This window comes from Equus przewalskii, chromosome 21, assembly GCF_037783145.1.
Source record: "Equus przewalskii isolate Varuska chromosome 21, EquPr2, whole genome shotgun sequence".
In the NCBI taxonomy this organism is placed as follows: domain Eukaryota; kingdom Metazoa; phylum Chordata; class Mammalia; order Perissodactyla; family Equidae; genus Equus; species Equus przewalskii.
The window spans coordinates 43,804,468-43,865,415 of record NC_091851.1 but is presented as its reverse complement, the minus strand read 5'-3'; the positions used below and the strand labels follow the sequence as shown (position 1 = coordinate 43,865,415).

General features: G+C 46.1%; 2 protein-coding genes and 1 pseudogene across 4 annotated transcripts; all 3 read right to left on the bottom strand.

The window, feature by feature from the left end:
• Positions 1-11,105: 11,105 nt before the first annotated feature.
• Positions 11,106-32,245, bottom strand: RAE1 (ribonucleic acid export 1). Of its 2 annotated transcripts, none has more exons than XM_008514040.2 (12): positions 32,054-32,245; positions 30,676-30,772; positions 30,005-30,109; positions 25,941-26,033; positions 20,942-21,028; positions 19,888-19,974; positions 19,706-19,777; positions 18,626-18,733; positions 15,606-15,712; positions 15,445-15,520; positions 14,670-14,864; positions 11,106-11,548 (listed from the first exon to the last, which is right to left on the bottom strand). In XM_008514040.2, the coding sequence occupies exons 2-12, from the start codon at positions 30,763-30,765 to the stop codon at positions 11,462-11,464; spliced, it is 1,107 nt and encodes a 368-aa protein (XP_008512262.1). In that variant the 5' UTR covers positions 30,766-30,772; positions 32,054-32,245; the 3' UTR covers positions 11,106-11,461. The 2 variants fall into 2 exon arrangements, with proteins under 2 accessions (XP_008512262.1, XP_008512263.1); XM_008514041.2 differs by having other exon boundaries at positions 31,485-32,064.
• LOC103547054 (abl interactor 1 pseudogene) lies at positions 26,819-28,052 on the bottom strand (annotated as a pseudogene).
• Positions 32,246-43,941: 11,696 nt separating the features above from the next.
• On the bottom strand, positions 43,942-57,680 carry SPO11 (SPO11 initiator of meiotic double strand breaks). Of its 2 annotated transcripts, none has more exons than XM_008514047.2 (13): positions 57,427-57,680; positions 55,618-55,731; positions 54,264-54,352; positions 53,787-53,853; positions 53,447-53,555; positions 53,007-53,090; positions 52,277-52,313; positions 51,834-51,943; positions 49,043-49,142; positions 48,700-48,737; positions 47,716-47,792; positions 45,091-45,202; positions 43,942-44,597 (listed from the first exon to the last, which is right to left on the bottom strand). In XM_008514047.2, the coding sequence occupies exons 1-13, from the start codon at positions 57,555-57,557 to the stop codon at positions 44,478-44,480; spliced, it is 1,188 nt and encodes a 395-aa protein (XP_008512269.2). In that variant the 5' UTR covers positions 57,558-57,680; the 3' UTR covers positions 43,942-44,477. The 2 variants fall into 2 exon arrangements, with proteins under 2 accessions (XP_008512269.2, XP_070445722.1); XM_070589621.1 differs by lacking the exon at positions 57,427-57,680 and adding an exon at positions 57,103-57,255.
• Positions 57,681-60,948: the final 3,268 nt, after the last annotated feature.

The window sequence follows — 60,948 nt, the reverse complement described above, 5'->3', positions numbered from 1 at the left end:
CGAGCATCCTCTGAAAACTTTGATTAAAGTGTGACCTACACTTGCTGGGTCAGGGAAGGTGACCACTGCCCGGCCGCGTGATCTCGGGTAAACTGGGTCCTTTCGTCGGGCCAGTTTCCCCTTCCGTGACAGCCAGGGCCTCTCTGAGGCTGTCCCTAGCCACGGCACACGCCCCAGGACGCGGGCCGCCGAGGCTCCCGGCCTACAAGTCCCAGCGGCGCCCGGGCGCCCCGCCCAGCCCGGCCCGGCGCCCCGCCCAGCGAGGCAGCGCGCGGAGGTGGGCCCCCGGCGCACTGCCGCCCCGGCGGCGGGCGGCTGCGGAGCACGTGCTGGCGCCGCGGGGGCCGAAGGGCGCGACCCCGGGCGTCGGGGGCGGCGGCCCAGCGCGGGGACGCGGGGCCCGAGACCCGGAAAGCGCAGCACGCGGGCGGGCGCGCCGCGGGCACCTCGCGCGCCTGCCGCCCGGAAGGGGCAGCGGGGCAAACGCATCTAGAAGAGCGGATGCCTGGGTCCCGGTTCGGGTCCGTTCACCAGTTCGCCCCTGACCCATTGGGCTTCCGCATCGCCAACCCGCGCCCCTGTCGGGTGGCCCCACGTCCCCACGTGTCACCAACTTCTGCCTGAGCATCAGCCATTTACCGCACACATACTTGTTAATGGCCCATCAGGTGGCAGACGGGGGTTTTAGGCCACACGGAGACGGCGGGTAGGAAACACGTACCCCCCGCCCTCCCCACGCGGACACACACACGCGCGCGCACACACATGGGCGCGCACACACGAGCTTACCTTTTAGGAGAAGAGAGACAATGACTGACTGAATGAATATTACATTTGTATTTGGGTAAATGTTCCAGGCAGGCGCTGAGGAGGGAGCAGAGCGGGTCAAGAGTGACAGGTGTACTGAGAGCCCCAGAAGGCCTCTGGGAATTGGCAGAGCAAGCAGCGGAGCCAGAGCCACGTGGGCACAGGGAACAGTGGAGGGAACAGAAAAGCGAAGGCTCCGAGGTGGGAGACAACCACCAACATTTATCAAAGATTTTTATATTTTTTAAACTTTTTAAAAAGATTTTATTTTTCCTTTTTCTCCCAAAGCCCCCCAGTTCATAGTTGTGTATTTTCAGTTGTGGGTCCTTCTAGTTGTGGCATGTGGGATGCCGCCTCAGCATAGCCCGATGAGTGGTGCCATGTCCACGCCCAGGATCCGAACTGGTGAAACCCTGGGCCACCGAAGCAGAGTGCACGAACTTAACCACTTGGCCACGGGGCAGGCCCCTATCAAAGATTTTTTGAGTGCCCGGCACTTTTATGTGGTCAAGCCTCACACACCACTAAAGTCATAAAGGTCAGTTGCCTTGGAATGCCTATCTGGGGTCAGGTCCTCGACTGGGTGACTCACATACATTAATCTGGTGATTTAACCTCAAAGCGGCCTTTGTCATGGGTGGTACTCTCAGCCCAGTTTTGAGAGGGAAGGCACTGAGGCTCAGGGTGGCTTCCCCAAGGGCATCAAGGGCAGTCATGGCTGGCCAATCAGTGATCCCATTTTATCTTCAAGGAGGCCTTGTCTGCCAGCCTTGAGAGCCAGGCAGGTGGGACCTCAGAGAGGTTAGGTGAAGTGAGGTCTCAGTGGAAGTCTGTTGAGCTTCTGTGAAAGCTTCCACTCTTCTGCTAAAAGAGATAGCAGTAGCTGGTATTAGCCCCTCAGTGTGGGGGAGATGTCTGGAGCTGTGGCAGCCATCTTGTGGCAAAGTCCAAGAGACTCTCAGACACCAGTGCGGATACCACTAAACCCAGGGGACATTTGGCAACACCTGGAGATGTTTTTGGTTGTCACAACTTGAGGGAAGGATTGCTACCGGCATCTAGGATGTGGAGGCCAGGGAAGCTGCTAAATATCCTACAGCGCACAGGACGGACCCCCACAAGAAAGAATTATCCGGCCCCAAGTGTCAATAGTGCTGAGATTGAGAAAGCTTGTGCTAAACCAATGCCAACAACCAGCCTCCTCATTATGCAAGAAAAATAAATCCCGAGGTGTTCAAGCTGCTCGTAGTTGGGTTTTCCGTGATGACAAGGAAAAGCATTCTCGAACAATGCAGGCGCAGATGCGGGTTGACGACTGCCACTGAAGTGGCCAGCACAGCCTGGCGAGGGGCCATCCCTCCCCACTTCCCTCAGTCCCTGTGGCCTTGGGCTGGTGTTCCTCCTGCTAAAGCCCCAGCCCTTTGTCACACAGGCATCCGGAGGCCGAGGGAGAGAGTGGGGACATGCAAACGGGAGGGCTGCTCGGGGCAAATGCCACCCACTGCCGGGCCCTGCGCACAGCCTCTCCCCCACAGGACACTGTCCCAGACCCGCAGTTCTGCGTGTGGCAAATGGAAAAGGCCCCGTCGCCGTGCCCACTACTCACACGTGCCTGACACAGCTTGCCCAGGAGACGGCTGAGCGCCGAGTCCCACCTCGCTGACTTTGTCCCTGTCCCCACGGGGAGAGCCTGGACTCAGGCCCCTGCTCTGGAAACGCTGACCCTCGACTGAGACGGTGCCCTGGTGTGGGCGCCTGTTATGGGCTGAAGTGTGTCTCCCCAAAAATATGTGCCAGTCCCTAACCCCTGGTATCTGCAAAGTGACCTTATGTGGAAATGGAGTTTTTTTTTAACATAATCAATTTAAGAGGAAGCCCTACTGGGTCAGGATGGGGCTTCATCCATGCCCGTCGTCCCTATAAGAAGGCCACGTGAGGACACTCCGGGAGAACCGTGTGCTGCGGGAGGGCGAGGGCAGGCGATGCACCTACAAGCCAAGGATGCCCCGCTGCCGGCCAGCCCAGAGGCTTTGGGAAACGCCTGCAGGGAACTGCCACCCCTCCCAGGGCCTCCGGGGGAGCGTGCCCGCCCACACCTTGAGGTTGGACTTCCGGCCTCCAGAACTGGGAGAGAAGTCATTTCTATTGTTTCAGGCCACCTAGTTCCTGGTCGTTTGCTGCAGCGGCCCCAGGAAGCTAGCGCGGGCTCACCTCAGCCGCAGGGGAGAGCAGGACACAGCCCCAAGCAGACGGGGACATGCACTGGTTGCACTCCTGGGTCTTGGAAGGGCCCGCAGAGCCACAGGAGGGTGCTGGGACACGAGGCCCCGGGCCTGGGAAGCAGCCCTGTCCCTTTCTGGGCTTCAGCTGCTCAGTAGGGAAAAGTGGGGAGCCCGCTAAGGACCTTCTGCTGAAACATGTGCCGGGCATGTCCAGTCCCACCCTCCCCGCCCATCCCCGCTGGGAGCAGGCTGGGCCCACCTTTCTGCACCACCCCCACCGTCTCCTGAGTCCAGGTTCCTCGCTCAGCCAGCAGCTGGGCTGGGCCCCCATCCCACCTACATCTCAGAGGCCCCCTCTGGCTGTAGCCCACCCCCGACGCAGGTCTGCAGTTCCCAGTGCGCCCCGGGACTCAGCCGGCCGGGCCTTGGACTCCACCGGGGCCTCTACTCTCACCTCCCTCAGCTCGCCACCTGCTGAATGGTCCTTCTGCGTCCCTTCACTTCTCTCCTGATGGCCCCCCGGTGGACGTCAGCTCCAGGAGAACGGCTGCCCTCTGCTCTGATCACTGATGGCACATGGGAAGTGCTCGGTAAACATGTGCTGTGAATGAACACACTCCAGGAGACCGAAACCCGGGGCATGGAGGGGTCCCCAAGCCTGGGTAGCTAACGTAGGGGTCCTGTGGTGTCCCATTTGAAAGTGGGCACCTGCGCCCACCTCCGCCCCACCCAGAGGCCGGAGCAACAAAACAGCAGCCCAGCAGACGGCAGAGGAGGCCCGAGCCCAGGCTGGCGATCTCCCCTGGCGGGGCCCGGGTTGACGATGTCCCACAGTGGCCCGGGGAGGTGGGTGCCTCGTCAGCCCCACGCCTGCTCCTCCGGCCGCTCCACTTCCCTGGGGACAGAGTCCCGCACCTGTTTGTTCCAGATGCCGTCTCCTGGAACGGTGAGGAGGGCCCAGCCACCCTAGCTCTGTGCAGAGGTCGCCGTGACCTCAGGACACTCCTCAGAGGAAGGGTTCAAACGCTGCGAGATGCCTGGGGGGCAGGGAAAACAGCCGTAATAAAATACAGCGACCAGAACACTAGAAACCAGTGTGTGGGGTGGGAACGTGCGCTCCTTTGTTAAGGCATTCGGTCACAGGAGTGAGCAGTGGCTCTACGACACAGCGGCGTGGAGGACCCAGCAGACCGCTGGGTCATGGCAGCGACAACCACCTGGCGTGGTCCCGAGCCGCCAGTGTCTGTGGCCCCGGTTCACGGCTGCCGCGGACTGTGTGCGTGTGGCGCGTGTCAGCCGGACTCCTGTTGCTGAAGCAAAGGTCTTCCTTTCCCATCAAGTTCTCAGATCCCAAATTCTCCCCACGGGCTCTGTGGGTCCGCGGGCCACAGGGAAGAACCCCATTTCTGCTGTCACTGTTGCCCACACCTCATGGCTTAAGGCAACATGAGTTTATCCTCCTGGAGTTCGGGAGGTCAGAAGCCCCAAAAGGGTCTCCAGGGGCTAAAGTCAGGTTGCGGGCAGGGCTGTTCCCCTGGAGGCTCCAGAGGACACTCTGCTTCTTGGCCTTTTCCAGCTTCTAGAGGCCACTGCCTTCCTTGGCTCTTGGCTCCTTCCTGCATCGCCGAAGCCCACAATGGCCGGTCGAGTCTTTCTCCAGATGCTCTCTCCCTTCGCTCTCCCTCTTCCACTTTTAAGGACCCTTGTGATTCCAAGGGGCCACCAGATAGCATAATCTCCCATCTTAGGCCCACAGCCTCAGCCCCTTCTGCGAAGCCCCTTCTGCCATGTGAGTAGGAGGGAAAGTGTGGACACTGTTGGGACTGATAGCGGGGTTGTGTCAGCGGACAGCGTGGGCCACCGCCTCCGCCAGCCTTAGAAGCGCGTCTGCTGCTGGTGTGAGAATGTGAATCACAAACACAGCCATTACAAACGCAGAAACCCGAATGCCGCCCACTGTGTAGTTCCGTTCCCCAGCCCCCACCCCAGGCCGCTGCATGGAAGCCGCTTCCCAGCACAGTGTGCAGAAGTCCAAGAGCCTGTCCCCCAGTGGGAGGGGGGTGCCCGCCGCAGACCCACCCTGGCAGGTCAGCCCGGCAGGTCAATCCGGCCACCTGCTCTGGGAGCCGGAGAGCATCTTTATGACGGTTCCTGCAGGTACGTCATGGACACGGGGTCTATTTGAGGGTGGGGGTCACCATGAGCCATGGCCAAAAGGCCAATGGCTACCAGGGAGTACTGTCTTGGTCAGCTTGGGATGCTGTAACAAAGAACCAAGACTGGGGGCTTACACAACAGACATTCTCTCACGGTTCTGGAGGCCGGGAGTCCCAGATCAAGGTGTCGGCAGGGTTGGCTCCTTCTGAGGCCTCTCTCCTTTGCTTGCAGACGACCGTCTTCTCGCTGTGCCCTCACATGGTTTTCCTGTGTGTCTGTCTGTGTCCTGATTTCCTCTTCTTATACAGACACCAGTCATATTCAATTAGGATTCATCCTAGTGACCTTGTTTAACTTAATCACCCATTTAAAGACTGATCTCCAAACACAGTCATGTTCTGAGCTCCGAGGGGTTAGGAGTCTGTCATTAGAACCGTGCTTGGGGCCTTCCGCACTGGCCAGGGGCCCTTACTGCAGAGTCCCACTCATGCAGCCCGAGGAGTGGGTTCATATCACAGAAGTCCCAAGACATGAAGAGACTCAGAGGTTCCCTGGACTGTCCAGCACCGGGAGACACGCCCCGAGTCTCAAGACAGTGGGAAGCACCAGGCTCCAAGTCATTCTCAGAAAAGACCAGCCTCCGGTGCACTTTTGTTTGAAAGGCTAACCACAGAGCCAGGAAGATCCACGAAGAAGGGACATGATGGCAACTATGGCGCACAAGCCCGCGCCCAGGTCAGGAGGGCCAGAGCTCCACGCTGCTGAGGAAGGTGGCGAGTCACGGCTGCCCCTCCCAGTCCCGGGACAGCCTTGTGGAGTCTGGTCAGCGACCAGGGCCCGTAAACTCATCTGGGGGGATGCTGACCTGCACGCAAGGACCCGCAGGTCGAGGGCATGCTGGGGATTGAGTTTTTCCTGTGCTTTTGTCCACTTCCTCTCCTCACCACCTCCCCTGCCCCACACCAGGGAAAAACGAAAAGAGTAAGAATGCATGTCAGTTATTTTTTAAGGGCTGATTTACATTTTAAGCAAATATGCAACAGGTTTTTCTTATTTGCTTTGGAAGCAGTCCTCACCTTAAAGAATATTTCTCAATATGTTGGATGCAAAATTCACAATAGACTTACATGCGACAGGCTACAAAATTATTTACTCTACTTATATTTGCTGTGTGGTGACGTAACATGATAAAAAATCTCAAGCCGAGGCCACATGGTTCTCCTGCCTCCTCCCACCTTCTGCTGAACGAGATCTGTGAAATCGGGCAACCTCACTGAGCAGGAAATCCGCAGAGCCATGAAATGCCGGCAGTCTCTGGGTGTCACCCGGCCCCTCCCAAGGCAAAGGGGCGCTCGTGTGGAAGCTGCCTTTCCTGACATGGCAGCCAGGACGGCTTTCCACCGGGCGCTCTGGACCTGACGTCTGGGGCTTACATGGCTGCTTCAAGGCCCTCAAAAATGTTTGAGGGGGAAGAGAGGAGAAATTCGCTTCAAAATATAAAAACCACCCCAAATTAATCAGTTCCATCAAACGTCTACAAGTGTAACACTAGCGACCTCACTATTTAGTGGTCCAACAATGTGTCAGAGAACGCTTCACTTTTGAGAAATTCCCTTGTATTCACCATTGATTGTTAAGAAATCATCGCCAAGTGTAAATTAAATGCTGCCAAATAATTTCAGAAGTAAAACATGAAAAAAAATTTTTTCAAAACATCTGCAGTAAAAGAATGTATATTTCGGGTGGGACGTGGGTGCGTGTGCACACTCGAGGTGTTGGGTGGAGAGACACCCAAACGTCAGAGGGCCCGGTGCAGCAATGGGCCAGACACACACACTGCGAACTAGTGTGTTCACATCTCCAGGAGCCACATGTACAAAACTATCACCAGGTGACAGCAATTTTATTATCCGAAACAGCATTTCAGCGCGTAATCGAGATGAACAGTGAGAGGCGTCGGCGCTTCTTTCTGTACCGTCTTTGAACTCTGCCGTGCATCGCACATTTACACCTTGATTCCGACCAGCCACCTGTAGGCCTAGAGCGGTCAAAGTTACTAAAACTCATCTTAAAATGGCCCTGTTTGCCACCGATACTCCCCCAGGATGGAGGTCTGTGTTTCCTAATCTTTCCTTCCCAAACCAGCACAGGGATGCTCAAGGGTGAGGGGGGTTCCGAGGCCCCCACGCCGCAGGCAGCAAGCCTTCAAGGTCCCATAAAGAAACCAACAGGGACAATCATTCTTAAGAAGCAGCAGGACTCTGACCTCTGAAAAATTGTCACCTTCAGAGTTTCCTAAGGAGGCCATCAATCTTTCGAAAGATAAAAGTGTATTATTTCACAGAACATCCTTCTAACAGGATAAATAATCCTTCCATGACACTTTCCAACTATTTTACAAGCTTTGTAACACAGTCAACAGGAGCCAGCACATTTCTTTTAACAAGCTGAGTCAGGGAGATGGAATACAGAACACCTTCCTGGCCCTGGGGTCACTGGCGCCATCTGCTGACCACAGAGCCCAGCCTGCCCCTGCGAGCGTCTGTGGTCACTGCTGGCCCTGCAGGCCCCATGGGATAGGAAACTTCGCAGGGCCGCAGGCCCCGGAAGCACGGTGGCAGCATGTCATCTGACACAGCTCGGGCCGGCACGGGAGCACTCCGCAGGCTTCCGCTCCGTGAACACTCCCCAAGTGTTCTGCGGTAGCGACTTCTACCGTCTCCATTCCACAGATGAGGTCGCTGAGGCTCAGCGAAGTTTCAGTCACATGCCCAACGTTGCCAGGTTGGTGAGCGAGGGCTGGGACTCACAGGCAGACAGCCCAGCTCTGAGGGCATGCTTTACCTACAATGCCATATGAGTGTCTCAAATGTGACGTCAGAGTCAATGCAATACCCCTCCCACTTTGGAGAGACGCAACGAAACAGCTATGGCCAGTATTCCTGGCAGCACTGCTCGAGATTACAGAGCCTCAAGAGCTCGTCCCAAACCACGTAAGAAGCCACAGGGACAGAGAAATATGCCAACCCAGGACAGGAAAATACTAACGCACAGATACGCGTATACACACGTAACGGAAGCACAATGTCACACAAAACAAAACTCACCATTACTGTGTGTGACGTACCCGAAGACATTCTGTAGTCTTTGGTGGCTCCACTTAAAAAAAAAGCTGGTCGCAACGACTACATTCATTTCACAACCTGCAGATGGGTCATGATTTCATTCGGAAAATGCTGGCTTAGACGTTCCTGTGTGTATTCAAGGGCATGCATTTGCTTCATTTTGTACAAAGCCCCTCCTTCAAAGGAAACTCAAATTTTGGTTGAATGTAGACTTTAGGTGGTACGTTTTAACTTCCACTGTATTATTTCACGTGTCAATTTTACAGCTTTATTTTCACTGTACTGATTTTTATGGTTACTTTCTACTTTGGGCAAAAGATTAGTTTTCCATATACTGAATTTTTTCTCTACATTTATGGCAGCGACAAATTTATTTTTGAAAGGCAACTATGTTTTTAAAAAGTGGATCAACGTAAAGAAAAATAAGTAAACAAGAGTGAGTGCGGTGGCTCAGTGTGGAAACGGCACTCCAGCCAGCACCTGACACACAGCCACGCGTCTCATCGAGCGGAACCGCCATCCCTCCCCAAGGACAGCACTTAGGCATCATAGGAGGCTGGCACTCACACTGTTCTACCAAGCCCCACCTACAGCGCCCTCTCGTCCAGGGCCCGTGGCAGACACAGCCACCCCTAAAGCAGGGCCGGGCAGGCAGGTCTGGTAGGCCCCTTTGACTGAGAAGGATTCTGAGGCAGGCTCAGACGTGTGCATGCACACCCGGGCACACCAGGCAGGCCTGCGGACGTGCACACGTGAAGTACCACGTTTCCATGCTATTTCCAGTATCCGTCCCCAGAACACAGGTCAGACCAACCGCAAGAGGACGGAGAAGTGCACCTTCCTGATTATGACTCCCAAACTCTACCAGCACCTCGTTTCAGCAGCTCCTTAATATGTGGTCCTCGCCACCAGATCAGGTCCACAGTCAAGTAGGCAGCGCTACAGACGGGGAGAAAGAGCCTGGCAAACCAAACGGAAACAAGTGAAAGCAAAACGCTCACTGTAGAACCTGGGTGGTGGATACACGTCCACTGGAAAACAACTCCAACTCTCTTATACGTTTGAAAATTTTCATAATAAAATGTCGGGGGAAAAAAGTATGCGAACCACCTAACTTGTCTTCTCCATGAGTTTATACACCCCTCTTCCAACGGAAGCGGGAGCTCTATTCCTAACTGGGTGTACACTAAATCATTAAGGGCACAATGACTTGACATTTGTTAAGAGTCAAGATGACACTTGCATCTTTTTGGACTGGAAGATGCCATCAAACCTACGCACACCTGTTGAGCACGCACTGCATGCGACAGAGAGGACTGGCGTCCCCAGGACGATGACCTCCTCCAAGACTCCTATCACTTTTAGGAAATAGGAAAACAAGTCTCTTCAGAAGTTTAAGGATTTCATCCAATATTTACTGGCTCATCGTTAGCAGACAGGCAGCGGTCTTTAAACTCCAGGTCTGGGCAGGTGGAGAAATGAGCCTCGGCCCCATCTACCGGGATTCACATCCCAGGGGCAACAAGGAGCTCCCTGACTCCTGGTTTCTGGCAGCCTGAAGTCCAAGCTTAGATTTAGGCAAATATTTTAAATTTGCCAATTACAAACACAATCCCCTTGGTAACATGGCAAGGCCCAATCTTGGAAAAGAACACTCGAAAAGGCTCCTGACTTGAACTCATTATTTTGTGGTCACTTTCAACCACAGCCAGTCACCAGCTTGTAAAGAGTAACGAAATTATGGCTAAACTAGAGCTGAAAAACCCACTCCCACCTCCAGTGAAGCCGGCCACTGAGATAACCAACCGCGACTCTCTCCTCATGGCCGTCTCTGCTATTTTTGTACTGTCCCATACATACAGATCACAAAGCCACGGGGCTGGTTCATAAAGGGAAGGGAAAATTACCTGTAAATGTAATTATGTAATTAGCTGTAAACATAAAAATTAGCTAACTTGAAAATTCAGCTTTCTTTTTCTAATGCACCTTTTTATCTCTCAGAAAATAACTTTTCAGGCTAAAAGACAGAGCCAGAGTTCATGGGTCTGAATTCATCTGTGATCGGACTACCAAAGAACTTAAACCACTGAGGGCAGGCAATCTCTTCCAGGAGAAAAGTTTATTTCCATTGCTTTTTATCAGTGGGCAAACACATCTTACAGTATCATCGATATGAGATTTCCACACTCAGCAGGTTACTTTACACACCAGCCCCAAACAGTAAGCATCAGAAGCATTTGGGGTCACGGGGTAAAAATGTAACATGCAGACTCAAAAGTAAAACAGTGAGTTGAGTTTCATTTTGGATACTTACCAATCAGGAATTCTAAATTACATGAAATAAAAAGCAGTACCTCAAAACCACCACTACTGGCAGCACGAGTTAAGAGCATTTCCCATGCAGGGGACCTGGGCTCTAACTGGAAGGCCACACGAAAGTCACCCACACGGGCCTGGCCCACAGAGGCCTGTCCCTCGGCACAAGGACCATCCCCGTTTCAGTCACAGGACACCTGCCCAGCAGAAGCGAAAAGCAGCAGGCATGTTAAAGACAGGAAGGGAGGAAGCAAAAGAAGAACAGGGTCAAACGCCACCAACGCTTGGAGAGGCTGTGGCCACACACTCCACGTGCAGACATGACCACAACTCAGGACTCCCTCTCTCCTAAGGTGCAGGGTTTCCGCACTTCCCAAAAGGCATCTGAAACCACACAGCAAACCCAGAGATGCTGCTGAGCGGGATGACCTCTTCAGAGCCTACGGGGTGGGCAAGAGGAGAGACGGACAAAGGGAGCTAGTAGGCAATCGTCAAAATATTTTATTACAAAATACAGTACAGGTTCACAGACTGCTTCCCAATGTTCTCTATCATGTACACGGCCGAATGAAGTGCTGCAAAATACCTGGCAGTGGCCCACAAGACTCTAACTTCTGTAATGACTTCAGTCTCCTTAGAGTTACAGAGGACGTCTGTAACGGGCAGTGGAATGGAGAGACGGCCGTCGCCGCGGCTGGCGGGGCTCCTGACTGCTGAACAATAGCGTCGTTTTCTCCATGGCTTACAACCCACCAAAAGCTGGGACCCAATTCGTACAGAGACGAGGCAGAGCAGAGAGAAAACAACTCTGGCCAACCCAGAAGTCTCTGGCCACTACTTCTTGTTCCTGGGTTTTAGCTCTTCAGCTGCATTACGCAGGAAAATGTAATTTTTCTTCTGGGGATTATAAAATTCATGTCCCTAAAGGGGAAAAAAACACAATGATCTTATTTTCAAAAAGCAAAAGTTAGCATTTTATGGGCACTTTTTATATGCCAAGTCCTGTGCTACATCCGTGAAGCATAAACTCTCCTCCAGGGGAAAAAAACAGGCAGATGGAGGGAAAGAAAACCACACTTCAATCAACAGCATAGGCCTCAGAGAAAAGGTTAAGGACTTGGTGGGAAGTTGTCTTCATGTCCCACTTGGACGACCTTTTACATAGCTATTTTTCCCGAGTCAAGACTCTCTAAGCCACCAGCACTCTAAGCCAAGACGACGGCCCTCAGGGAGCGAGGTCTTGGGGACGAGGCATCCCACATGGCATGGAGAGAGACGTGGAAGTACGCGGAGTGGTGGTGTGTCTGCTCCTGCCTGCGCTGAGGTGGAGGGGGGCCTGTGTAACTTCAGGGGAGCCTGGAAAACCAGGATCAGGCCAGGCTTTATAAAGGGCTCTGAACATCAGACTGAGGCCTTTGAACATTATCCCAGAGGGAAAAGGAATGGCAGCCACAAAGGCTGTAAATGACAATGACAGTGACATGAGAGATTTGTGTCTTAGGAAGACAGTGGAGTGCAGTGGGCAGGGCAGGTAAGAGGGACTTTCAGGTGACCCGAAGGGCCTCTGGGTGCACTCTGCCACCTGTACTGCAATGACGTTTTATTTTCATCCCTGGACAGATGTGCTGAGATGGTTAATTCTCATTATGATGTGCGAACTGCAGCTGCTCTTAAAGGCTGTGCTCAAGCAGCAGCACATAACATTAACACACGTGGTCATGATTTCATGCTGGAGGCAACTGGCTTTAAACTAAGAACACTGGAAAATTCCTGAAGCAACTTTTTAAAAATTAAAAAGATAATAATTTAAGTAACTGCCACTGAGAGCTGATGTTAATTGCTCAGATGAATTCATTTTGAGCAGCCTTCCAAGCAACGAGCTTTCTCAGTTGTCTCAATTTACTACTGTTTTTTCAATGCTTGCAATGCAGAGAGCCCTGAGTGTGATGTCAGTTAAACGCAGAGTTTTAATGCAGCTGCAGGCTGAGCATCTGAAGAAGAGGAGATCCACTGAAGAGCCCCATGGGGAAACTGAGGCCTCAAGCCACAATGTAGCTCCCACCCCAGCCAGGCAGAGCCAAAAAAGTGCACTCTGCAAAACTGAGCATGTGGCTTCCACGGGTGAGTGGATAAACAAACAGTGGTACAGCCACACCATGGAACACTACTTGGCAGTGAAAAAGAAAAAGACTACTAAAACACTCAACAGCATGGGTGAACTTCAAAATCATTAAGCCGAGTGAAAGAAGCCAGCCAAAAAGGAATACATAGTATATGACTCCATTTATATAAAATTCTAGAAAATGCAAACATCTCTAGTGACGGAAAGCTGATCAATGGTTGGAGAAGGGGCGGAGGATTATAGTGATACACAGGAAACTTCTGGGGGAGATAAAAATGTTATCTTGACTGTGGTGATGGTTTCATGGGTATGTACAGAAATTGAAACTGATCAAACTGCACACTTCAAATATGTGCAATTAACTGCATTTCAATTAGACCTCAGTAAAGCTGCTTAAAAAGGCCCACATAAGCAAAAGCTCAGAGAGCGTGCATACTCCCACAGGCCAGAGCAGCATCCATAGCAATGTGCTGAACGGGCAAGACGCATCACAGGAGACTGGACAGAGCTGGTGACTGCCCAGCTCTTCTGAGAGAGAGAGACTCAAAGGTGACACAAGAACTTACACCCCAGTGACCGGGCGGCGGTTAACTCAGAGGAACACGGAGAAGCGGCGAGCTGGGGGACAAAAGGAGACGGGGATGGGAAAAGCAGCGGGATTTGCGTCTCCTAAGTTAAGGGACTTAGGGGACGCCCAGGTGCAGACACCCTGGTGGGACTGGGATAGGGGAAGTGGGGAACGAAGTCAGGAAGCAAGTTAGAAACGGCGAAGTCATCAGCTTACGCGGGAATGCAGGCATGCCTGGAAGAAGCCTACGCAGAGCCAGTCAGGCGAAGCCGGCGGAAGGCTGGCCTCTAAGAGGCGCCGAGAACAGAAGCTAGCAAAGGATGGCGAGGAGCAGTCAGAAGCAGTAATAAACAAGAAAACAGAAACACCAGAGAAACCAAAGGAGAGAGGTTTGTGAAGGATGCAGGAAGGGATGGACCACAGTACCCAACACACACAGAAAGGAAGCTTCTCGACTAGACAACGAGGATGTCAGCCAACGAGACTGACTACAGTTCCAGGAGGCCAGGACCCTGCAGCGGGCTGAAGAGGGAACAGAAGCCGTGGGAGCGCAGAGGGCAGGTGTTAACCACTCTGGACAAGTTTAACAGAAAGGGACACAAGGTTTCCTCAGGCTTGCTTTAGAAAGGCCAAAGTGTGCGTGCTAACCAACAGAGGGGAAGGAGCTGGTGGGCAGGAGAGGAGAGAGTTTGAGAAGGGGCAGAAAAGAGCAGAATGGAGGGAGGGAACCTCGGAGGGAGGAGGGGACAGGCGGAAGGAGATCAGGCCAGTGAAGACGGACTGTGTGGAAACCAACAGAAGGACGGAGGGGGAGGCAGAGCCTCTCTGGGCGAAGCTGGCGACCTCTCCAGTCAGGAACCTCAGTTGCAGTGGTCTGGAACCTCAGCACCTAAGTGCTCTCTCTACCGTTATGCTGAGACACCTCAAAAATGCAGCCAGGACCCTGTCAGCCCTTCACTCCCCCCGGAAATGACAAACAAACAAAAATGAACGCCTCGGGCAAAAGCTCCATGCCCTGGCCCTGCTGACCCCTCCCGCCCCACCCCTTGCCGTGCCCACTTCGCCCTCTCCCAACAACCGCAACATCACTGAACGACCACACTCTTCCAGAGTGGCGGCCTCCAGTTCACCTGTCTTTACCAAGAGCTTCTGGGGGGCGGGTTCCCAGGGCAAGGCTCAACACGCGTGCTTTCTCTGAGTCCCCACAACCTGCAAGGGAGGCCCTGCCATTTCCTTCCACAGTGAGGTGACAGTGACCTGCCCCAGGACACAAGGCAAGTCCGGAGAAGAGTCTCAACTCAAGCCCAGGCCCTCCGACCCAGAGAGCCCACAGCGGGCCTGGGAATTCTCACCTTCGACCAGTCGTAGCTGGAAGCATACGCAAATATGTTTCCATTGTGGTTGAAGCAGCAAGCTGCTATCGGCTGATCCAACTGTTCCGAAGTTTTTAGTTTTGTTCTGGCATCTTTGTCCCAAAAGCTGAATCTACCATCAGATCCCACGGTTGCAAGGGTGCCATGAACAGGATGGAATGCGATTCCATTTACCTGCAAGGAGTGACACGTACAAGGAGGAGCGGAGACAGCAGAGGGAGGAGAAGTCAGGTCTTCGCCAGTGCGTGCCCCCCACTGCAGTTAGGAAACAACATGCACATTTCAAGAGAGCAGCTGCTGGCTGATCACAGGAGGAACCAGCCACGCTTCCTCCGTCAGGCGCCAGCCCAGAACCGTGTGTCGTCTCTTGTCATGAACAGAGGGCAGCAGAAGTTAACAAGCATATAGTGAGCGACACCAAGGAGTGAACCTAGGAAAATGTCTTTCCTTTTTTAGCAAACAGCAACTCCTCAGTTTTAAGTAAGTGTATCAACTGTCCACCAGCACTCACTGAGCGGGTGGAAGACCCTCCCCAAAGTCCTAAGCTTACATTCAGAATCAACAGTGAGAAAACGAAGACAGTCAATATGTTCACAAAAACAGAAAACTGAAACCTACGGCATAAGCCGTTTGTCGCCGGACATGAACCCCCACAATGACAAAGTGATCTTCTCTGATCCCATAATGACTCAGCTACCACCTCCAAGTCTAGTTTCTAGACGTATTCTCAAGGTTAAAGTTTCTAAAAACATACCGCATAGATGTCCTGAGGAGCTGAAGTATTGGTTCCATTTGATCGATGACATTTGAAGGTGAAGTTATCTTTGGCACTGAAAAACAAAGCCCCAACTAAGTTTTCCTTTGTAAAAAAAAAGTCTCAAGTGAAAATCTGCAAGCCGACTGAGTCCCACTTACGGGTTTGGGGGGTTGATGTAGTGAATAGCGACTCTCCCCTCGATGCTGCCCAGAGCAAAACCAGTTGGCTTGTTCTGTTTGTCCTTAAAAATAGCCACACATCGATGCTACAATTTGAAGAAAAAAAAAAAGTATATCATCACCATGTAAAATATAAGATTGCATAACTACTGTGAAGTTAAAGAATTTTCACCTCATTTTTGGGTTTTAGAAGAACCAGAAAGACATTACTCAAACATGGTATTTCTGTTCCTCTACTAAGCACTATTTTCTAATTTGAATAACCACTTGAATTCAGCCACGTGATTCTACGAATAAACTGTGCTTCTGTCTAGCTGCTGCTCTCCCTCTGCCACGGGGAAGGCCTTGCTGTCACTCCAGCAGTGCACGTGGTCCTCAGGGCCTCCCAGCCCCTAGGCTGGTGCTGGCTCCCTCCTGGGGAGGGAGGAAGGCACTGCAGTTTTAACCCTCCACTGACGAGGTGGATGCCCTCCAGCAAGTCACCCCATGTTTCTGTGCCTGTGTTTCCCCAACTGGAAAAGGGAAGTAGGGTCTCCCTGGCAATCACAGGGGAACAAGGGTAAAGTGGGACAGCAGCTGGGCCAGCACTTGCTAAACTGCAAACACGCTACAAGAAGGGAGACACTGCACTTGATCCAACATTGAGTTGAAGGGGCCCAAAGGAGGGCCCCCTGGACTCTATAGAAGATCCCACAGAAAGAGCCCAGGGCCCAGCCTCCTGGGGGAGAGAAGCAGGGACAGGTCCATCTGGGTTCTCACGTCCTCCTTCCAGTCATGACAACCTGGCCCAACCCAGAGGACGACCACTCTGCCTGAAGTGGACATTTTGGCTTCTATAAGGAGCTCTGGAGGCACTGGAGCTGGATCAGGGCCTGGGGGCTAAGCCATACAAGAGAAGGTAAAGAGCAGTTTCGGTTATCATGATACATGCTAGAGTATGCGAATTTCCTAAGTAAGCGGAAAAGTGTAGGCTAGTTCTATCTCTGCACCATTTGCTTTTCTTTTTTGAACAGTAAGTGCATTAATTTTGTGAATAGAAAAAGAATTAAGGAAAAGAGACAAAATTCTGTAAGTTCTTAGAGGTCAGGAGGAACTATGGCCGGCAAGGCTGTACCCATTGTGCTCAGCACAGAGTTTAACACCTGGCGCACAGACCAGGAACCGCACCACTCCAGAAGGTGCCATTTACAAGAACACACTGCACAGCGGCCCACGCAAGGTTGACGGCACTCCTCACAAGTGAAAGGCCAGACTGCCTGGCACAGGGTGGCAGGAAGTGAAGCCAGACCAGCCTAGGTTTTATCAAGGAGTCTGGGATTTGTCCGAAAGGAACTGAGGAGTCAGTGATGGCTTTTAAGCAGGGGCATGGCAAGACCAGATGCGCAATTACAAGAAAGAGCCCCTGACTCATGGATGCAGAAGGGACGGAAGGAAGGCAAAGATCCAAGCTCTCACAATCATTGAAAGAGACTTAACTAGAAGTGGTGGTAAGAAGGGAGTGAAACAAACAGATTCCAAAACACTGGCAGGGTAGAAGTGAGCCCAGAGATGAACGAGGCAGGAGAAGAGCAAAGGAGGGAGGAGGGATCGAGGATGATGCCTAGATTTCTGGCTGAGACAGCTAAGCAGCGGAGGGCCCGCTTAATGAGACATGGAGCACACGGCAAGGCCCAGGCTCGGGTGAGGTGGCAGGGAGGAGCAGGGTGAGACTGGCTGTTCACTCAGCAAACGTTTACAGAAGCCTCCACACATCAGGCCTGGCACCAGAGGCGGGGAATGAGGCAGCAATGAGTACAGAAAACAGTCTCCGGTCTCATGAGCTTATGTTCCAGGAGGCAAAACAAGACAAAGTAAGTAAAATATGTATGTGCGTGTACGTCAGACGTGTAACGCACACGTTAAGGTAGCAATTCCTTACCACATCTATTAGATATCTGTAGCACTAGGGCGAGCAGCCAGGGAGAAGCCTGAGAAGAGGTGACAATGACTCAAGATGTGCAGAAAGTGCTCCTGCGTGTGATGTGGGACAGCTCTGGGCTGAGCTGTTGGAAGACACGCAAAGGAGCCGTCAGACTGCAGATGTCCTTGTCGGGGGGCAGAGGGGAGGTCTGCTGGAGGTCTGAGTCTCCAGACCACAAGATGCGCCTCAGCGACAGCAGTGGGCGGGGTGAGGCTTCACTCAGGCAGAGAAGGCAACGGCCAAGGGCAGGCACCTGCAGGACCTCAACATACAAGAACCTCCAAGACAGATGCGGCAGCAGCCAGAGAGGCAGGACGTAAGAGCCTGGGACAAGAGAAACCAAGGACAAGACCTACAACTAGAATACACAGCTATGTACTTGGGGGCGGGGGGCGCTTTGGGGAGAAGGAGAAAAAAAAAGACACCAAGGACATAATGTTCAAGAACACGTAAAAATAGCATTATGCTAAGGCCCTGTTATGGTAAAATGAGTGCTGATCAGTATCCACTGGAATTACTGATGAGGAAACCACTGGTGGCCATGCCAAAAACAGTTTCGGTGAAGTAATGGGGGCAGCAGTCTCCACAGAGGAGGGTGAGAAATGAGTGGGAGGTAAGAAAGCTCATGCAATACGGCTGACTGCAATGGGAAAAAGGGATCCAGGGGGTACTGGAGGAGGATGTGGGATCTAAGAGTCCATGGCAAGTGGAAGACCGAGCTGAAGAGAAAACTGTCTGGGCACAACTAAGGCACAGCTGAATCTGGAAGCTGTGAACTGATAATGGGACCGATCCATGAGATGCACAACTTCATTCAACAGCATGCAGCTATCCAGGGGGATGTTTGGAGAGGACAGGTAAGTTGGGGCTCATCCAGAAATGGATAGTACGTACTCACTAAATATTTGTGCTTGCATCCTTAAAATCATCCCCTACGAAAATACTTCTGGGTTTCTGAAGTACAACTGCACCCCCCACGTGGCACTGACCACAAACGACAGGGGCCACAGACACGCTTCCAGGCCCGACTGAGAATCACCTGATGCTTCAGTGGCGACTCTATCCTCCTGAACTCAGAAGGCTGGCTCTCTAATTGGTAGACGATCAGTCCCCTCTCCGCGGTTGCCACCACGGCCATAGGATATATCTAGGGAGTGGAGGAAAGCAGAGACATACTTAAAATGACGGAGTGTGCTTCTTTCATACCAAAGCACCAGATCAATTTTTTTAGTCACAAAAATAAGCTAATTTTTTTAAGTTTAAAAATCTAATGATATCAACACGTTTTTCATGAAAACCTAGAGAAATCATATTTGAAAGGAGAACATTCATATATTCTTAAAAGACTCATTTTTTAAAACTGTAATAGACATGCATATTTAGAAAACGTACTGAGGAAGAGAGAAGAAATGAAACCAGCTACAGCATCCCTTCGAATGCTAAGTGGTGTTGGCAGTATGGTACATTTTACTCCAGTCTTTTCTGAGCACTGTACATGCACAGGTGAGTGTGGAAAGCTCTAAGGATTCGTGCCCTTTCCTCCAAGCGTGCACCTCTCCCATGTGCCCGAGTGAGCCCGCCAGAGGGCTCAGCTGACCACTGCAGACTTGCTGGCCTGTTAGGTCACCTCCAGTGTTTCACCACAGTACACAGAACACAGACCATCTAAAGGTTTATTTTTCTCCTGATAAAATCCTAAAAGTGGAATTACTGGGCCGTTGGTATAAAACTTTAAGACATGACTAAACAGATGGAGAAAGTTCTTGAGTTTCTCTCCCACTCAGAGATAGTCCCCCAAAATCTAGTAGGACATCACAAAGTTATTACCAGGTTTCCCACAGCCATACCATAAACGTCATATACTGACGGCATGTTGCTAATCTGCATATGCTCAAATAACAAGCGACAAAAAACATGACACCAGTATTGAGGAATTCTGGAAGAGATGCAGCACAAAAGTCTCCTGCTTTATAAGATGACTGAGGCAATCTGAGCCATATCCCCTGTGTCTAGTGTTGAAGTTTCAGGGATTTTAGATTACCCTCTAATAGCAAGATGTTATAAGGTAAGAAACGCTATTTGTTTAAAGAAAATATATATGAAGGTAGAAGTTCTTTACCACGTCAGCACAGTAACACCTTTCGGGGAGTTGCAAAACCATCATAGGATTTGAGGATCGTGTATCCCAAAACTAAAAGAAAAAAAAGCCGGCAGTAAGTGACCATTCAGAGCTAAAGCACAAGCAGTGTACAAAGAAACGCCAGCCTTGGGCGGGCCGTGCAGTCTGACAGCAGACCATACCTTCAAGGTCTTATCCCAGCTCCCAGTCATCACACAGCTGTAGTTCGGTGCTTTGATCCAATGTATGGTTTTAACGGGAGCATCATGCTTTCAACAAGACAAAACCAAAACCGATGAAGGTAAACATAACAAGGCACTCAACAGCTTTAATTCTAGAAATTCAAGGATGAGGAACTAACTTAAATACTGAGGGCATACGCAACAAAACCCAAAGGACTATTTTAGCCCCTCCTCACGACCAAAATACTCAATTTAACACAGAACAAGTATCTACCTTCCACTCTAACAAACTTGAGTTTGATTTTGCCCATAACTAACTAGTATGTGAGAGAGAAAGTAAGCCTCTCCCTCGGAGGAGAGGTTCAGAAATAACTGGTAGGGAACTCCACCAGTTTCATTTATTCTCTAAGGTGGCAGAGTTAAGAGATCGAGGAGATGCATCTAGCACCCAGCACTGTGACTCAGAGTAGCTAACACTTTTCTGAAAATGTTTCAGTGTCAAGAGGCCCCTCCTCACAGTCAGAGCCTCTGGGTCTAGGTTCTTCACTCCTTCTGCCCTTCCTAGCGGTCGTCACACAAGCACCTGCGGTGGCCCCTGAGCAGGCTGTAAAAGCTCCATGGCCATGAGGGAGTGGCCCTCTCACGGCTGCCTCTCCCTCAATGCTGGCGCCTGGTGGATGGCAGGCACTCAACAAACACTCGTGGAACGAACAGGTGACCAAAGGCAGTGGAACAAGGCAAGTCACATACGAGTGCTGGATGTCACACACGGCAACACTGAGGAGCACCTGTGACATTTTCTTTAATAGATTTGTGTCACTAACTCCTTATGACGCCATCCTCATCTACACATACATGGAAGACCCATGACAGAATAATCTGTGAAATGCTAGTGAGAATGTGAATGGTTATGAAACTGGTGTTATTTTTGAAGTACAATTGATTTGGTACAGTCAAACTGCATTTTTCCCGTCAGAGTCATTATAACTGAAGAGTCATCCCCCCCCCGCACACCAGCCTTGCCCCCCTCTTTGCAGAGGGTGAGTTTCTATACCTGTGCAATCTGTATCGCCTGATTACTGTTGAGGTCCCACATTTTGGCAGTTTTATCACATGATGCTGTAAATACTTTGCTCCCATCCTAAAATAAAATGGAGAAAATCTCTCATTCTAAGAAAAATAAAATCTCTAAATGTACATTTAGATATTAGGGCGAACATAATGAGGCCGGTTTTGTTTCGAAATTTTTATTTTTCCAATTTTTGGGGGGCTAGTGTATTGCAAACTATAATGTCATATATAAAACACACTTTCAGCCCTATTGTTTATTATTGATTTATTTTTCTAAGAGCTACTACATAAACAGGATAAAAAAAATTTAAAGGGTACTTAAAGTTATATTGTGAAAACCACGTCTCTCCCTACCGCTGACCCCTCAGAGCAGCCACGGGCCACTGTGTACCCTCCAGGAACAGCCTTTGTACAGCACGTATCTATGTGTGTACCAGGGGCCACTTCAAAAATCTTTTCTGATTTTCATCAATTTGAAGCCTTCATAAAAGTTGCTAGAAGAATACAATCAGTGCCCATAAACCTGCATTCACCAGGGTAAACGTTTCGTCACATTTACTGTTTCTCTTCCCCCTCTCCGTATATATCTATATCTCTATCTAAATCATGACTTTTGTTCAGCTCAATATCTAACAGCATTCCAAATGCATGCAATAAAACTACACTAACTGACAAAAGTCATCGGTCCTACAGAACCTATAGCTTAAAAAATTAGCAGTCGTGTAACAGTTTTCAACATATTCACGTACAGAACTCATACAGTAGGTCAGTCAAACAGAAGAAGCACAAGGTAACTTAAAATGAGAGGAAAAGTACTGAATCGAAAGTCTAGACCAGTGGTCAGCAAATATTTTTCTTAAAGGGCTATACAGTAAATATTTCAGTCTCTGCAGGTCAAAAGGTCTCTGCTGCAACTCCTTCACTATCACTGCAGCTTGAAGGCAGCCACACACATTGTATAAATGAAGAAGTGTGGCTAAAGTTCCAATAAAACTTTATTTACAAAAGCAGGCAACGGCCCAGTTATGGCCCATGAAGCACGGTTTGCTGATCCCTGGCCTAGACTGTTTCCTTTCTGGTTTCATAGCTCAAAAGAGATTCACTACCATCCTCCCCCAGCAAAAACTTGCTCCCAACTGAAGTCACCAGTCCTCTATCGGAAAAAAGGGAGAAAATCTGCTTCTCCATTAACGAAGCTATAAGGAGAACTCTGCTGGTCCTTGGAAACATATCGCCGTCTGGAGGGAAGGCTGAGGCGGAGGGAAACCGTGGCCTCTCCATGTCGTCAGAAACGCCGACCCTCCCAGCCATAAGCAGCACTACGGTGTAGCGCACGCCAAACCCCAGCGGACATACAGACCCCAGCACACATACAAACCCCAGCGGACATACAGACCCCAGCGCACATACAAACCCCAGCGGACATACAGACCCCAGCGCACATACAGATCTAGAAGCTAAGCCACCAAAGGGCCAGGTGGAGGAACGACAGCTGAGTGCTGCCCGCCCAGCTGCTCCAAGGTCTGCCTGCCAGGGCCGCACAATGAGCCGTGTCCTCGGACTGCCAAAGAACCGCCTTCACCACGCTGGGCTTTCACGCCTCACAGGAGCTCTGGCTCCTGCGCTTATACGCCCTCCTCTCCCTGAAGGCCGCCCCTCCCAGGCTGGTGCGCATTCCCGCGAGCCCCAGGAGGGAGGCTGCCAAGCGGATGGGCCCTGGAGCCAGGAAGCCCTGGGTGTAGGCTCAGCCTCTCACCTACTACATGCCTCCAGCGAGTCCCTCAACCACCTCCTGACGGGCCCCACGCCAGTCACTATGTAGACTTAACCGAGCCATCCCGACTCCACTGTCTGAGATTCTTCCTTGTTTCGGTGTTTGTCCTAAGAGACCAGGAGTCCCATGGGCACAGAAGACTCGCCCACCTCGGCTACTGTGATTTCCACCACATTCCCAGTGGTTGGCACACGATGATAGGTGCCTGATAATTATTTGCTGAATTAAATCACGCTATTATCGGTTGTAATTTTCATTATTATCTTCATTTTATAAGTGAGGAAACAGACTCAGAGAAATTAAGAACTTGGCAAAGTCAAAAAGCAGAGGAGAGAGTTGAAATTTGAACCTAGGCCTGGACGGGAAGAGACAGACAATGCTCAAAAAGCTAGAGGCACATGGTTTACTTTTCTGTAAAGATTCAGCTCAGTTCTTGCCTCTTCTGTGAAAGGCTCATGGCGCCCTTCCCAAACCTTTCCACTGCGTTCTGCGCTCCCTCCAACCCAGCCCCGCTCCTCGCGCCTCTCTCAGAACTCAGCTCACTGCCTGGGGCTCTCCATCCCACATCGGAGTCCTCCACTGGATGGGGGCACAACACGCAGAGAGGAAACAGCTGTACACATTTTTGTAAATGCCAACAGCCACTCAGTAACATTTGAGCGAGAGAACTCCTGTATCTGTTAAGTCTATTTCTTACCATAATTTATAAGAAAGTTTACAATTCTGATCCATTACCTGATCAGTAAAGAAAGACAGGCAAAATATATTAGAAACATTTAAAATCTACTTGAGCTGCTACTTTTCCATAAACTAACAATAAGGCAAATTAAAAATAAGTTGTATCTGTAATAAACGTGTCACTTTTTAAACTGTTTTCATATATCTATTATTAGCCTCACAATAACCCAATCAAATCTATCAGGAATACAAACAACAGAAAGGACTTTAATCACTCTCAGAGCTAGTGATTAAAACAGGAGCAACTATGGCTCCTGAACCAATTCAAAATATTTATAAATAGTAGAATCATTTATTATTTATAATAAATAAATTTATAAACAAAATTACATAAATGTATGGTGCAAATAAAAATGGTGATGTAAAATAGAGGAGCCTGGTGTTTCTCCTGAAGTTAAACATGCACTCGCCATACGGCCCAGCAAGCCCGCTATTGGATATTCACCCAAGAGAAACGAAAACTTGTATTCACAGAAAATCCAGTACACAAATGTTGACAGCAGCATGACTCACAATGACCAAAAATGGAAAACAACCCAAATGTCCTTCAAGTGGTGGACGGTGCACAGGAGAACCCGCGCAATAGAACACTGCTCAGCAGTGAGAAGACACACTGCTGACCTGACCTGTGGGACCTCAACTGCATGATGCTCCAGGAAGCCAGACACAAAAGGCTACACACGGGATTCCGTTTATACGACATCCTGGTAAAGGTAGAACTACACGGACAGAAACTCATCAGTGGTTTCCAGGGTCTGGGAGTTGAGACTTGACTACAAAAGGGCAGGAGGGAATTCTGAGGCTGAGGATCTGTTCTATCTCTTGACCACAACCCTACGCATTTCTAAAAACTCACAGAATCATACACTAAAAAGATTCAATTTTACTGTCTGCAAATCACATCTAACATGACTAAAAAAATACACACAAGGCCTGGGCAGGGCCTCGAGGCTCAGCTTCCTTAGCATGGAGGAGCACCCACCTGCCTCTGACCCCATCAGGGCCTGTCTCCTCCCTCCTCCCAGGTCAGCCACAGGCAGGAGGGAGGAGAGCCAGGCTGGGCCCCTCCCCTTCTGCCTGGGGGCCACTCCACAGCCGCAGCTCTCGCTGCACTTGCCACAGGTACCTCACTCCCTGTTGGTTCCTTCGGAAATGGTCCCTTCACTAAACCCTCCCCAATCACCCACACTCGTCCCAAAAGGATAAAAAAAGAAAAGCTCAGAGCTGAATAAACTTGAACACATTTACTTATACTGCTGACGTTCAGGATTTGAGAGGAAAAAGAATTTCAAAAAACAGAGGCCAGCTGGTGGCATAGTGGTTAAAGTTCACACACTCTGTTTCAGCAGCCCGGGGTTCATGGGTTTGGATCCCGGGAGCAGATCTACACACTGCTCATCAAGCCATGCTGTGGTGGCATCCCACATACAAAATAGAGGAAGATTGGCACAGATGTCAGCTCAGGGCTAATCTTCCTCACAAAAAAAGAAAAGAAAAAGAATTCAAAAAAATCAAAACACCTCAAAAGTCTAATACAGGCATACCTCAGAGATATTGCAGGTTTGGTTCCAGACTATTGCAATAAAGGGAGTCACACAAATTTTTTGGTTTCCCAGTGCATATAAAAGTTACGTTTACATTATGTCTTTAAAAAAACCAATGTGCATACTTTAATTAAAAAATATTTTATTGCTAAAAAATGCTAACCATCATATGAGCCTTTTGTAAGTTGTAATTTTTTTGCTGGTGGAGGCTCTTGTAAAAAGCACGGTATCTGCAAAGTGCAATAAAATGAGGTATGCCTGTAATGGAAAAGGATTAATTTTTTCCATAGGATTTATTTTCTGGGATAGTAAATTTCTAGCTTCTTTTTTTAAAGATTGGCACCTGAGCTAACAACTGTTGCTAATCTTCTTTTTTTTTCCCTTTTTCTCCCCAAATCCTCCCAGTGCACAGTTGTATATTTTAGTTGTGGGTCATTCTAGTTGCGGCATGTGGGATGCCGCCTCAACATGGCCTGATGAGCAGTGCCATGTCCACGCTTAGGATCCGAACCTTTGAAACCCTGGGCCACCAAAGCAGAGCTCGCAAACTTAACCACTTGGCCACGGGGCTGGCCCCAAACTTCTAGTTTTAAAACAACATAAGGTCGTGGCACATTTAGAGGTAGGAAAGGCTTCAAGAAATTATCTAATCCCTTGCTCAAGGAAACATGTCAATAAATTAATGGATTTTTTAATGCAAGAAAGGCTTTCAGAGAGACCAACTAAAGCTAACATGACGAAAGGTAACTGCTACATTAGGAACATCAATAAACTACTATATTTACAGTCAGAAACTTAGAATTGGTATAATGTCCACACACACATGCTATTTGTGTTCTGAGTTACATAAAAATAGAAACACATAAACATTCCGAATTACACTCTACACTGTGTAGAAGAAAACACTGAAGCTGCGTGAGCCTTACGTCACTCCAGCAGACGTCCAGGACAGGCCCCGTGTGCATCTGCTGGGCTTTTGGAATAGTCTGTCCACTGTCTTGAACTTCCCAGCAGCGAACCTACAGTAACGAAACAAATTGATGCAAACACAGCAATTAATGATATATCACATGCACTGCACATCTAATAACGAATGGGATACAATTTAAATATAATCGGACTCCTCACATCAACTTAATTAACTTTAAGAACAAAGCCACTGAAAAGCATATGCAAGTAGCTATTTTCCTATTCCTAAGCTATTAAATATACAAATTCTACTGCTTATATTTAAAACCACAGATAATTTTCTCATCACATCTATGAGATATAACTGTCTACTAAAGTTGAACGTTATCCATTACCATTCAGAGAATCTACACCAAAGGGGAAACTGATCTTTCTTCTCTGCATAGTTTACTCTGATTTTTTATATCATCTTTCTCCTGATTATATAAGTAATGCATTTTACTTAAAGTTTTTTATCACAAGTCAGTAAAAATGACCTTAATCTGACTACAGATAATATGGTTAATAGTTCAGTGTGCTTTCAGTCTTTCTACGTACATATATTGTCCTCAAAAAGCAGATTACACGGTATCTTCACTTTTTTTTTTGATTTATTTTTTAAGTTTTCTGACTTTAATATTAGTCTGACACAGCATTAGTAACCATGCTGCACTGAAACATGTAATGGTACAATCTGAACCATGACTTGTTAAATGTTATACCCCACTCCCCCCAGAATATTTAGGCTGGTCCTCAAGGTAACAACGTGTAAGCACATAAGCATGATCAGTTACGGACAGCCTCCCATACGAACTGCTATTTAGCAATACACAAACTGCCTCCAAGATTTATGCTTACAGGTAGACATTCAATTATACCAATAAAACAGCCTATCCTGAAAATATGGGCACATTTTAAGACATCTTAAGACAATTCTGTTAGCCATAATGGTCCCACAGTATGACTGAGTAGTAAGAATCTACTTTAAAAGCAAAAGAATTTAATCAGTATAGTGCATGACTGATTCGACATAGTTCCCAGGGAAGAGACCGGTCACTTGATTGCAGACTCCTCCATACCAGCCATCGTCATTCTTCTTTATTACATGAATGATTGCACCCTCCATAAATGATAGCTCATCATCTTTGTCTTTTGTATAATCATATATTGCCACAACTTTCTCAATATAATTCTTGGGGGCCCAAGAAGGATCCCCATCTGCATATGGATCATTATACTGAACCACCGCAGCCTCCTCATCTTCATAATCCACTGGAGGTGGTGGTGGCGGAGGTGGAGAGTGATCAAACATGGGAATGTCATCTGGTGGGGGTGGGGGTGGTGGAGCTGGACTATCAGCAACTGACTGGTCCAACAGTGGGTGGTGAGGGTGTAGGCACAGCAACGGGAATGCCAATACTGCTGCTTCCACTGTTTTCTCGACTTCCACTTCCTCCACTACTTTCACTGTGTGTCCTCGGTCTCTGATTTGAAGCTGTCCTGCCTGGACTATGCTGACTTCCGAGCTTAGGAGGACTTGTCACGCAGTCATTAGGAACTGGTGGGGGTTTAACAGGTTCCAGGGTTTTGTAAGGAGTATTCTGCCCCAGCGTTCCCCGCCTAATGTGGGAGGACTCGGTGGCTTCTGAGTAGGAGGATTTGTTCTTGATAGAGTGCCAGTTCTTGCAGGCTGGTTATTTCCATGCTCGACACCATGGTCCCCATCACCCAGCACTGTACAGTCAACAGGTTTCCGAATCTACCTTACAGGGCGCTCCATATTTGTGGGTGCTATTTTGTGAGTTCTTGATGTATTCTTGTTTGTTGTCAAAATACCAATCTCTCTTCAAGCCAGTTTCTCTTTACGAAATGTCCACAGTGTGTGAAATATGATTGATGGAAGATGACATTCTCCAAAGCTGAGGCCTGGACATCCAGCAACTGGAGGACATTGTTGGCCAACGCACTTATTTGATAAGCAACACTAGCTAGGGATTGGGTTGTGCAGGCTTTGGTCTCTTCTAAAGCTCTTCTCTTGTCTGCAGCCTGTATGTAGTTGTTCTTACAGTAGTCGGCCACCAGGATGAGGTTCTGGTAACTCTCTCTCAGTGCCCTCTTCCCAGACGGGATCTCCTCCTCTAGTAACATCTGCAGCTCTGCCACTTTCTACCCCTCCACAGCGCTTCCTCTCGCTTTAAAGAGACAGAAGCAGCAAGGTCTGAGGAGCCTCAGAGCACCTCACAGCCCGGATACAAGCCCCCTACCCACCCGGTATTGTCAGTATCTTCACTTTTTTAATTGCAGTTTTTCTCACTTGCATTGTTAGCCTATGTGCCATTAAACAGTCTTCTTTTTTAATTTTTGAGGAAGTCTGGGCCCTGAGCTAACATCCATGCCCATCTTCCTTTACTTTATGTGTGGGACGCCTACCACAGCATGGCTTGATGAGCAGTGCATGGGTCCGTGTCAGGGATCCAAACCCGCGAACCCCGGGCCACAGAAGCAGAGTGTGTGAACTTCACCGCTCAGCCACCGGGCTGGCCCCTCTTCTGTTTTTCAGCAGCAAATCAGCTGAAATCTTTCAAGAAACTACATGTAGACAGCAAACCTGCTCAGTCATGACTACCTTCCTCCCCCTACTGCTCTCCTCCCCTCAGCCCCCAACAGCCTCCCAGTAGCAGGTCACAGGTTGAAATCTTTTCCAAAAACTGTTTTTCTTTTTAAAGATGTTTTATTTTTCCTTTTTCTTCCCAAAGTCCCCCGGTACACAGTTGTGTATCTTTAGTTGTGGGTCCTTCTAATTGTGGCATGTGGGATGCTGCCTCAGCATGGCTTGATGAGCAGTGCCATGTCCATGCCCAGGATCCGAACCAGCGAAATCCTAGAACACCAAAGTGGAGCATGCGAACTTAACCACTTGGCCATGGGGCCAGCCCCTCCAAAAACTCTTAAAATGGTATTCCATCACACAGACATACCATAAATTATCATTACTATTAAGTATTACAATTTTCAACATTTTCACCTGCACGAGGACTTTCTGAAATGAGGCAGTATGAGCTTCTGGCTCAGAGTACAGAGCCCGGGCCAGACTGCACGATCAGCATCCCCCTTTGCCACTCACTCAGCCACAGGACCTGGGCCAGTGACTGGACTCCCCTAAGCCTCACATCCTGCTTCAGAAGACGCAGACGACAGCGAGTTCACAGTGCTTCAGCAGGTGTGGAGATCAATCCAGACAGCTCATAGCAGGCACATTATCGAGAGCCTCCTCCAGACCCAGAAGGGGAATCACTGAGACCCAGGGAATAAACTTAAGGATTTCCAACAAATATCGCTGACGACCCTCCAGAAGAGCTGTGCCAATTTACATTCCTACCAGCGGTATCTGCAAGGTTTCAGCTTATCCTCACTGGCACCAGGTAGTATTCTTTTTATTTTTGTTAATTTGAAAGGAAAAAAGTGTCTATCCTGTAAATCTCCATTTGTCTGATCACGAGTGTGACTGAGTGGCCCCAGCTGACTCTGACAGGCCCGTTGCACTCCTCTGTGAAAGGCCTCCTCATGTCCTTTGCTTACTTTGCCACCAAAGTTTTTATCTTTCTTTTCATACATTTTTTAGTTTTCTTGGCAAGTACAATGTCTCTGCAGGATGTGTGCTATTATCTAAAGCTGAAAAAGTTTAACATACGCCGGAAGAACATTTTCAGGATGCCTAGAAGGGCAATTCAGGTACGCCGTCAGGACGACATTCACTCTCCATGAAGACTTCATGTGATTTGGGCATACGCCTCCAGACGCAGAACTAGACTAGGAACCTGAGCTATGCCCACAAGCTGGCTTTCTTAACAAACAGTGCGACAACACGGGAGGGCTGCCATTCAGAAGGGTTCACACCCTCAAAACTGATTTCTTAAAAAAAGCCATGAACAAGCCTTAGCTCTACTTTATTCACTTGGGAAAGAATGGGGCCAAAAGAAAAGCTAACCTTGCCCATACAAAGAGAGACGACGCATAGAACATGCATTTTAGGAGCACTTACATCATTAGCCCACGATCCTGCAATAAGAAAGTTCCCCGGCAAGGTGGGTGGGCTAAAAGATAGACAACCAATGCTATCATCAGGAGAGGACGTCACTTCAATATCCTGGGGGGAAAGTTAATGTTAAAATGTATGCATCATCACAATTTCATTCAAAACTGCTTTTTTTCTCTCTAAACACCCCATGGTGGACTTTCCTTATGCTCAGAAACTAACTGCATTAGACCTTTCTCACTTTGATGAGAAAGGGGAGGAGTAAATACGCCAGGGAAAGTGCTAGCCCTGCTGGGACCGAAGCAGCACTCCGAACGACATGCCCACAGCCACGTCTCCCAAACAGCGGCCCACCAGTTCACTCTCGCCCAGTTATCGGCCGCCTCCCTCCCCTGTAGAAACTCTGATTCAACGGTTGTGGGCTGGGCCCCCGGGAACGTGCAATTTTAACAAGCACCTCAGGGGATTCTAGTGACCCAGAAAGTCAGGGAGAACAGGACACTAGTCCAGGGAACACACAGTTTCTGTGCTCCAGGGTTTGAGAAAGCGGGCTAGACAAAGTTTCAGAGCTTGCACCCCAAAGGAGGTTCCCACGCCATCTGGGTTTCTCCCACTGTCATTGAAGCGGGAAAGCCTGGCCTGCACTGTCCACACACTCCTTGAAGCTTCCGTACTACCTTCATTGGGTTGTGATTATCTGTGGTTGTGCTGCCAAACATGCTGGTCCCACTAGTTCCAAAACCTGAGGTTGTTCCAAACAGACTCATTTTGGCCCTAAAAAATAACGGAAAACGTTAAGAACAGGTCCTTTCTTAAGTAATAAATATCACTGAGAGACAATATAAAGATAAGTCACAGAAGAGAAATAAGACAGTCTAAATGGCTTCATGTCAGACTTTCCTCTCCGGAAGTGATCTAAATATATAATAAACAGAGTACTTCTTAAAAATAAATTCTCTATTTTAGGATAGGTTTTCACAAAAAAATTGTAAAGATAATAGAGTTCTCACACATCCCACACGTATCTCCAACTCCCCCCTTCCCGCCCTCCCTCTCCGCGAGGCACCCCAGCTCTGACGATCTCCCCCTGCCCATCAACAAGCAAGCTCCCCGCCCGCCCCCCGGCGCATTCCTCCAGCTGTCCCTGCAGCGTACAGCCTGCAGCCTGCAGCCTGCAGCCTGGGATGACGTGCCCTCCCCCAGGCCGCCGGCTGTCTGGGTTTCACTCCTCGGCTCCCAGGGGAAGAGTAGCCTCCTGAGAGCTCTCTGGCGTGCTGGAAACGTTCTGAAACTGCACCGTGGCGATGGGCCCTCAACTTCCCAAACCACCAAAAAGGGCGCCGTAAACGGGTTATGGCTGTAGGTCTTCCTTCGACACAGCGATCAGAAGCATCTCTTTAAAGACAGTCGCCTCCTCGGAGGCGTCCCTGCCTCCCTAAGGGGACACCCGCGCCCGCCCGTCGCGTCCCCGCTTTCTGCACGGCACCTGCCACCATCTGGGAGTTCCGGTCTGCGGCCCGCGTCTTCCCGGGAGAGGGCCAGCTGCCGAGGGCGGGGAGCCGCCGGGGTCCGCCCCCAACAGGCCCGCGGCCCCGTTTAACAGACCCCCGCCGGGGAAGCGTGTGCGCGCGCGCGTGTGTGGGAGCATGTGGGCGCGTGTGCAACGAGCACTCGGCGGAGGAGACAGAACAAAGAGACTCAGCTCGGGGAGCGGCGAGAGCACCGCAGGCAGCCGAACAGCCGCCGGGGAGAGGCCCAGGGACGCCCCACGCACAACGGTCGGGCGGGCCCCTCCGAGGAGCAGCCGGCGCGTAGCGGGGAGGGCCCAGCCGGCAGACGCCGCCACCGGCTCCCCGACCCTCCCGGGCCTCAGCTTCCCCACAAGGCAAACGCCGGCTCAGACCCGGGGTGCCCCGACGGCCCTTCCCGCCCTCGCGTCTCCCGGGGCTGTGTCGGTTGCCCGCTCGCGCCAGAGCCTCGCCGCGGGAGACCGGGCCCGGGACCGGCCCGGGCGCGCCATGGCGGCGGCCCCGAGGGCAGGCGGCACGGGCCTACCTGGGCGTCGCGCTGCAGCGGGAGGGGCGCGGAAGGCTGCGAGACCGCTGCGGCGCGGGGGCGGCGAGGGCGAAGCGCGACCAAGCCTCCCGAGAGCCCAGGTCTCCTCACGCCGGCGGAGGAAACGGCCCAATTACCGCGAGACACGGCGCATGCGCCCCCTAGCCACTTCCGGTACCACCCGGAAGTCCGGGAAAGCAGAAAAGGCTCTTCCTCCAGGGAGGTGATGGCACATGCGCAGAAACGCTATTGAGGCCGAGGAGAACTCCTTGTGCCAGCAGTTTGCGGATTGGTCGAAAGCTGATGTAGCCGACGCTAGCGGGCGCAGGAGCGCTTTAATAAATCTGCCGTCCTGACTAGTGGAGGGTAGTTAGTATTTTCTCGTGTGAATTAAAAATCTAGTAGAATTCTGAGGCTGCCAATTCAAGTCCAAGGCCATCCGCCGAGAAGCTGATAGGGCGCTGCCTGGGTTCCTGTCCTAGCATCTCTGTTTGCCGCCTCGGGTATCCTGAGCCATCGGGGCTTTTGGACCTCTTTCCAGCTGTGAGATAGGGATAACGATGCCTAAGTTCCGGGGCTGTTTCTTCATTAGGTTCGAGTGAAGTAAGAGACGTGAAAGGTTTTTGCTAAGTGTAAAGTTGCATAAACATGTTAAAGGGCTGTTAGGACACACGTGCCAATTCCGCATATTTCAGGTGGTTGCTTTGTTCCCCTTTTCGGATTGTCAGAAGGAAACAAAGGGCGGGGGAGGGGGATCTCCTGAGGTTGTGGTACGTACGCTGGATCTTCTCTGTTACTACTCAGTGTGGTCTGCATACCAAGAGCCTTAACATCTGCAGGGGGCTTTAGGATCCGCGGAATCTAGTCATAAAATGCAAATTCAGGAGGTCCGGGGTGGGCCCGGGAACCCAAATTTCTAGCAAACTGTCAGCTCGGGGTGCAGGGACCATGCACCACAGTTGAGCACGAAGGATCTAGATCAGTATTTAGAATCATTTGGGGCAGCTTTTAAAAGGCCGGCTGCTTGGGCGTCACCCTCTGATTCTGATTTGGTTGATCTGGGGTGGAACGGAGGGAATTAATATTTTTACAAAGCTCCCCAAGTGATTCTAAGATGCAGCCAAGATTGAGAACCTGTACTCTAGATAATGATAATGATAATCGCTCTTTTGAGCACTAGATCATCCCTGCCCTGTAATTTCCAGAGCAGCCCTATAAGGGATTGTAATAATCATTTTATAGAAAAGGAAAGTCAGGCTGAGAGAGGAACATGAGTGTCAGACATCACACAGCTGGGAAGCAGAAGAGGTGTGAAGTCTGTCCCGGGCCTCACTCTCCTCTCAGCGAAACCTTGGAATCACCTCTGACAAGTACCCGGGACTCAAGGACGCCTCTCCTCATTCTTTCCCAAATGGATCACCTCATACCATCTCTCTTTAAACTCTCAAAGCTCTCCGCATTTATCATATTCTGTCTCATTAAATAGTGCGTGTATCTGCCTTGTCTAGCTTCCTAGACTTTAAACTTTGTGTCTTACTCCCAGGTGTATCCTGTGCAGCACTAAGCACAGAGTCTTACATATATTTGGTGTTTAATATTTGTTGAATTATATTGTTCCATGCCACAGAGTCTCCCAGAAGCCTCTATTATGACACAGATTTTTGTAGATGCTGGTTGTTCAACATACTTTAAAAAAATCTTTCTGCTGTTTAGGGATATATAATTTACAGACTGCTTTTGTATTTACCATCCATGGAACAATAGCCGCGGCAGGCACACCCCAATATAGTAATACCTAACATTCCTTGACCCTTTCTAAAGGGTGTTATTCAAACACACTTTACATGAATTCTCTCATTCCATCCTCACAATGACTCTTTAGGGTAGGTATTGTTATTGCTGTTATCCCCGTTTTACGGTTGATGAAACCAAAGCCAGGTTGTAACTTGTCCCAGCCACAGATGCAACGAGTAGAAGTGGCACTGAGATGCCAGCAGCCTGCCCCGCAAACTCTCCATCCCCACCGATGGCCGACTGTGGTGTCCCCTCACTTTTCCCCCTAGAAACAAGAAGGGTGATCAGTACAATCTGTAGCCGTGGCTATGATTACTGAGCCATAGAATAGAGGTGAAACAATACTAAAAATAAAAAAATAATTAAACTTAAGTTTGGGTCATGTCTTTGATTCACACTGGTTTACCCTTCTGCAATTTTTCTTTTTTCAAAAATTTTTATTTTTTTATTTTTCCGTCTTCTCCCCAAAGCCCCCTAGTACATAGTTGTATATTTTAGTTGTGGGTCCTTCTGGTTGTGCTATGTGGGACGCTGCCTCAGTGTGGCCTGATGAGTGGTGCTAGGTCCACACCCAGGATCCAAACCAGTGAAACCCTGGCCCACCAAAGGGGAGTGCGAGAGAACTGAACCACTTGGCCACGGGGCCGGCCCCCACTTCTGCAATTTTTCCATAGAAGACTATTTCTAAATGACTATACAGTTTATGTTCCATTTCTAGGTGAATGGAAACTGAATGTTTATAATTTTAATATTAATTTCTATTCATTTGAAGTGATCTTTAACTTTGAAATTTTTTTCCCTTTTTTGAGGAAGACCGGCCCTCAGCTAACATCCGTGCCCATCCTCCTCTACTTTATATGCAGGATGCCTGCCACAGCATGGCTTGCAAAGCGGTGCATAGATCCACACCTGGGATCCAAACCGGTGGACCCCGGGCCGCCAAATTGAAACATGCAAATTTAACCACTGCAGCATTCGGCTGGCCCCTTTAATTCTGAAATTTTAATTGGAAAATTCCAACATGTTGTTTAAGGTTTTATAAATAGCTCCATTGCAAAGCAGCACACACGAAGTGTAGCTTTACAACGAACTGGGGCATCTGGAGCTGATGATGCAAAATGGATTTCTGTCAAGAAGTGTCCCACGCAGAAATCCTCACTGTTTCCCCCACCTCTTCTGTGGCGTCTCAGACTCTTCCACCCCAATCCTTAGAACAATGACTTGAAAATATTTCAAAGAAATGCCACCCAAAATAGTGGAAGGATTCGAGCGAACAATAGAGCTTCTGCCAGCAGAGGGCGACCTTGGCTTGTTTTTACAGGATTGCTTGCTGGGGATGCGTATCTAGAACTGTGAACAGAAGTCATGTTTATCAATACTTTGCTACAGACATTCCGTTGAAAATAATTTTTTAGCACACATGTACATGTGGCTTAGCTTTGAAAGCATACGTTCTTTTCAGCACCACTAAACAGGTGTCTACAGCAAACGGTTCAGCTGAGACACTCATTAAAGGAAGTCATAGATGGAAATCCTAGAGGGTCGTTTTGCCTATTTTGTAGAAAGTACAATATGTTTTTTCTCCCCATGAAATCGTGACTTCTGAAACCACTTAGCATCATCAGTGATGACAGTTAAATTTTCCAAAAACCTGGGGATATTATATGAGTTTTTATTTTACAAGGGTGATTATGTGCCCTTAAGGAAAAAACAAGATTCTCTGAACGTCTTTTTTAAAGATTGGCACCTGAGCTAACAACTGTTGCCAATCTTTTTTTTGGTTTCTGCTTTATCTCCCCAAACCCCCCTGTACATAGTTGCATATCTTAGTTGCAGATCCTTCTAGTTATGGGATGTGGGACACCGCCTCAACGTGGCCTGATGAGCGGTGCCATGGCCGCGCCCAGGATCCAAACCCTGGGCCGCCGCAGCAGAGCACGCGGACTTAACCACTCAGCCACAGAGCTGGCCCTGCTGAACATCTTTTTGTTGCACCAGTTTTTAGTCACTTTAATTATAAACAGACTCCAATCCAAATGTTCTTTCTTGATTAAAATTATGGAAATATTCAAAATAAATACGTTAGATGATGGCAGAGAGGATATCTGTTGTTAGTTGCCATTTTGAATAGCTTCCTATGTCACAGTAATCCTTTTTAGGAACAAATCTTAAGAATTAGAATTCTAGATGATTCCCAAATAGCTACTAACATTGGTTTTTCATCTGTGTCTAATAAAGAAAGGCAGCAAAGTCAAACTACAGTGTATTTTGCTCTCCTCTCATTTTCATTTCCTAAATCACTGAAAATTATTTTAAGTAAATTTCCAGTTGTAAACTTGAGATCAATTTAATTATCCAAACTGAATGTATCTAGAAGCCTCTTTCAGTTTTTTTTTCAAATTTTAATGACTATTGTAGATTCCTCATTCCTTCCCATTTTGACAGTATATCCTAATCCAGACATTTTGTGGCTTTACCATGTTTTTCTAAGTCAGTAATTTTCTTCTTTACAAAGCTTGTCAAAGTTCAATGATATTGTTAGATGTTAAGGGAGGAAGTATGGTATAAATTCAAAGAAAAACTTGTGATTTATAAAAATGTTTTTAGAATTTTTGATAATCTCACAAGTCAGTCAAATGAACAGTGTACCAGAATGGTCTCAAAATGAAATGTTTGGTTTTCACGTGACCAGGGAATATAACTTAATTGTTGACGTCACAGTCTTGTCATCAGGGGGCCTTGATCTGACACCTAGTCAGCAATAAGAACTGTAGACCTTTCCAGAGCAGCATGCACACCCGGCCACATGTGAAGCACTTTACATGTTCCAGTGCAGTGGTTAAAGCATGAGCTTTGGAGCCAGACTCTCTGGGTTTAAGTTCCAGCTCCACTACTTAGTAGTTATGTGACCTTGGGAAAGTTACTTAACCTCTCTGTTCCTTTGTTGTCTCACCTGTAAAAAGGGGATGATAAGAAAAGTACCTAGCTCATAGGGTTTCTGTGAAGATGACATTAACGTTTGTAAAGCATCTAGAAAAATACCTGTGCATAATAAGTGCTATATAAGTGTTTTCTTTCATTATTATATTACCTTATTTAGCACTTACTAGAACCTCTCCAGTGAGGCTAGCTTTGCAAGTGCACAACCTGTGGGTCACACAGGCCCCATGCTAAGAAGGGCCCTGTGCTTTGTTTCATTATCTGCTGCTGTCGTCTTGAAATTCTTAATAACTTTTGAACAAGGGACCCTACACTTACATTTTGCACTGGGCCACGCATTTTCGGTAGCTGGTCCTGCCCTTGAGGTAGACAGTATTATCCCCATTCTGCCATGTTCTGTGCATGGAGCTTCAGACAAGAAGCATCCTGAGAGTTCTTGCCTATAAACTACAGGTGTAATTAATGACTTGCAAGGTTCTTGGGAGGGTGAATAAGATAATGTGTAGGGAGTGATTGGCACATATAAGTTCTCAGAAATGGTTATCTATTATTAACATTTATCTTGACAAAATAACTAACCCAGCATTTCTTTTTTTTTTTTTTTTTAAGGATTGGCCCTGAGCTAACATCTGCTGCCAATCTTTTTTTTCTTCTTCTCCCCAAAGCCCCCCAGCACATAGTTGTATATTCTAGTTGTAGGTCCTTCTAGTTCTGCTATGTGGGATGCTGCCTCAGCATGGCTTGATGGGCGGTATCATGTCCACACCCAGGATCCGAACTGTGAAACCCTGGCCACCAAAGTGGAGTGCATGGCCTTAACCACTTGGCCACGGGGCTGGCCCCTAACCCAGCATTTCTGTACTTGTCCTATATATATTCTTGCTTACAATTACAAGAAACTTCTCAGTGTAGTCAAAAGTTTACTGAAAGTACAGAATAAAATCATAAACATCTCTGGATGACGTAAGATAGCTTTATGAGGGGAAAAGATCACACCTTTACTCTTAGAGAAGGGCCTCATTAAAATCTGAGGCTTCTGTATATCTTAAAACTGAAAAAATTCTTTGTTCTATAAACCTAGACTAGAGAAGAATTCAGGTGACTCGAACTTGGGTGAGAACTGATAAAACACTGGAGAAATTTTTCAAATAAATATATTATTAATAAAAAGTAGGGGAGTGATGTCAGCATCATGGTGGAGTGTACTTGCCCCAGACTCTCTCCCCTCCAACATACAACAAAAAGGGGCAACCATACTCCAACAGAAGATAATCTAACAACACAAAAACCTCGGAGAGACACGCAGCCGCACAATGGAGGGAGGAGAGGCTGGAACCCCCTTGGAGGAGCTGGAACAGGGTAAGAGAGAGCTTCCCTCCCCTAAAGACTGGGATCACTGCAGCAGGAGGCTCTGTGAGGGAAGGAGCCGTGGAGGGGTCATGCATCCGTGGGATCACCCAGGATGCCCTAGGGCCCTTGCAGCCTAGAGGGAAGCCCTCTAATGGGGCGAAAGCTTTGGCACGGGGGGGGGGGGGGGGGGAACTCATCAAGCCAAGACCCCAGGAGACCAGCTAGCGAGAGCTGATGGAGAAATCCCATAGAAAGTGTCCCTCCCCCACCTGCCTGGTGCCATCTCGGCTGAGGGCAGAGGGCTCAGAATATGTGGCTCTCGACCCCCACCCAATGGCGATAGGCTGTAACTGCAACCAAATAATATCAGAATGGGAAACATCTGTCCTTCCAGCTGCAGACACTTCATCAAATCTCCAGACCAGAAAGAAAACGACAAGCACCCAGAATTCAGTCCTGGGGATGCAGAAATAAGTAAACTGAATGACAATGAACTCAAAATAGCTATCATCAAAAAACTCAACAAGGTAAAAGAGAATGTAGAGAAACAATTCAACGAGCTCAGGAGCTACTTCACAAACGAGATTGACACTACAAAGAAGAATCAGTCAGAAATACTAGAGAGGAAAGACACAAGGGAAGAGATAAAATAAAATATGGATTCCCTGATCGCTCGAGTGGACACCATAGAGGAGCAAATCAGCATAATCGAAGATAGACATGTTGAAGTGCTCCAGACAGAGGAGAGAGAACTAAGACTAAAAATAAATGGAGAATGTTTTCAAGAAATATCTGACTCAAAGAGGAAATGCAACATAAGAATTATAGGTATTCAAGAAGATGAAGAGAAGGAGAAGAGCAGAAAGAGTGTTCAAAGAAATAATAGCAGAGAACTTCCAAAATCTAGGGAAAGAGAGGTAAATATGCGTGGAAGAAGCTTCCAGATCTCTAGATTTGTCAATGTAAAAAGACCTACTGCAAGGCATATAGTAGTAAAAGTGGCAAAAATGAATGACAAAGAAAGAATAGTAAGGACAGCAAGGCAGAAGAAAATAACCTACAAAGGAACCCCTATCAGTCTTTCAGCAGATTTCTCTGCAGAAACCTTACAAGCTAGAAGAGAATGGAATGACATATTCAAAACTTTAAAAGTCAAGAATCTTCAGCCAAGAATACTGTATCCAGCAAAAATATCCTTCAGATATGAAGGAGAAATTAAATCTTTCTCAAACAAAAGCTAAGGGACTTCATAGCCACAAGACTACCCCCCCCCCCCCCCAAGAAATCCTCAAGAAGGCCCTCATACCTGAAAAAATTAAAAAAGGGAGAAAGGGGTCACAAAACACAGAGTAGGGAGATAAACAGGTAGACAGAATCAGAACAGGATATAGTTGAATAGCAAATATTCAACTATAGCATTAGGCTAAAGGGAAGGAAAACACCAAAAACAAAAACAATCTCGTCACTTTAATCACAAACTCACAACACAAGTTGGAATAAGATATGAGAAAAACAACTTAGGAGGGGAGGAGGAAAGGGACTGAATGGGTTTAGACTAAGGAAATAAGAGGCCATCAGAAAATGGACTATCTTATACACAAGATTCTGAATACAAACCTCAGGGTAACCATTAAACAAAAAAACAGAACAGAGACACAAAAAATAAATAAGGAAACAACAAAGAAACACATCATAAAAAACTACATAATTCAATGGGTAGACCAAAACACACAGGATGAGAAACAAAGGCAATGCAGGAAAACTGGAAAATGAGTGATATAATGACAGCATTAAGCCCTCATACATCAATAATCACCCTAAATGTAAATGGACTGAATTCTCCAATACAAAGACACAGAGTGGTGAGATGGATTAAAGAACAAGACTCAACAATTTGCTGCCTCCAGGAAACAGACCTCAGCTCCAATGACAAACAGAGGCTCAGAGTGAAGGGGTGGAAGATGATACTCCAAGCTAATGGCAAACAAAAGAAAGCAGGTGTCACAAACTTATATCAGACGAAGTAGACTTCAAGATAAGACAGGTAAAGAGAGACAAAGAGGGGCAGTGTATAATGATCAAAGGGACACTCCAACAAAAGAAATAACACATAAATATCTATGCACCCAAGACAAGAGCACTAAAGTTCATAAAGCAACTATTAACAGAACTAAAAGGAGATATTAAAAATAACACAATAATAGTAGGGGACCTCAACTCCCCACTCATATCAATGGATAGATCATCCAGACAGAAAATCAACAAGGAAGCAGTGGAATTCAATGAAAAGCTAAACCAGTTGGACTTCATAGACATATATAGAACACTCCATCCAAAAACAGCAGCATACACATTTTTCTCAAGTGCGCATGGAACATTCTCAAAGATAGACCATATGTTGGGAAACAAGGCAAACCTCAATACATTTTAAAAAATTGAAATAATAACATGCATCTTTTCTGATCATAAGGCTATAAAGTTAGAAATTAATTACAAGAAAAAAGCTGAGAAATGGACAAAGATATGGAGACTAAACAACATGCTATTGAACAAGCAATGGATCATTGAAGAAATTAAAGGAGAAATAAAAAATATCTGGAGACAAATGAAAATGATAACATACCATACCAACTCATATGGGATGCAGCAAAGGCCATATTAAGAGGGAAATTCATCACAATACAGGCATACCTTAGCAAACAAGAAAAAAACCAAATAAGCAATCTCAAATTATACCTAACTGAATTAGAAAAAGAAGAACAAACAAAGCCCAAAGTCACCAGAAGGAGAGAAATAATAAAAATCACAGCAGAAATAAATGCTATTGAAACAAAAAAAAGCCAGTAGAAAGGATCAATGAAACAAAGAGCTGGTTCTTTAAGAAGATAAATAAAATTGACAAACCCCTAGCCAGACTTACAAAGAAAAAAAGAGAGAAAGCTCAAATAAACAAAATCAGAAATGAAAGAGGAGAAATAACAACAGACTTCATGGAAATACAACGGATTATAAGAGAATACTACAAAAAACTATATGCCAGCAAAACGGATAACCTAGAGGAAATGGATAAATTCTTAGACTCTTACAACCTCCCAAAGCTGAGTCAAGAAGAAACAGACAATCTAAATAGACCAATCACAAGGAAAGAGATTGAAACAGCAATCAAAAACATCCCAAAGAATAAAACCCCAGGACCAGATGGCTTTCCTGGGGAATTCTACCAAACTTTCAGAGAGGATTTAATACCTATTCTTCTCAAGCTATTCCAAAAAATTAGGAAGATGGAACACTTCCTAACACATTCTATGAGGCCAACATCACGCTGATACCAAAGCCTGACAAGGACAGCATGAAAAAGGAGAACTACAGGACAATATTGCTGATGAACATAGATGCAAAAATCCTCAACAAAACTTTGGCAACCAGAATTCAGCAATTCATCAAAAGGATCATACATCACGATCAAGTGGGATTCATACCAGGGACACAGGGATGGTTCAACATCTGAAAAGCAGTCAATGTGATATACCACATCAACAAATTGAGGAATAAAAACCACATGATCATCTCAATAGATGCAGAGAAAGCATTTGACAAGATCCAACAGCCATTTGTGATAAAAACTCTTAAGAAAATGGGGATAGAAGGAAATTACCTCAACATAATAAAGCCATATATGACAAACCCATGGCCAACATCACACTCAGTGGGCAAAAACTGAGTGCCATCCCCCTGAGAACAGGAACGAGACAAGGATGTGTACTATCACCACTCTTAGACAACATAGTACTGGAGGTTTTGGCCAGAGAAATTAGGCAAGAGAAAGGAATAAGAGGAATCCAAATAGGGAGTGAAGAAGAGAAACTCTCGCTGTTTGCAGATGACATGATCTTATATATAGAAAAGCCCCAAAAATCCATCACAAAACTAATAGAAATAGTTAACAACTATGGTAAGGTTGCAGGGTACAGAATCAACTTACAAAAATCAGTTTTTCTATACTCCTATAATGAACTTACAGAAAGAGAACTCAAGAATATGATTCCATTTGCAATCTTAACTAAAAAAATTAAGTACCTAGGAATAAATTTAACCATGGAGGTGAAGGCCTTATACGATGAAAACTATAAGACATTACTGAAAGAAGCTGATAATGACATAAAGAGATTCCTTGCTCATGGATTGAAGAATAAACATAGTTAAGATGTCCATACTACCCAAAGCAATCTACAGATTCAATGCAATAGCAATCAGAATCCCAATGACATTCTTCACGGAAATAGAATAAAGAATTCTAAAATTCATATGGAGGAAACAAAGACCCCGAATTGCTAAGGCAATCCTGAGAAAAAAGATCAAAGCTGGAGGTATCACAATCCCTGACTTCAAAATGTACTACAAAGCCATAGAGATCAAAACAGCATGGTATTGATACAAAAACAGGCACACAGACCAATGGAACAGAACTGAAAGCCCAGAAATAAAACTGCACATCTATGGACAGCTAATCTTCAACAAAGGTGCCAAGAACATACAATGGAGAAAAGATAGTCTCCTGAATAAATGGTGCTGGGAAAACTGGACAGCCACATGCAAAAGAATGAAGGTAGACCACTATCTCATACCATACACAAAAATAAACTCAAAATGGATCAAAGACTTGAAGATATGTCCTGAAACTATAAAACTCCTGGGAGATAATATCAGTAGTACACTCTTTTGACATTGAACTAAAAAGGATCTTTTCAAATACCATGTCCTCTCAGACAAGGGAAACAAAAGAAAAAATAAACAAGTGGGAATCCATCAGACTAAAGAGCTTCTGGAAGGCAAAAGAAACTAGGATCAAAACAAAGAGACAACCCACCAATTGGGAGAAAATATTTGCAAATCAGATATCTGACAAGGGGTTAATCTCCATAATATATAAGCAACTCACACAATTGAACAATTGAAAAAAAAACCAACTCAATCAAAAAATGGGCAGATGATATGAACAGACATTTTTCCAAAGAAGATATACAGATGGCCAACAAACACATGAAAAGATGTTCAACATCACTAATCATCAGGGAAATGCAAATCAAAACTACAGTAAGATACCACCTTATGCCTGTTAAAATGGCTATAATCACTAAGACTAAAAATAACAAATGTTGGAGAGGGTCTGGAGAGAAGGGAACCCTCATACACTGCTGGTGGGAATGCAAACTGGTGCAGCCACTATGGAAAACAGTATGAAGGTTCCTCAAAAAACTAAAAATAGAACTACCGTATGACCCAGCCATCCCACTACTGGGTATCTACCCAAACAACTTGAAATCAACAATCCAAAGTAACATACGCACCTCTATGTTCACTGCAGCTCTATTCACAATAGCCGAGACATGGAAACAATCTGAGTGCCCACCCACTGATGACTGCACAAAGAAGATGTGGTGTATACACAATGGAATACTACTCAGCAGGAAAAAAAGACAAATTCATCCCATTTGCACTAACATGGAAGGACCTGGATGGAATTATGCTAAGCGAAATAAGCCAGACTCAGAAAGACAAACACCAGATGATTTCACTCATATGTGGAATATAAACAAACACATGGACAAAGAAAACAGTTCAGTGATTACCGGGGGGTGGGGGGTAGACACCGGGGGTGAAGGGGAGCACTTATGTAGTGACAGTCAAGAAATAATGTACAACTGAAATCTCACATTGATGTAAACTATTATGAACTCAATAAAAAAATAAATTTAAAAAAATAAAAAGTAGGCTCAAAAACAAAATGAAAGTGCTGAAGACTACATCAACCCAAATATTTATTCATAATAAACTTTACTAATTTCACAAGTGAATGACCCGGGTGTGAGCCCGACACTGTGAAGGCGAAGGAAAATGTAACTAAGAAGAAATGGCGGGACACTAGAGTTCACGTGCAACCTCTCACATTTAGGTTATTATTATCTTCATTACTAATAAGATACTTCATGCCTTAACATTACTTGTATTGTAGAGAGTAAATAAAATATTTCTGTAGACTTTGATGATATGCATAAAATATTTTTTCAAATAAAATTTAGAAGTCAAAATAATATAAATTCTTCTATAATTTACTTTAGAACACATAAGACAGAAATCAATCTCTACAGAGACAGATAAAATAAAGCCTTCTAAAGACAATCAGAGTACAGCATTTGTTTTGACAAAAAATATAAGTAATGGATAATTATTTTACCTCTATAGAATTAAGAATATATGTTCTTTCCAACACAGTATCTACCTCTGAAAACAAAACCAATGAAAAACTTTCTGCAATCACAAGATATATTCTGATAAATTTTTATATCCATCCTCCAAATTTTAATTTGTTAGGTAAGTACACCCTGGAAAGATAATCTGATGATAGGAAGGTCAAAGCTTGAATTTCTGCCTTCATTTTAGAGTTGGCCATGATTTCCATCTGTCAATAAAAGCAAAATGCAGTCATACCAGAGTCTTTTGCTACAGTCTTGTCAACTCAAACTAGTAAATCTAGACTTGTTTTATTCTCCAAAACCATGGGCAATAGCCATTAAGTCAACCAGAATATTCTAGAGCTGCTACAGCTAAAAATATCAGGAGAATGCTCAGTGTGGGTGCCTTCGATAACTAGGAATGGTCTGAGGTCTTTATAATTTCTGTCTCCTCTTTTCCCCCCATAAATTATGATATAGCCACAGACAATGGGTATATAAGGATGAGGATAAAAATAGATTAGCTCCATCCAGCTGATCTTATCTATTAGCATTCATAATTCAGTGTTTCAGCAACCAATTGCTGTCAAACAACCCCCACGCTCGTTGCTGGTTATACAAAATTCCAAGGAGGATATTTTCAAAATATTACTTGAACAGCCACTAGTAAAGTAAAAGGCGATAAAGCACACAACACTTGAACTTTAAAAAGCAGTATACTTCTCTTCTCCAAAATGGTTGGCAAGTGACATAAGGTCTTTTCAGGATACTGTCAAGTTTCATTTGGTCCCGTTTTGTCAATGGAATTAAAGCATCTTTAGGTATGTTTAATCTGGGAAAAAAATACATGAAAAAAATCAGTAAAACAAAGTGCTTCTATAACTTGCAGGTCATATATATGTCATTTGTATTTATTGTGATATTTCAAGAAACTCAGAAAGAACAGATAAGAAAATTAGTACATAACGTATTACTGAAATTTCACAAGATTGTAACCTACCGTTAACTCAACAAAAAAAAAAAGAACAGTAGTACAGATCCACCTTTTTTTTAAAGATTGGCACCTGAGTTAACAGCTGTTGCCAATCTTCTTTTTTTTTTTTTCTCCTTCTCCCCAAAGCCCTCCAGTACATAGCTGTATATTCTAGTTGTAGGTCCTTCTGGTTGTGCCATGTGGGACGCCACCTCAGCATGGCCTGATGAGTGGTGCCATGTCCAAGCCCAGGATCCGAACTGGAGAAACCCTGGGCCGCTGAAGCAGAGTGCACGAACTTAACCACTCAGCCATGGGGCTGACCCCCAGATCCACCTTTTAAATCCAGAATTTTGAGAATCTATCCCAGAACAGCAAGTATTCAAGTTCATAGTGGAAATCTGTTCTAAGGTGTTGTTTCCCTTCATGTCACACTAACAGGATGATGACAAGGAGGCTGACATTGGTTATAAAACAAATGCCAACAGCCCAACATCATGTATATCGACACCGAGGCAGCTCCCAGAGCTCCAGTCCTGAAGCCATGAGTGCTGATATGCATGGCCAGCAGCGAGATTCACTGTGAGATTTTAGGTTCCCCTGAGTCCTTAACTCTGTAATTCATTGAGAATTTTCTGGGCCTTGGAAGTTAGTCTATCACTTACGCACACAAGCATGCACACACATCCCTATCTAGTTTTAAATTTTTAAAAAGTAGATTGTAATTTTATCTTGGTATACTTTAAAAATAGAAAATGAGAAGTCCAGGATTTATGGCATGGACTACTTTTTGAAGTCACAAATCCCAGATTTCCCAGTAAAGCTCCAGTTTCAAATAGTCTTTTTCAATGTCCCCATAATTATGACCACTTGCCAGTGGCAGCTCCTGGACAGGGTGAGAATTTGATTGAAAGGGAGGCCCAGAGGATTTCCCTTGGAGCCGTGTTTGTGTGGCTGCCGCAGTGTTTCTCTTTGATTGTACATTGATTTGGAGAGGGTTTTGCGGGCACTGACGGAATTTATGAGATGCAGCTAGAGTTTCTGCAGGCCCCCACCTTAACAATTACCAGATCACGTGTCCTGAATTTGTGTTAGAAATGATCATCACACAAATAGATCACCCCTAAGGGACTCTGACCATGACAGATACACTAAAATGAAGAAAACTTTGATTCACTAGAGTGTAAATATTCAGAAATCAGAAACTGAATGTTTTCCTTTGTGTCCTCATTTTGTAAGAAGTGGCGGTCACCCAAAACTCATCCCCTATTTAGGAAACAAGCACTTGTTAGCACGCTCACTGCTTGAAGAAACCCAATGAACATGTTTAAGGTCATTCTCACTGGCCAATTAAAACAAAAATAAAACATTTTTAAATATCACATTAGCAACATTAGCAGAGATGAAGAAAAGTGATAATGTCCTGTGCTGAGGGACACGTGGGCTCTTACTCTGCAGGGAAAGCAAAATAATTAGCCTATCCAGAGGGCAGTCGAGGACTTAAAAATGTGCACACCCTTTGACCCAGAAATTCTGGGAGCTCACCCTACAGGACTAGCTAGAGCCGGGGGCAAAGACTGAATTACAGGGCCCGTCGCAGCGCTGCCTACCAGGAGAGATCTGGGAACCGCCCAAATGACCAACTTTGAGGGGCTGGTGGAATAAACACTGTACATCCAGAATTCCAACTCAGCAATAGGAGTCATTAAAGTGAGGTCGCAGAAGAGAAATGTATTTATTGATATGGAAAAGTGGTCACATCGTGCCGTGTGAGAAACGGAGATTACAAAATAACATGAGAACGTGACCCCATTTTTGCGAAAAAAGTTACAGCGAGGCAGAGAAAATAACCCACGGGGTAACGCGGTTCACCTGTAGGTGCTTTTTATCTTGTTCTTTAATATTTTTTTCTATAATGAACATATATAGTAAATTTGCCAACCTTTAGGTTCCCAGACTTTAGGTAGTCTTAAAATGAGATTTTTTAATGAAATTAAAATTTTAAATCTATAATAAAATTGATTGCTATGGCAAATGTTATTGTCAATGATTATCATTTAATTGGAATCAACATCTTACACTTTCTAAGTGTAAAGAAATTTACAAAATATTTTAACATTAAAAGTAAAACAAAAAACATTTTCTAGCTAGCAGAAGTTCAATTAACCAAATTCTTTTGTTCAGTGTTTCAGTAGTTGCAACAGAAACACTGATGCATTTAATTCATAATTATGTAATCCTGAGTCGTAGTGAACAATACCCATAAGGAGCCTCAGGAGCGTTCCCTCATAACGTAACGACTGTTTAGCTTATTGTTACACAGGACAGAGAGTCATCATTTCAAGTATCCCGGCTCTATTAAACCGTCCAACCTTTTAATGTCAGAAGGGAGGAGCCCAAGCCATCTAATAGCCGGAACTGTGAGATTATGGGCTTCAAAAGACATGGACTGGAACAAAGATCAAAAGTAGATTAGGTGAGACTAAATGGCAGAGAACTAGCATACTTGTTTTGCAGCCAAATTTTTCACTTATTAAGAAGGACAAATACTAAAGACTTCACTCCCCCAGAGCCCACAGAATAAGAAAATCACCCAGAGCTTCACTAAGCTGGACTTTCAGTGAAGGCTTTAAAACCACTCTACAGTATTGCTCTGTTGGTTTTCTATAAAGTAAAACTACAAATGAACCCGTCTGGCCTGCACTTATTATTGTGTGTGATTCCATATCTTAACACCTTGTTCCACCATCCCTTTCACCTGCTGTAAACATACACATCAGGGACACTCAAGGTGTCTACCAGTGGTTCTCAAACTTTACCCCTTGGGGCCCAGCCGTAGGGATTCAGATTCACAGGTCCGCATGGGGACCGAGATGTGGATGTCTAACAAGCTCCCCGGTGATGCTGAGGCTCACGGTCCAGGACTGCACTTTGAGAACCACTCATGTACGGCAGTTGCAGACTCTGGTGGTCTTTTCATTTCTCCTCGTGGTGGGAGAAAAGGGAATGGGCAAAGTCAGAAGTCAAGGCTATACAGCATGTTCAGAGCATATCTGGCGATCAGACAATGTTGTCACCCCACAGCCCCGCAGTTACGTGGGCAGCAGGGAGAGTGGAGGATAACAATGCCTCGTGCCCACAGCTAACCCTACTCTGTCACCTGCGGTCACACTGGTCACGCCGGGAGCTGGAATCACAGCTACTGAACCAGGCAGGCCTAGGCTAGGGCAGTAGCTCCACTGGTATCTCTGAGGGCCCTCAGATTCCCAGGGGCTCACAAGTAAATGCAGAAATCACCCCAATGAATATAAAATACCTCAACAGTGGGAAAAAGAAAAGTGCTTTTCCATACTTACCATAGATCCATACTTATAAATACACATTATTTCTATGCCTGTTAAAAAGAAAGTTACTGTCAAAATTAGCCTTCTTGTATCTTACAGGTTAGATAAATTGCATTCTCAAATTATATCTAACATCTGCAATTTTATCTTCGTGGGCATTATCAGAGAAAAATTTATGGTTCAGCTTAATATGGCAAAAAGAACGATAAAGTGCCTCAAAGAACTAGTCATTAATTTTAATCTAAAATCATCCTCTTTAAAAATATTTTAGGAGAGTGTTCTAAGAGCAGAAAAACACAACTACAAATATGATTTAATTATGACTATTGTTTCAAACAGTCCCACGATAAATTACCATGTGGATCAGCATCTACCAGAGTGAAAATAGGAACGTGAAACACATCCCACAGCTTCTTGACTAGAAGTCTTGTGTTCAGATCAGGTACTCCCTTTCCCTGAAAACATAATTGAAATGACGCATTTTAATTCCAGTACAGTGAAATCGATAAAACTATATCCTTACTTACTAATAATTTAAAAGCTGGATTCCCTCACCTTAAGTTTCAGGTGGTAGAAGACCGGCACTGACTGTGGAAAAAACTGTACAATATATACAACAGGGAGAAAAAGCCCACATCCATTCATAAATCTGACTCCGTTTTCCCAGTCCTAGGATATATTTCAGCAGAAACGGAAATAATGAAAATCCTACCTAGGAAAAGATGTCCACTGCAGTGTTACTTCAAATGACACAAACTCCTGTAAATAGCCAAAATATCTGACAACAGACACAGGGAGGGGCAGCACGGCACGGCGGTGATATGTACCAGCTGCGGGGCAGACGGCCCGGGCAGAATCTCGGCTCTGCCCCGTCTCAGCAGCACGAACCGGAACGAGTCACAAACCTCTCGGTGGCTCAGGGCTCGTATCACCTTACCAGGCTATTATAGGAAGTAAATTATTTAATAGTCATAAAGCACTTAGCGGAGTGCCTGGTTTAAATTTGGGATTCTATAAACCCAAGTGGCAGGACAATATTATGATGTCATTAAAAGAATAATTATGTAGAAAAGTAATTTAAAGAGCATTACAATAGTGTTAAGAGAGAAAAGCAGAAAATCCAGTGAAACATGGAGCAGAGAAGGAAGCAGGCAGAAATTAAGAATGGGTTTTTCTTTTCCTTTTTTTTTTGAGGAAGATTAGCCCTGAGCTAATATCTGCCACCAATCCTCCTCTTTTTACTTAGCAAGTCTGGCCCTGAGCTAACATCCATGTCCGTCTTCCTCTATTTTATATGTGGGATGCCTACCACAACATGGCTTGCCAAGTGGTGCCATGTCTGCACCCGGGATCCAAACCGGTGAACCCTGGGCAGCCACAGCGGAATGTGTGCACTTAACCATTGCGCCACCAGGCCGGCCCAAGAATGGGGTTTTTATCACATAGCTCTGGGTTTGAATTCCCTCCCTGCCAATCATTAGTGGGTGATACTGTGCCAGTTTCTTAGTCTCGTTAGGCTGTGGCTTTATTTATAAAATTGGGATAAATGTGCCCGTCACACAGAGTTAGGGCACTATGGCAACACTATCGTCTCAAATCCATATTTCTTTTTTTTTTTTCAAAGATTGGCACCTGAGCTAACAACTGTTGCCAATCTTCTTTGTTTTTTTTTTCCTGTTTTTTTCTCCCCCAACCCCCCAGTGCATAGTTGTATATTTTAGTTGTGGGTCCTTCCTGCTACTTGTCCTGTAGCTATCAATGGTGACACTGTGGTAGGTTCCACACACTGGAGTCATTTTGACTCATTCCTCATATCCCGTGGTCACCAAGTCCTTTCGAATTGACCTTGGCAATATCCTTTGTTTCAGTTCTTTCTCCTTAGTCATCCCTCTTTCATCCTCACAGCAAGATCACCACCTGACAGCCTGCTGACAGGCCCCTGACTCCAGTGAGCCCCCTCGCTCTAACGAGGACGCTGCCACACTAACCCTTGCCAGTTCCTTTGTCACTAGTCCAAACACTTCTGTTAAGTGCCTGACATTTCTGCACCAAGTCAGGATGCCTCCCTGGGAGTGGCCAGGCCTTCCAAGGCTCCATACAGCTGCCGGACACCCCACCTCCTCTCCAGGGCCGCCCTCCTCGCTGCTTCCACAAACATGCCTCACAAGCATCTACTTATTGCTAATCTAATAAGCCGGAAGAATTTTAAGTAGATGAGCTCTTTTTCCTTCAAAGAACTAGGTTTTTATCCGGATCTATAAAAGCAGAAGGCCGGGATGGGGGAGGGGAACCTGACGCATTCTGTTATTCTGTCAGCATTCCCCGACTCACACCGCAAGCTTCCTCTATCCCCACTCTTTCTGTCCTGCTCCAGCAGATGTCGTCCACCACCGAGTTTCAGGAACTCAGCCCACATCACCCTGCAGTAGGCAGCTTACTGCCCTTTGCTAACCAACGCCTGTATCTCCCCATGTGTTATCTCAACATATGCTTCTGTGTTCTTTGCTATTCTTTGCACATTATGTAAAAAAAAAAAGAGCAGGGTGGCCGGCCCCATGGCCAAGTTGTTGAAGTTCCATGCACTCCGCTTCGGTGGCCCATTTTTGCAGGTTCGGATCCTGGATGCCAACCTACTCCTCTCATCAGCCATGTTGTGGAGCTGACCCACATGCAAAATATAGAGGAAGACTGGCACAGATGTCAGCTCAGGGCTAATCTTTCTCACCAAAAAAAAAGCAGGCTCCTTTTGACTGAATTAATGATATTACCCTGGTACACAAACTCGTGTGAGGAAGAACCAGGAGCAGCTCTTGTTCACCCAACCCCCTCCAAAGCCCCCAGCGTGACCACGTTAAAGTTGAGACAAGCAGCCCCAGCAGGAATGGAGTGAGGGTGACCCAGAGCCCCCGTAACCTTGCTGTGGTTCTGGAAAGTCACTGGTATTTAAGAAGCAGGAGCATCATCACGATTTTAGTCAGATTTGAGGACGTTTACATGAACACCTTAGAAATTCTTGTTCTGCAACCCCGAACATCACATTGAGAACAGAACGCTCAGCAAGCCGTAAAGATGATGTTACGATCCCTTCTTACCAGTCAGCAGAGAAGTACGTGAGTCTTGGAACTACAGTAGAGCAGGTCACATACCGTGACGATGACGCACGGAGACATCCTGCTGCAGAAGTTGTCGTCCAGGAGTCGCTGAAATGTCGCATCTTTTTCCACGATTAATAGAAATTTCGCGTCTGTGATTAAATCTGTGAAGTTAAGGCTGATAAATTGAAAGCAAAAGTATTTCAGTTTAACCACCAACTAAATAATGTTTCCGTATAGGTCAATTCAAAAACAGCTATAGAGTATTTCCATTTTCACCCTCAAATATATAAACAGATATCTATTCATATATTTAGATATCTGTCTTTCCTACCAGATAGTAAGCTCCTAAAAGAATTCTAAAGAAGGGACCACGATGTCTTCATCTTGACCACTATATGGTCTCACTTGTTCATTACATGTTATGAAAGCTTGGTTTACCAAAATAATGAATGAACATCCTAGAAGGTTAAATAGTTTTCCCACTCAAAGGATACTCCAAATTCCTTGGATATTAGATGGTACAGCAACAGCCTAAGGTAACAAACAATACAGTTTTCATTTTAAATAAGAAGTATAACCACATTTAAAAATTTATCACAAAAATCCTATATTTTCATTTTTCTTTGAATATACCAGTTATCAGAGGTTTATCCTCAGTAAGAGAACAGTAGGAAACAGATTGACTCCTCAGTCAGACAACAGACACTTGACCCAAACTACTGCCCAGCAGGTGGGAATTTCTTGGAAACTTTGTAGATAATGCGGTTTAAAAAGCAGAAACTGATGAAGGAGAGACTCCCTTATGAAGGAGCTCACAGGCATCATTGTGCCCCTTTCCAAACCGCTGCCTAGTTTAATCCTGTCAGCTTTCTACTGCTAAAGCCTAGCAAATAGTCCAATATTAAACATATGAATTTCAGGCCCAGGAAATGTTATGAAGATTATACAAATCTCTATGCTAAAATGTTCAAGCCACACTCTACCCGAAATCAACAGCGTTTTAAGAAAGAATGTGCATGTTTGTTTATTTCAATATGACGTTTGACAACTGGCATATTTTGAACTTATGTAATGTGCAACCCCACAGCGCACACACCTATTCATCCTGCAGTTTTATTTTAAAATCTTAAGCTCCAAACTACTTGACAAAGCAGGAAATAAAATACATTTCAAAAACAAAGAATCTAAAAGAGAGTTAAAGCATGTGAAAACATTAATGCTTACTGTTGTACAGCTGCAATACACTTTGGTGCCATCTTCCTCGATATACCTTAAATTGCCAGCAATTAAACCTTTTGAAGTAGATAACTGAAAAAAAAAAAACCAGACATATTTGAAACTTTTTTCACTAAGATATTTTATGTTGCTAAGTCATTCCTCATGTTCACCTGCTAAATTATACGTATTTTAGCCCAGATTGGAATTTAAGAAATGAAGTAGAAAATATGTAAGAATATTTAGGAATAAAAAATATTTGATCATTCATCTATTTTGGTCCATTCACCCACGGTAATATATTGAGAAGATTACTTAAATTCATAGTGAGAAAAATATAGTATCAAATAATATTAAAAGAAGGCACAGGTTACATTTATTCTTCCATCACAATTTTTATATAAACATTTTGTCTTAAAACAAAATGTTTTGTATGAAGTGCTACTTACTATATGCAGACTCCTCCTCGGCACTTTTAACATACAAGAAACGTCGGTGATAATACTGTCCACAACAGTCTGGTTACCAAACAGCTGGCTGTCAGTGTAATATATGTCTCTATGAAAATTTAAAATATACATTTTGAATCAACAATAGACTCTTTGAATATAACAAGTATTGGAGTATTATTTGAAGAAAGCTTTAACTGGATGAAACACAACATATAGACCAAGTAACTTATTACCCGTAGTCTGGTCTTGTGTAACTTTCAAGATATATAACGAAAGTTAATCCAACTAAACCTCACATTGCATTTTCAAGAGTAACTTACCAGAACGACGTATTTACCTCTTGGTTGTGTAAGTGTTGCTCTGCACTAATTTGTAAATCATGGACAATATTTTAAGAATTAGCGCTGGAAAATAAGATATAAAAAACAAGTTACTCATCATTTCTCTCACTAATTCAAGCCATTCTGCTAACCTGTCCCCTGTTACTTTCCATAACATTAAAAAAAACCATCTTTCCAAAGGAGAAGTGTTAAGCAGAAAATAAAAATGGCCTGAAGAATCAGATAAAGTTAATTGCTGTATGAACAGCAAAACCGACAGTACTTTTCCACTGAACCACGTAGATCGAAAATTTATTTTAGAGTTATAATTTACTTCCATGATTCTCGCCAATGCAAAATTCTATAAATTTATTTCACGTACAAGGGTGGTCCACCAGAGGGCAAGCAAAATTCTTTCACTAGGAACGACCGAAACCCAGACGGTAACCAAAGTCATTTATTTCATTACTAAAAGAGAAGAAAGATTAGTTTACCAAAATTTTTAACTGACTTTGGAGAATCGCTTTTGATTTTTCTTGTGGTACAATGAGAAACCATCTGAAGACCCACAGAATCTTCAAACCTGCCATTTTGTTTAAAGCAAGGGAATAAAATAAAGAAGAATTAACTTCTGAACACCACACAATATACATCGTTTAAACCCACATTTCTTCTCAACGTCAGCACTGAAGCTTTGGCACAACCTTGTTTAAGAGGTTAGATAATTCCAGGTGGTAATTAGGCAACTAGTTTCGGGACGTACAGAGGCACTGAAAGTGTGTAAAATAAATGAATTAAATACCTTTGATTATGATGCGTTTTTGTGCATGTCTGTGTGTGTATTTCTTTCCTGGGAAGACATTTAGTGTATGTGAACTATTTTCAACTATTTCACAATTTTAATCAGCATTTTGCTCACTTCAATAATTTACTCACTTAATTTTACTCAATTTAATACTGTTTTGAAATATCTTATTTGATTTACCTCCAAAGTTACATTAAATGAAATAACGATTTATATTAGGCTGTTAAACTGAAACGTCAGGCCTGGCCTAAAGGTGGCAGAAGGCACCCGGCAAATAGGCCAGATGTCCACTGCCTCACGGCCGGATGAAGTCCATCTTGCAAATATGACGCAAAAGTTCATAGTTTCCATTAATTATATTGAGCATAAAAGAATACTTAGTGACTAAAGAGCCTCAAAATTACTTTTATTCTGTTTCTGTAACTCCTACTGAGAACTATTTTTGTAGCGTGTTTCCTGACTCAATGGAAAGGTTCTACAGGTTGAGGACCTGCAAAACACAAACCATATAACCAGGTTCCAGGACTCTGATAAAGCCGTGTGCTGATTTGACCCTCTTGGGCACATGACTTAGCAGGGGGGGATCTGCCAGGAAAAAGGGCCATTGAAACGGGCTCTCTGTTCAGGACACATTTATTTAGGTCCCGGTGCCAGGAGTGGTTGCGGCTCCCCAGAGCAAGCAGATTGAGATGAGAATTCCACTGGCCGCATCTCCCCCTAGGAGCACTGGAAAGCTTAGATCTGAGTGTGGAGCCTATTTTTAGCAGGACTGTAAGCCTTTATCACGTGCATTTTGAGTTCTCACCTCTTTCCGTGCTCCATTTTCCGTTCCTAGCATTGTTTTCTCCTGGCCTTATCTTTCACACCTACTTCTAGTTTACAGAACTTGCCTTTATGGTATGTGATTTTGTAAACTTCCTTAAATCCTTTTTGACAGAATAAAGGCAATAAAAAGAATGATATCCAACTGGAACTGTAACTTGAATAAATTCAAATAATGACATGGATATTGCATTTAAAAAGAAAAAATGCAAAATGCCCACTTTATATTTTCCCAGCTGGACCTGTCGTCGATGGTGAATGCAGGAGCTTCATTTCTTGCCAAGCTTGTGATTATGTCTCGGATAACATTTTCTATTGATGCAAGAACCTGGGAACTGAAACAATAAACACACTATGATTCAATCTTTATTCTAAATTAGGCCTCTACAATATGTGACATTTCCCCAGACCAATAGTGAAATAAATTTTTGTTTCATTGGTTGTTTTTTAGGACTAGGTAATTCTTGTCAAAAATGGTCTCTCCCACTAAATTCTGACATCAGTACTGCATTAAAACAACAACTGTATTTACAGTGTTTACTTACAGAGAAATTTCATTCGCTTGTAATTTTACTCAATTACCAACTTAAGTAATATCTCCCTTTCAGATTAAGGACTAGACAATATAATTTATAAATAGATTTTAATCTATTTAATCTTCATATTAACCTACTTGAATACAAACTCCTTGACTTGAAATACTACTGATAAATGTTTTAATTAAAAATGTTGTAAGATTGGCTTTGAATTTAATTTCTCTCCCAAAATGCAATGCAAAAGTATTTCAAAAGGAACACTCGTTGTTGTAGTGCATTACCCTAACTGATCTCATGCCTTAAATCAGCCCTTCTGAATTTTAGTGGCACAAAAAGAAAAACGTTTAATCACTACCATGAAAAGTCTTGGCAACTATTACACCACTTTACAGCAAAATGTTAAGACTTAGCCCAGTTTTCTGTCAGCTGACTTTTAATTTCACAAGCCATCAGCTTAAAAAAATGCTGTTGGGTTATAAATGCTATTAGCATATGCCTAGGAAGAGAAACCAAATCAAACCTAGAAAATGGCCAAAGCCTGGACGGTTCAGATTTCCACAGAAACTTCAGAGCTTCAGTGAAAACGCACGGATCAGAAAATAAATTTCAAAACATTCAGTATTTTGTAATATTGAGAGGTAAACGCTGACTCAAATATCTCATTTTTGAGTTTGAAAAAAAGTGGCAAGACAGCACTGTGACCAACTCTAGAGACAATCGGATTAATTTACTTCTGGAACCCAAACAGAGGACTCCAGCCTCCCGTCCCTTCCCCAGGAATGCTCCCTCAACGGAATCCGTTTGTGAAAACGTGTTTGCTTGTGGATTTTTGCCTTTTTGTTTTGTTTTTTCGTAGTTTGCTTGGGCTTAAAAATTAAAGACAGCAATTTGTTTAGACTGAAAAATCTTTGCTGATAAACCGAAAAGCAAATCAAGGGAGCAAAACAACAGGGCATCTTGGGCAAACGCGGTCCCTCCCGCCCGCATCCGTCCTGCAGGGCATCCCCGGGCCGCCTCCATCAGCCCCGGGCTGGACCAGCCGAGCGGCGGCCCCGGCAGCGCGCTGCCCGACCGCAAACCATCTAAAGCACGGACATTTTAGAAACCACCTAAAATGTGCCGACTTCCTTGTTCATTTTGATAAAGCACACTTATTGAGTGAGAACTCACAACATTCATCTTCCCTCCCTTTCTCTTCCAAAAAAATAAATCTTGAACACTTAAGCTAAAATTTTATCTCCCCCCAAACTTTTTCAACATCCCGAAGTCAGACGGCGCCCTAAACTGCGTGACCCGTAAGGATCGCAGGAACCCGGCGAGCCCAGCAGTTGGGACGCTCCTGGAACACTGCACAAGGAACATTCTAGAAGACACCAAGGGGGCTGTCCAGGCTTTTTGAGTTTAAAACACGAGTTAACAGCAGAAAAGGGGAGTTGAAGGAACACCCTTTTGGGGTTCGGGGCGGGCGGTGAAGGGGGCCACAGCTCCGGGTACCTGGAGGCCGGCCGCGGCCCCCCGCCCGCCCGCTCCGCGCCACCGCCCCGCAGGGCGGCCAGCAGGGAAGCCCTGTGCTGGTCCACAGCCGCGAAGAACGAGGCCTCAGGCCCCACGGGCGCAAAGGCCATGAGGACAGGCGGCAGGAAGCGCTCCAAGAGCAGGACCCAGCTCGGCCGCCACCGCCCACCCGGAGCGCCACCTCAGCGCGTTACTACCAGGGCAGCGCTCTCTTCCCGCGCTTTCCCGCTGAGACCCACGCATGCGCACACCTCATCACCAGGCGTGGCTGTACACACGCATGCGCATAGCATACCATAGCACATGGAGGCGGTTGCGCATGCACAGGCCTGTGTCAGGCGAACACAGTGTTGGGTTCTTCCTGGGTCATGGTCTGCCGTATCCGGGACCAGCGGGGTGTGCGTACGATGTTTGAGCTAGATTTCCTAGAAATGGGTTTATGTAATTTTGTTGACTGCTTACGGAAAATAGTACCAGCGATTTTTCATTAAAACAGTTATAGCGATCTGTTGCCAGATACAGTTCTAGGCACTGGGTTCAGCTGTGATCAGGGCAGAGTTCCTGCCCTTACTAACATTTATATAGTGCTTGAGGGCTTACAAAGCCCGTTTCACTCAGCCGCCTCTCTTTTCTTTCTCTTAACCACCCCAGGAGGTTCCTAACGTGATGGTGGTGGTTTTGCAGGAGAGGAGAAGTGAGGGCCACAAGCTCAGGCAGGCCTGAGTTAACATCCTGGCTCCATCACTTTGTAGGGCCGCCAGATGCAGCCAATTAAAATGCAAGACACTCAGTTAAATTTGAGTTTCAGATAAACAGCAATTATGTTTTTTTAGGATAACTAGGTCCCATGCAATCTTGGGGACTAAAAAGTTATTTCAGTGTTTATCTGAAATTCAGATTTAAGTGGACGTCCAGTATGTTATCCAGCAATCCTGCCGTTGGACCACATCCTCCCCTTGCAGATTTGGTGAGCTGTGCCTTCCCCCTACTCTCTGGCAGCCTTCTGGAGCAGAAGACGGGAATTCTGAAGCCCCAGGGAGGAGTCGTGCCTCTGGGGACCACGTCCTTGAGAGAGAGGACAGTGGGGAGAGAACCTGGAGTAAGGTGGCTCCACGGCCTGCGGGGGCCAGGTCCTGCAGGGATGGGGTCCTGGGGCCTTTGCCCCAGAAGAGCCAGCTGACAGCAGGCCCACTCCAGAGAACTATTTTGTCCCCTTGGTTCCTGGTTACCCTAAATAGTAATGGCCTCCCTCTGTTCTTAAGCATGGCTGCCAGTGCCAAGCACTGTGCTGAGGTCTTTGTTGTCGTTATCACACACACCACCTCGCCGCCTGCCCTGCGCCGGGCAGTGTTAGTCACTGAGGGCACAGCTGTGAACAAGGCAGGCAGAGTCCTTGCCCTCAGGGAGCCCGCAGTCTAAGGGGAAATGGGAATTGAGGACAAATAGGTGAATACGACTTAAATCACGAAGTTGGCAGGGTGAGGCGTGTTCTACGTCAACAACCGTAAGTGGAAAAATTATTCTCGCTTCACACATGAGGAAACTGAGGCTTGGGGAGGTCGAGCAGTTTGTGCAACCTTGCAGCGCAGTGAGTGACAGGGCTGAGAGGTAAATCTTGACCCAAATTGGAGCTCTTCCCACTAGGATAGGAGGCGCTGCTGAGGGTCTGGCTGGGACCGTGTCATAGTTTCCTGGGGGCCTCTCTGATGGAGGAATTACCCCCTGGCCTCAGTTTCCCCCGTTCCAGATGAGGGTGTGGCAGCAGGTGAGCTCTAGTTCATCATCCACAATGAGGAGCAGCATATAAAAGGCCTTTGAAGGGAGAGGGCCAGTCAGTGACACCAGCGGGCTTCTCTGCTGGGAGGTGCCTCTCTCCTGGGACTGGAACCATCTGTCCACTTGTCTGTGTCTCTCTCGTGAGGACAGACCCTTCTGTATCACGTAGCGCCACACTGAGCCAGGAGCCAGCGGCCTCCCTAGATCTGACATGAATTGAAAGGGCCTGACCGGGCAGGGGCCCAGGGAGGGGATCAAAAACAGCGATGGGAACAAACCCATCATAAACCTGGCATTCCTGCAGGGAGAAACCGCAAGGTGCAGACTTGAAAGGGCCTCGCTGGGGTTCCCACTGCGGCAAACGAAAGCGGGAGGGAGGCGTGAGTGTGGCCTTCCAGGCAGCTGCATTTCTGCGTCTGGACAGCCAGCCTCGCTCGGGTGACTGCATGCCTCAAAGCCAACTATCCCAGCCCCAGGCCACCAGAGGAAACCAGAAAAACCCATGCCACCGCAGCGAAAGATTGCAGGTGAAACCGGCAAACACCACTACGTAGGGCAGTCCCGTTCCTGAGTTCTTTCTCCCTGCTATTCAGCTGTGGCGGCACAGGCACAGAGAGGGCTCCCAACGCTGTGCTCGAGTGCACGCAGTTGGGAAAAGAGAAGCTTTTCCCCAAACCCCACTTGCCTCCAAACCCAACCTGACGTGGGCCAGAGCCTCCATGGGGGTTAGAAAGAGTATCATTTAAATTAGGTGCGCTCGTCATTTCCACCTGTAATGCACCAGAAAAGGGAAGGAGGGGGAGAGGAAAGGGGAAGCCCTCGCCGCCAACCAGACAGGAGAGGATGCACACCCGTCACACTGAAACAAGGTGGTTTCTTTAGCAAGTGTAAGTGAATTTTCACATATTATAGATGCTTAAGAGAAAAGAGCAAATGCCGTAATAATTTCTTCACTTCTTGGGGTTTTATAAGGTGGGGTTTTCTTTAGCTTTAAAAAAAAAGTATAAGAATGATATATGCTTCTCTGAAAATATTTACATAATTCAGAAGGTGTGAAAGAAACCCGTCCCCTGTGGCGGCTCACTGCCCCCCTTCGTTCTCTGCTCTGGCCTCTGATCCTTCTGACCCTGGAATTGCTCCTTCTTGCCCCCGGGGCCTTTGCACTTGCTCTTCCCTTAGCAGCTTGGAATGCTTTGTCCTTTTTCTCTCCCTCCCCTCTGCCCTCCGTCCCCAAATCCAGGCCAATTCTCCTGTATCCTTCAGATCTGGTCTGGCCATCTCCCTGGACTGCCCGTTAAATCTTAACCCCTGGTTTCCACCTGTCTTGACATGCCTGCATTTCTCTACCCTGTCATCCCAGGAGAGCAGGGGCTGAGCTCATCCTGTGTCCCACAGTTCCACTGTGCCTGCATAGGGAAGGCATTCAGTAGTGTTTGTTGAATGAATAAATGATTGACTCCCCATGGGGTTATCTCTGTTGCCTATTTGTAGTATTTCATCCCAGGCATCTTTCCACACATGCCTGAATCGGCATAATTTTTTATATGAATAAGACCCTACTCTACATTCTTTTGGTAATGCTGCCACTGGTCATAATAGTAACTGCAGTTTGCTAGTGGTCAGACACTGGGCCAAGTGCCCCCCAACAAAACCTTATGTACTCCCTCCCATTTTACAGGGGAGAGAGTTGAGGCACTGAGAAGAAGAACTAAAATGACTGAGTTT

Excerpts from the sequence above, each read along its gene's own strand:
- RAE1 (XM_008514040.2), bottom strand. The coding sequence starts at position 30,765 with ATGAGTCTGTTTGGAACAACCTCAGGTTTTGGAACTAGTGGGACCAGC. Across the intron at positions 26,034-30,004 it reads CAGGATCGTGGGCTAATGAT|GTTCGCTGCTGGGAAGTTCA; the intron begins GTAAGTGCTCCT and ends TCGTTACTGTAG. Across the intron at positions 14,865-15,444 it reads CTCCTCAGGACATCTATGCG|GTAAATGGAATCGCATTCCA; the intron begins GTATGTTTTTAG and ends CACTCCTTGCAG.
- SPO11 (XM_008514047.2), bottom strand. The coding sequence starts at position 57,557 with ATGGCCTTTGCGCCCGTGGGGCCTGAGGCCTCGTTCTTCGCGGCTGTG. Across the intron at positions 55,732-57,426 it reads GGGCCGCGGCCGGCCTCCAG|TTCCCAGGTTCTTGCATCAA; the intron begins GTACCCGGAGCT and ends TTATTGTTTCAG. Across the intron at positions 54,353-55,617 it reads TCCAGCTGGGAAAATATAAA|GTTTGAAGATTCTGTGGGTC; the intron begins GTGGGCATTTTG and ends ACAAAATGGCAG.